The 61,297-nt window shown below is 30.0% G+C and overlaps 5 protein-coding genes and 1 pseudogene across 13 annotated transcripts in view; 4 read left to right on the plus strand and 2 right to left on the minus strand.

Moving 5' to 3' along the window:
• Positions 1-5,801, plus strand: part of LOC145183472 (uncharacterized) — a 29,113-nt gene extending 23,312 nt beyond the window's left edge. For both annotated transcript variants that reach the window (XM_090085804.1, XM_090085805.1), the window contains 16 exons: positions 1-57; positions 209-292; positions 438-572; positions 1,288-1,455; positions 1,593-1,632; positions 1,828-1,931; positions 2,060-2,119; positions 2,226-2,313; positions 2,508-2,702; positions 2,826-2,903; positions 3,056-3,123; positions 3,237-3,329; positions 3,436-3,493; positions 3,742-4,144; positions 4,392-4,579; positions 4,769-5,801. The exon at positions 1-57 is cut by the window's left edge and continues 24 nt beyond it. In XM_090085804.1, the coding sequence (XP_089941930.1) occupies positions 1-57; positions 209-292; positions 438-572; positions 1,288-1,455; positions 1,593-1,632; positions 1,828-1,931; positions 2,060-2,119; positions 2,226-2,313; positions 2,508-2,702; positions 2,826-2,903; positions 3,056-3,123; positions 3,237-3,329; positions 3,436-3,493; positions 3,742-4,144; positions 4,392-4,579; positions 4,769-5,338 (2,389 nt within the window). In that variant the 3' untranslated portion in view covers positions 5,339-5,801. The remainder of the gene's footprint in view (positions 58-208; positions 293-437; positions 573-1,287; positions 1,456-1,592; positions 1,633-1,827; positions 1,932-2,059; positions 2,120-2,225; positions 2,314-2,507; positions 2,703-2,825; positions 2,904-3,055; positions 3,124-3,236; positions 3,330-3,435; positions 3,494-3,741; positions 4,145-4,391; positions 4,580-4,768) is intronic.
• Positions 5,802-10,100: 4,299 nt separating this feature from the next.
• LOC145182761 (uncharacterized) lies at positions 10,101-11,379 on the plus strand. Its single transcript, XM_080057996.2, has one exon. It carries the CDS (start codon positions 10,331-10,333, stop codon positions 11,138-11,140), a length of 810 nt encoding a protein of 269 aa, XP_079914122.2. The 5' UTR covers positions 10,101-10,330; the 3' UTR covers positions 11,141-11,379.
• Positions 11,380-26,074: 14,695 nt separating this feature from the next.
• LOC149889492 (zinc finger BED domain-containing protein 4-like) lies at positions 26,075-27,986 on the plus strand. Its single transcript, XM_090085510.1, has 2 exons — positions 26,075-26,417; positions 26,518-27,986. The coding sequence occupies exon 2, from the start codon at positions 26,595-26,597 to the stop codon at positions 27,141-27,143; it is 549 nt and encodes a 182-aa protein (XP_089941636.1). The 5' UTR covers positions 26,075-26,417; positions 26,518-26,594; the 3' UTR covers positions 27,144-27,986.
• Positions 27,987-32,335: 4,349 nt separating this feature from the next.
• Positions 32,336-54,752, minus strand: LOC145183289 (symplekin-like). Of its 2 annotated transcripts, XM_090084196.1 has the most exons (36): positions 53,681-54,752; positions 52,116-52,181; positions 51,646-51,699; positions 50,743-50,816; positions 49,358-49,484; positions 49,146-49,196; positions 46,363-46,418; positions 45,964-46,072; positions 45,769-45,872; positions 45,088-45,185; positions 44,947-45,005; positions 44,762-44,798; positions 43,940-43,998; positions 43,395-43,438; positions 43,163-43,193; positions 42,389-42,664; positions 42,162-42,300; positions 41,815-41,976; positions 41,578-41,606; positions 41,432-41,489; positions 40,972-41,158; positions 40,549-40,630; positions 36,887-37,000; positions 36,735-36,803; positions 36,475-36,556; positions 36,301-36,394; positions 36,079-36,148; positions 35,373-35,481; positions 34,941-35,132; positions 34,734-34,835; positions 34,514-34,623; positions 33,650-33,727; positions 33,481-33,528; positions 33,322-33,390; positions 33,190-33,249; positions 32,336-33,016 (listed from the first exon to the last, which is right to left on the minus strand). In XM_090084196.1, the coding sequence occupies exons 1-36, from the start codon at positions 53,786-53,788 to the stop codon at positions 32,831-32,833; spliced, it is 3,393 nt and encodes a 1,130-aa protein (XP_089940322.1). In that variant the 5' UTR covers positions 53,789-54,752; the 3' UTR covers positions 32,336-32,830. The 2 variants fall into 2 exon arrangements, with proteins under 2 accessions (XP_089940322.1, XP_089940323.1); XM_090084197.1 differs by lacking the exons at positions 49,146-49,196; positions 49,358-49,484; positions 50,743-50,816; ... (1 more) ...; positions 52,116-52,181; positions 53,681-54,752 and adding an exon at positions 46,943-47,222.
• Positions 37,840-39,944, plus strand: LOC145190187 (uncharacterized; annotated as a pseudogene). The gene is made up of 3 exons (XR_016451529.1): positions 37,840-37,967; positions 38,230-38,344; positions 38,379-39,944. The product of XR_016451529.1 is annotated as an uncharacterized LOC145190187 (transcript).
• A 977-nt stretch (positions 54,753-55,729) lies between the features above and the next one.
• Positions 55,730-60,739, minus strand: LOC145183541 (uncharacterized). 6 transcript variants are annotated; one of them, XM_090084205.1, is made up of 5 exons: positions 60,673-60,739; positions 60,523-60,603; positions 57,889-58,152; positions 57,433-57,579; positions 55,730-56,548 (listed from the first exon to the last, which is right to left on the minus strand). In XM_090084205.1, exons 3-5 carry the CDS (start codon positions 58,148-58,150, stop codon positions 56,184-56,186), a joined length of 774 nt encoding a protein of 257 aa, XP_089940331.1. In that variant the 5' UTR covers positions 58,151-58,152; positions 60,523-60,603; positions 60,673-60,739; the 3' UTR covers positions 55,730-56,183. The 6 variants fall into 6 exon arrangements, with proteins under 6 accessions (XP_089940331.1, XP_089940326.1, XP_089940327.1 ...); XM_090084200.1 differs by having other exon boundaries at positions 57,889-58,210; positions 60,673-60,691; XM_090084201.1 differs by lacking the exon at positions 60,673-60,739 and having other exon boundaries at positions 57,889-58,210; positions 60,523-60,660.
• Positions 60,740-61,297: the final 558 nt, after the last annotated feature.

Raw genomic sequence — 61,297 nt, forward strand, 5'->3', positions numbered from 1 at the left:
AGAGCAAATTGAACTTACAAAAGAAGCCAACTTAAAGGCTGCTGACCTCAAAAAAACGTCAGAATTTTTATCATGGATTTATTTAAACTATGTATCATTTAATTTTTGAGTGTCAGAATTTGACCCTGAATTTGTATTTTTGCCATAATGGTTTTCTTTAGAAATTTGGTTTTGTTTAATTTTAGTTTAAATAATTTGCTTTCAACAGAATTTATGAATTTGAAAATGAGAAGCACAAATCTAAATTGAATTTGCAAGAAAAAGATGGTGTTATTGCTGACTTAGAAAGGAGGTCTCATTATCTTCATTGTAGATTATTGGTGTTTATATCTTAATATAATTGAGTCATATTTAAAGCTTTGTTTAATTTCAATGAGTATATTTATGTTTTTTCAATAAAATTATTTACTTGTAGCATATTTATATCATTTTGTTAGAGTTGAAGAACTGCAATTGATGCTTTCTGGAAGCGATAAGCTGAACTTTATTCTAAAAGAAAAAAACAGTCAAATTGCAATACTGCGCCAGAGTTTAGATGAGTATCAGAGACTAAGCGCACAGCTTGAAACAAGGTATCCTCACATATAATACATATTCAGTGCATTTTTGAAATGATATTCTTAATAGAATCAATAAAAATGCTTAAATAGAAACACAAGAAAAAATGTGAGAATTTTAATAACATTTTCTGAATTGTCCACATTTGAGATGCTTAATGCACATTTTTAAAAATTAAAATATTGCAAAATATAAATATCATAAAAAGTGTTTGTAAACATTCCTTGATGTATTCTTTGCTCTTCAAAATTCTGAAGTAAACTAAAAACTTACGCATAAATCGAGTCAATAGATTGCCAACATCTATGTTGTAAATTTTTTAGGCTAGCATTTGCATAATATCAGCTATTAGATAAGTTTCATCATATTGACTTTTGCATCCTTAATATGTTGACTGAGGCTTCAGTGGGCATTATTTTATACCATTTGGAGCTCTTTGAATCTTATTTATGTTATGCAGTTTTATTCTGCTTTGACTTTTTAGACGTTTTCATGTAATCCATTTTGAAGGCAAATCTTTGAAACTGAGCTCAAAAGTTTTATTAGAATAATTACAGTTAAAATACAACAATTTCATATAAATTAATCATTTATCAATGATTAGTTTATATGAAGGACAGTCTAATTTAATGAGATTGTTAAATAAAAATTGTTTTTTTTTTTTTTTCAAAAGTTGGAGTCTTTGAAACATCCTACTATTGATATGACATTATAGTTTTTTAACAATAGAGTAGAAGAAGTTTCTTCAGAACGAAATCGCTTTATGACAGCTTTGAAGCAGCAAGAGGAGCGGTTGAAAACACTTAAGGTTCAGTTAGAAGAATATGTCAAACTTAACCATAAGGCAAGCAATGATCTTCAACTTAAGGAAGAAACTCTTATTTCTGTTACAAAGAGGTAAAATTTTCTTCCATTGTTTTTGTGACTGCTTTAAGCTGAAAACCTCTCTCATTAAACAAAATTAAAATAGTTAGTATAATAATATTATTTGCATGTAACAGTTTTTAATGAACAGTAAAATGATTCTGTTTCAGCCTTGATGAAATGACACGAAGGAATAAAGATTTAGAAGAGGTTGATTCTAATTTTTAAAAAAAATTTCTTTGCACTTCCATTGATTTAAATAGGAATTCCTTTTGGAGCTATTTGCTTGAAAATATTTTCTAGCAAACAGCTCCAGTAGAGATTTTTATTTAGATAATTACAATATGTTGGGAATAATTGACAAGTTGTTAAGGCTTCCTTTTTTAAGACTTCCTTTCTTTTTAGGACATAAATTCCTTAGAGAAAGACCTTCATGACTTAAAGAGTACAGGTAGCCTGAAGAATATAACAAGTATTACTGAGAAAATTCAGCTGACAAAGCGAGCCAGGTGAATTTATTAAGTCAGCATCTTGCTATTTTGGACCTATGTCCAAACATTACCATGTAATCGATGTGTATGTACAAGTTTTTATTAGAACATTTTAGACCAATTTTGAATTTCAATTTACTTTTCAGGACGGAGCTACATATTCAACGAGGACCAATCACAACTTCTAAAACAATTGAAATAAAAATGTGAGAAGTTAAAAATAAATCTAATATGATACATATTTTAAAATATTACTTGTGAAATCAAATGAACTTTAATTTACACATCAATTAAAATTTAAATTTTGATTAGGTTGTCTAGCAAACCAGAAGATATGGTTAATGAAAAAAATGAAGTTATTGAGAGACTTCAAAAAGATATTGAAATACTTGAGAAACAGGTAAGAAAAGTTTTTCTACTTAAAAGTTTTTTCTACTTAAAAGTTTTTTTCTACTTAAAAGTTTTTTCTACTTAAATGATTTTATTGTGAATAGACAGGAAGGACTTTGAATTTTCATTTCTGAAAAAAATGAATAAAAGATATAGAAAAGTATTAGAAGAAATAATTTTAAAATAAATTTTTAAAAATAATAGAAATCTCACATATCCACACTGATGTCAAATGTTTCCATGGAGAATGCGTTGTATCTTAGTGAGAATGAGTCACTGAAAAGCAACTATGAGCTCCTTACTCTCGATTATGAAGCTTTGCAAGCAGAACTGAGTGATATTAAAAATCAATTTCAGGAACTTGATATATCTGCTACAAAGATTGCTCATCGATGTGAGGTAAGATGTTTGTAAAAAGCTAATCATGCCAGTGATTGATACTTGTTTGGAATTAGTTTCCTAAAAATTATGATTAATTAATTTGCTGATAAATCTGATGTTGTTTTTTGTGTCTTGTTTTAGCTTCTTGTTCAAATGAATCACACTTTAGATGAAGAAAATAAAGCTCTTATTGACCAGAATAACAAGCTTATATTGCAGGTAAATTTACTAATTCGTTTTAGCAAATGAAAGGAATGTAAAAGGAGGTAAAATCATTCTATTTTTCTTTTCTATTAGTTAATATATATATATAAATATAAAATATTTATATATATATATTAACTAATATATATATATAAATATTTTTTTAGAGTAGAGAGTTGCTAGTCACTACACTCCAATCTCGTGATCAGTTCTTAGATGATGAAAGAATCTTCTCGTAAGAGTCTTAGTGATGTCACTAAAATAATTATTGATTGAAGAGTGATTTCTCTTTTTTATTTGCCTTTAAGACTTTTTAAAACCACACTTGTTTCCCTTTAATTTTTTTAGAGATCATATTTATGGCTTAGAACGTGAAAGAGAAATATTAGCAGAAAAGGTGCAAGCAGCTGAAAGAGCTTTACAAGACACTGGAAATAAAAAGTATTTAAATTTAATCTCTTATAAAAATCATTTGAAGTACTTTACAGTAAAATAGTTTCTGGTAAATACAAGTTGTTACAACTGTTGTTTGCTTCTCTTCTCATAGGAAAGGGGCGCTTTGGCGTGGAACCAATAAAATTTTCAAGAAAGTTGGATTAAAAAAGGTTTGTGAAATATTTACAATAATTGATAAAGGTTTGTAAATATTTATGATAATTAGTAAAAAGGTAATTAATGATTTCCTCTTACAACTTGCTATCTTGTTAAAAGTTTTGTAAATAGTACTTTGAAACATTTTTGCCAGGTTATTGAATGTAAATAATAATTCAAATATAAATACATTTAAATAGTAATTTAAATACAAGCACATTTCAATGCTTGTTCTTATCATTTGTATTATGATGGACTTTAGAAAACGTCTAATACTGACTTAGCAGAGTTTTCTAATGATAATCAATTAGCAAATAGACGAAAGGACACATCAGCAGATTCAGTTGTTGTGGCTCCCACTCCTGCTACCATACGTGGTTTGCTTTCTAGAAGTCGGCAAGATATTTCAAAGATTGATCAGGAAATAACCAAGAGGCAGCCTTTCAGTAACGATTGCTCGTCAGAAAGTGATACATCGAGCAAATACAGTTTTAAAAAACGTCCAAAATCTGATTTCTTTGTTTCCAATGAGTTCGAAAGTCCTTTGAGTAAAACAAAAGATTTAGTTCGAAGTTTGGAAAATCTCAGTCAAACTGGGATCTCTTTACAAAATGCGCCTGATGTAGAACCCAGTCCTTTGCCTTCTCTCGTTCAAGATCTTGAAGGTTTAATTACGTTTTCTTTTCTTTTGACAAAAACCTAATCGCTAATTGGTGATTTTTTGTAAAGTTTTTCTTGTCAGTAATTTGAGCTAAAATTTGCAGGGTTCTCCTTTGTTTTTGTTTTGTTTTTTTCGTCCTTTAAGGCATCGAATCATAAAGCTATAGATTGTTCGTTTATGTGTACTGTATTTTATTTCGTTGCGCCTCAGTGTGTTGTTTCACTGCATATCTTTGTTTTTCATTTGCTTAGGGTATAAAATAACGACTCCGACTAAAACGGTTTCAACTGGAAATCAGTTACCTGAAAAATCGTCTACTGTAGAATCTTTGCATGTCGAAGGAAATAAAACGCCTATACAAAGAGTTCTTGTCAAGCAAATCACGGCAGCCGAAGTGTTGAAAACTCCAAAAGAAAATGATATTGTGGTAGAGTGTATTGTAAGTTGGTTCCCAATTTAGTTGTTTGATTTCAAGACTATTTATTGTTGTTTTATTTTTTGATAAATTCAACGACGATTTGTTTTCTTTATATCCCTTAACTCTATTGCGCTTACTTGTTCTATATTCTGTTATTTATTGCTTCGTATTCTTCTCGTCTTCCTTTATTCATTCTTTGAATACTTCTAGGACTTTATGGCTCGACAGACTCAAGAGCAATCTCCAGAACGATCGTTAAGTTTTAATTCTGCAAAAGAATCAAATCCGCCCTCTGAACAACGCCATTCTGATGCTGTAAGATTGTTAAGTAACGAACCTCAACGTCGTTCTTCGATGCCTCTAAACGAAAAACGACCCAATGAAGTTTTAACAGATGATAGTGGAGCATTTTATTTCAAAAGAAATTATTCGACAAGGAGCGAACGAAGCAGTAGTAGAATATCTGAAAAATCAGAAAATAGACGGCAAGACATGCCAAACATTTTCTACCAACGAGATGCGCACGGCAAAAGTGTCTCCCCTCCAGTTCCCGCGTATTTTGGCAACCGCGAACAGCGTTCTTCTATCCGTCGTTTTGAAATGGAGCATATGGAACCTCGTCCTCTAAACAACGAGCTTGATAAAGAATGCGCTACTGATGACAATCGGAACAGAGTTAAAGGTGCAAACATGGAAAGTATTGACGAAAATTCTTTTCGACGAAATGATTCCATTCGACAAAGTAAGCGCAAGACTTGGTACGAATATGGCAATGTTTAGCATTTTTTTATTGGTTAAAAATCGTGATTTATGAAATAAAATTAGATTATTTGCGAATTTTTAATTAAAAAAAAAAAAAAGTTTTAAAATAATAAATTTTTCAGAATATTGTTTTTCGTATATATTTATTTCGTACTTTAATGACGTCTTTTTCTGCATCATTTGGCTAAATTTTTTAAGCTGTATTTTTGTTAGTTTTGTTATGATGCCATTTTCTTGGTAATGCTTCGGAAATCAATTAAATTTTTGATCAAGAGATCAGTTATTAAAAAGAAAAAGTTAAAAAAATGAATGAATTTCTGTGAGCTGCAAGAAAATGATGATAAAAATGAGATGTATTATAGGTAATTTATTGTTGTATTTAAAAATCCACTTGAAAAAAATATTTGAAATGCACTTTTTTAAAGCAGGTTTTTGTAAAATAATTATCATTGAAAAAGATTAAAACGAATTATTTAAAAAAGAGAATGGATATTCATTTTTTTTCCCCTCATTAAAATGATGATTGTTGTTGTCTCGATTATTTTTCACAGGGAGTTTGGTACCATTTCAATATTTTAATTTGAAGTAAAGTTTGCCGTTTCGGAACTGCTTGGTTAAGAAAGGGCAATGGTTAATTGTTTAAGGGTTAAGGTTGTGTTGTCCGTCCTCAGTAAATCCTATTATACAATAATTCTTGAAGCAATCTTCTATTAATGCGTTATGGTGGTTAGCACTATTTTATTTATTACGCTTTTAACTTACAAATAATATTTTCTTACTCTTATTGTAATCTTTAATACTGTTTTTATCAATTACTTCTCTTTTATTCTTCTTTAAACGAAGATCTCTTCTTCTTTTTCTTTATTAGAAATCGTCAACCTGACGCTTAATTTTCTTTAACCAACATTTTTCCTGACTTTTGTTTAACTCTTTGCATTTTCTATTTTCTATTAATCAATCTTAAAAATCTTAAAACTTAAAAATCTTAAAACTTAAAAGTTGAAAAAGTTTATTGAAACACCATTGTAGCAGAATTCAAAGTGCCGAGATGTCGACATCAGAGAGCCCAGGGTTGGGCTCGGATAGCTAGACTAATGAGTAACATTGTTAAGAGCGTGAAATTATAGTTCTATTATAATTAACCAGCTTTGATTAGGGCAGCCGCTCGAAAAGTTTCACGTTTTTAATAAACTGCTGCAAGTTTAACTTATTGGTTGACTGCAAAGTTTGAAGCCAAATTTGTATGTGAAACTGGGATTTTCCGATAGAGGAGTTTCAAGAGCTTATTTCGTTCCAAGTGCTTTGGTAATCAATTAAAATGTTTGCTCAGAAAAGTTTATCAAAAAGAAACTACTTTAAAGCTGAGCATTTGTCTGATAATACACTTCTCTTCCGACCTGCGATATCAGATAAATAGTGTGGCTTCATACCTTGATGAAAATGTTTTTGTTTGTCGCAAACACTGATCAACGTACTTGAGTTTTGGGGCTATTCTAAAATAAATGATTTATACGAAGGCTGGCGAGCAAAAAATCTCGATTGGCTTCAATAAGCTAAAACTAAGCCTTAAAAAAAAATTGCTTTGAACTTGAGCAACTTGACATTAGACAGAATCCCACAAACTCTCTATGGAGTTTAAGCCCAATTAATCAAAATGTCCATAAAAAACCATTTGTTTCTGTAGCTATTAAAATTTGAACTGGGTGAAATATAAGACTATATTTCATAAAGGTCTGAATACATTCAATTGCGTAGACTAAATATTTTAAATTCAATTACTGATCAATGCTGTTCTGAAACGTAATATTTTGGCATGTTCATTTCGTTCGTTATGAAAATTCAGTGTGATTCTTTAATAGCATCTTGCTCCTAAATTAACATTCAAAGATAAAAAGTAAACAACCAAGTTTTCTTTTTCAGCGCACTGATGAGCAACTTTAAACTGTGATCGAAAGATAAAACAACTAGTTAAAGTTTTACTTATTAGTTCATTTTATATATTATTTTATTTCATTTCCGAAGTAGAATTGCAAAATCTACAACCCTTAACCGTTCAATTTCGCGATCAAAAGCTTCACATCTACAACCAAGATTTATTTTATCTAAGATGTCTCTCACTAAAGATTATTTTATCTAAGATGTCTCTCAATAAAGATTTTTTTTTTTTCGCAAGCTCGTCAATAATCAAAACAGAGATATTATCAACATAATATTGTTGTTGTTATTACTAAGAGACCCAGTTACTTTCTGGCCTCCGAGCTAATTGCTCTGTTGCATCGTCCATTTCAAATCCCTCACCTACATCTAATGTTGTGAGCTCAATTGATTCCTGGTTAGTTAGATGGCATTTTGTCGAGACATCGACGAGACAAAGTTTCAGCAATTTTATATAATTTTTCAAACAGATTTAGGTTTTCGAATTTAAAGCAGAAACTTTTTGCTTAAGACCTTCTAACGGCGGGTTCTATATTAATAAAGGAGTTTCAGAGTGATAATTTCGTACTCGAATTCTTGCGGCTACGCCCTTAAACCGCTTAAATGTTTTTATATCCGCTTTTATGCTGTCCCTCTGTCATGATAAACATTTTTGCCTGTTAATTAAGAGAAATTACGATGTATATCAGTATATGATTATTGTCTTTGTACCTCAAATCATTATTTATATTGAAATATATACAATGAAAAGCAGCGAATCAACTAATAATTTCGAATTTCGTTTTGTTTGCAATTACTTTTGCCTTAGTTGTATTTTAAAAGATTATAAATAAACATAAGTTTATTATGGATAATAAGTTTGTATACATTATAAATTTTAACTTCATTCGCCTTCTTTGCCATTAGAAATCCTGTTAAAAATAATCTTTTGGATATTTTTTCTATTTAGAGATTATTTTTAACTAAAAAGTTGCAAATTTTGAAAACAATTTAATGAATACTCTGTTATGGTTTATACGCATAATTTCATTATTTATCTTATATAAATATATTTTGCATATATAAATATATGTTCCATAAATATATCTTAAATAAATATATCTTTATTAAATGTTTTGTTTTTAAATTGCAAAAATTGTGTGACCAATAACGTATTTGATTAATTGCGCATTCAGATCAATCGAATATTTGAAATTCAAGAGTATTACTCTGCGTGTAAGTGGATTTTCGAAATAAATTGAAATGCTCAGTTTCTAATCCATCGCTCACATTTCTACCAAAATTAAATACAACTAACGTTTCTCAGGAATATTTAAAAGCATTTCCGCCTTGTTAATTGGTGTTGTTGTTGAATATCGATGATTAATATCACTGAGAAAACAAGATTTATGTTAATAATCGCGTATTTGACAAGCTTAAGTTTTTTAGTTCTACAGTTGTTATTAAGAAAAAGTAGAAGAATAAAGCCATTATGGAAATTATCCAAAAATTCTCTTTTATAGGTTAAATAGTAATTTTTTGAATATTTAATAAACCAAGTAATCAATTACTAGCATTTTTTAAAGCATTCGACAAAAAATTGTCATGGCGTAAATCTCACTGACCCGAAATTAACAGTAATTTTATCAAAGGAACAAACAAAAAATATTTTCCTAATAACCGACCCACATTTATGTTTATGTTACTGAAACTTTTGATGGCTTTTTTTTTTTAATTATCGATTAATTTTGTCGTGATAAATGAGTTATGAAGATTGGAGGCAGGATAGGTTTAACTTGACTTAACTAAAGATCGAAAAATGATTTACGCTTATGACTTTTTATTGACGTTAAGACTCATTACGTTCGAATTTTCATTTAACTCGATTAAAGCGTTCATGAATCAATATATTTAATGTATAGATTTAATACTAAGTCAGATAAAACTCAAACTTTAGACGCCTTGAAACTAAACGCTTGTGAATTATGCACGTGACGATGTTTAAAATATTTTTTTTTAAAGAATGAAATCTGCTCGCTGTGTCTCGACTTAAAATGAAGAAAAAAATAAATTATTTGCAACTATCCTACCACATTCTTTTTTTTACTTCAAATCTTTCAGCTTACTTTATCTTATTAAAGTTTCATTCGTCAATAATCTCATCCTGTGATTGCGTGGTAGAATATATTAAAACTAATCTGAAGCGTTTTTGCTGCCATACGCTTCCTTATAAGTTTTTTTTACCGCTTTTATTTACGACTGTTTATTGATACGGAACTACATAGTTCCGTATTAAACTATAGCTTAGTACTCTTAAGAAACACTTCCGTTAAGCACTTGGAAGCGCTTTAGGACGACAGTATTAAAAGCAATTTTAATTTTTTTTACTTTTATGTCAATAAATTGTTTTGGATTTCAGAGGATTTCTTTTTTGCACGATTTTTTCACCGACCCTATAAGAATAATTAGTGTAGCAATATAGAAAATTGGTAATGGTAATATAGCATAATTATTTTGTAATATAGACATATTACCAAATAATTACGCTATAATTTTCTTAGGTAAAGGCTACAAAATTTTTTCATCTGACGTAATTTGTAGTAATTGCTATAAATCTTTGCTGATAATTCCAGTCTGGAAAAAGTTTTTTTTTTCTTTCGGTTTTTCGTTTTAAACTTTAGACACCAAGAATAAATTTCAACAAAATTTATAGAATATTTATAGAAAAAAATTTATAAAGAAAATTTATAGAACAACAACACGCCTTTTAGATTTACGCAATTTTTTCTTTTTTTCCACTTTGTTAAGATTTTTTTCATCGAAAAGATTAACACAGTGCGAATCCGATAAGTCAAATGTAATGATTCTTATAATTAAGAACAATAGTTTGGCTATTTAACACGGTCTGATGGCAAAGGTGTGCAGTGTTTTATCTATTTTATATAATGCTATCTATGCGCTATTAACAAAGGATGGCTCTGGACCATTTCTTAAAAAAGTTTTGCAGTTAACAAATAAATATTGTTTATTTTGTTTTCGTCTAAATGGAGTAAAAAATTACACTATTTACGCCGCTGTTTAATCAACTTAAAAGCTATGAATTCAAGAAAAAGTCCGCTGCCACTGCTTGGTCGAAAAGCGAGCCAAGACGATTTACGACTTATTGAGTTATCGTTCAAAATTACTGTGGGGACAGTGCCGAACTTTTTGGACGTGCGTCAACACGTTTATCCAATCGTCAGGCCTTGGGGATGGGTTAAAAAAGCAAGGGACTCTCTACAGTCAACAGACCCGAAGTGTTTATTGATTGCAAAACAAATATCGAGCGTCGCTTTAGGAGTTGTATATGGATATTGCGTAAATGGAAATGAAGATAACATTAGATATATATCCAGTGTTGATCTCGATGCTTGGCAAGTTAAAGAGAGGGACTTACCAAAATACGCTCATGAAAATCTTATTAAAAAAGTCGGATTGATCGAAAAAACTAGTCCTCTTTTTATTGAAACCCAGACTGGCATTTATTATAGCAACCAGCTGAAAAACCTTACTTCATCTTTACTCGCTATACCAGACGTTTTTAAAATGGTTTCTTTCAAAATATCTCACAGCTACAGTCACGTGGTTGTTTGTCCTACAAATGATTTAATATTCGTGACACACAGTCACGACCCACGAGGATTGTGTCTTATCGCAGAAGTATGCATCCGTCTTACAAAAAGAGAGCCGCAGTCTCTTTTACAAGTAAAACCCATCCGTGTTTTGAAAGGGAATTTAACAAACTATGAAGCAAGCATTGTAAGAAATGAAGCGAGTTGGCCGACAAGTGAAGAGCAGATCAAAACTTACAAAAAAACTGTAATAAAACGAACGCGGAAGCAAAGTGCTAGATTAAGCGAAAGTTGATTTTCCTAATGTTAACATATTAATGAAGATAAATTATAATAGTATATATAAAAGCACCCAGAAATTATAAAGGGATCATGTTTTCGTACATCGAAAAATCAATGTTACAAAAATGTATATAAAAAAGCAGACCGGAGAATAACGCTGAATGACACAAACATTTTTTATATAAACAATTTATCCCTATGTGTGTATGGAGCTTTATTATCATTAAAATATCCATATTATCATTATCACAACTTTTTATTTTTAAATATCTAACAATGGAGATATTTTAAAATGAGAAGAAATTCATTAAGTTTTGAAAATAAATCATTTGTTCGTAATTAATCGTTTATATATTCTTTTTTTAAATATATAATAAAATCACCAATTTTGCAATTTTATAAATTTAAATATCTTTATTTGTAAAATAGAAATTGTAAATTTGACATTTATACGAGATATCAAAATGCTTATGCGAATTCTTTTGTTAATTTCCCAGGAGGATGGATGAGGAGGATGGCAACTCTTTTATACGAACAAAAGAAATGATCAATGTTTAGAAACAAGCATTAAAAGATTTTACACACTAATTCCCAATTAAATCATTCTTGTAATTTTTTTGTCGACATTAAGAACTGGAGTCGAGTTTGGAGATTTTCACTTCATATATGAAAGCTTAAATCCGTTAATTTACAATCGATCTCTATAATAACTTATATTACGAAATTAATAAACAGCTTTAGTTTTATCGTTTTTTAACGATGTTACTCTACATCCGAAACGAAAGGAATAACACAACAATTATGGATAATTAGTGTCTGGCGTCTGTTGAAAGGTTTGTGGAGAAACTCAATAGCACAACCAATATTAAGTTCGGTTTAAAGATGCTATCTTTGAAATGACTCCATAAACAGTCACTTGCATGCACGCGAGTGCGTAAGCAGATATTGCTATAGTAAGATTAAAATAAAAATGTGTCATTGCTGTGATAAACGATAGGTTGCCTTTCTCATGTTGAGATTTTAACAATACCGGCAAATGTTTGACAAATAATAAAAAAAACTGCATCTAAACTCATATTAAAGTTAGATCAACTAGATTAATGGTCACAGGAGGTCCTAAAAATCTATTTAGAAGATGATCAATAGTGTCAGCTGTTAAGTTTTTTGAAGCTTGACTACGATCTTCTGTTTTATGAATGTATTTTATAATAATAGCAACCAATGCTAATGACCTTATTTTACTAGGAAAGATTTCGGTTATATCGTTTGTGTTGGAAAATTCAACAGAAAAATAAAAAATAAAATTTAGGAACATTTTAATGAATTTTAAAAACGGTTCTTAGATGAAGAAGGGAGACAAGATTGTAATAAAGTATGGAGCACATAGATTTACGTAATACAGTGCTTTTTAAGCCACTATCTATTCGAACTTCCCGTTATGCAAAGTAACTTTATTTCGCTTGGATTTTCTTTATAAACACTTTTACTAAAAATGTTACGCTTGTATTTTTTGTTTAAACTCCCGTTTATTCGTACTAGCTCCTTAAATCACAAATAAATTGGAATAACCGGCAGTCAACTCATTCATCGATTCACTTGTCTGCCGGTTTTAGCAACACCAAAAACAGTCCTTTTAGAAAAAAAAGCTTCGATAAAGCATTTTCAAGGAGCCATTTAAAAATAACCTTGTACCAAAAATTTGCATTGTTGCATCAGCTGCGGTAAATGTTCTTTTAACATTCGAGAAAATATATTCAGCTTCAGATTTTGTGAATGGCAGCACTGCGAATACAGGTCATATATAATTAGGAACGCTGATGACGCTGTAGATAAAAATTTACATAAAGCACCCACAGCTGGCAACCAAATCTGCCACTCGTAAAGTATCCACATTGTTAACCATTCTTTTGATTTCGTTTATGGTCCATATATTCACGAATCATGCTGCACCATAAAAAGTACTGCAGCATATCATTAGGCAAAAGAATTATGAAGCAAACAACTGATAGTATTGAAGTGGTCTTTTAAAGATGTATATGAGCTTGTATTTATAAGGCCTAGCTCATGGACTTTAGAGTTGGTTACATATCTAACGGCAATTCAGCACTGGTCTTTTTGTTGTCTCATCTTGTGTACTTTCCACTATCTGTTGATTTCAGAAACAATTTTCATGCTTAAGGTGCCTGCAGTTTTTTGTACAAAGGATGAAAATGTATCTGATCAAGATTTTTTAAAAAAATGGCCTCACCCTCTTGTAATTAACAGTGTCTACTTCTTCTCAGAAAAATAAACACTGTTAGTTCCAAGTATCTAAAGAAACAAGTATGACTCCTGCCTGGAAAACCTTTGCTTGATACGAAGAATCACTGTTTACTAAGTAGTGATATGCTCTTTAAATCAAGCAGAGATTTCCCTGGTTGGAGTCATACGTGTTTCCTTGGATACCTGGAATTAGCAGTCCTTATTTCTTCGAATACCAGACATACTGAGCAATACTTAGCACTTGCTTCGGTGTATACGGTAACGGTGAATACACGTTTTTAATTTTTTAAAAGAAACCAAGCAAATGGGTTAGTATTAGAAAGGTTCTTATTTTAAGGGTAATTTTTTATAACTCTAGTTCAAAAAGTTTCTTAAGAGTTACTTAAGTTTAAAATTATCAAGAGAGAAAGAGTAAATAAAATTTAATTTGAAAACATATTAAGTTGTTAGATAAATTATTTTACAGTCAACTAAATTATTTGAATTCCATCATTCAACATCATTCAACGTAGTCCTCAGATTTGTCCCTGAACAGAACACGATATTCTCCTAATTGTCTGTACAACACATAATTCTACCGATGTACCAACGGTCGTAATATCCACGAATCTCCCGATTAATTTAACATGGTCAAAAACTCTGTCTTTAGGGGCATCCACTCTTTCCGATATATCTATATCAACCATTTGGTAACATGTCTTTTGGCTCCGTGGCAGGTATTGGTGGAGAACACTGCATGGGTTCTTGGCTAGTTTTCATCAGCAGTGGGGGTGGCAAAATATAGTTTAGAAGCCCTCCTGAATTTAATTTATAATTTTCCGATCTGTCTTCCGTAATCTAATTTTTTCGAATTCTTCACCTATTTTGTGCATATTCGTCACCCATTAGTTGGTGATAAGCCTTTCCTAACCAATAGGTGATTAAAGTTCCTCGCACTATAGCATCCAGTTTTCTTTCAGTGTTCCCAGTCATTGGTCAAGTTTGTCTTCGCCGCCCAACCACTCCTCTTGAATGTTTACAACAGCTCGTTAGAACATCTGATCTTTATTACAATCTACAGGTTGTCATATGTCTGTAGCCCCAGATACACCATTCCAAACTAATCCATTTATCGACTTTACCTCTGGACGAAATAATTGACTAGTTAGTGCAGTTAAATTATTAAAAATCATATAAAACCTTAATTGTTATCACTGACAGCTGGTTTCAAAGTTTTTCTTAGCCATTTTATAATAAACTTCGTATCTGCCCATGCATTTGGTTTCCAACAGGCATCAACGTCTTTTTGGTAAGATTCCTTCTCGTCGGGGCTGATTCGTTTTCCACGAAAAATCACCGCCAATGGATCTTTGTTCTCAGGCGAAATACAAACTTGAAGAATATATTTTCATTTGCATAGACCTGGTTTTTGTTAACTCATCCAGGTTCTCACCCCTAGTTCAGACTGCATCTAACGCTAATTGAATGAACAAGAGGAACCCTCTTGGAGGTGATTCTACACTCTATACCTAGGTACAAAAATTGAAATCTGGCATTGCCGTTCAAGAAAGAAAATATATTAGTATTAAATTCTCATCTTTTAAGTACTCCACATAAGTACTTAAAAGATGATGATACTTTTATATTGATCAATTTTATTTGCTTTTAACTACTAATCTTTAATCAACAAAAGGATTGCAATATGATTTGGGAGATTTTGTATCATTACTTGATATTTTGTTTTTTTTAGCTTTAACTAAAATATTTAATAGGAGAAAACAGTTAAATGAATTAAAACTTTCCCCTTAAATTTGAATGCACTCTTTTCCTGTATTCATGAGCTAGTTAGTACACTAGACACTAAATTATCTAACCGTTTTAAGCTTTTTCAAGAAGTATATATTCAAAGCTTTGAACATATTTAACTCATTCTGTTCAAAATGCCCAACAAAGGAAGAAGTTGCGAGAAAAATAGAAAAGCTGTATGCTTTGTTTGTCACAAAAAAGCATAATGCATTTTGACTTACATGCTCAAGGAGAGAGCCCAACACATCTTCCAGAAGTCAATAGATTTTGATGATGCACGTATCCTATCAGGTATTTTTAATACATGTCGCAACCTATAACTAGAATCTATAGATTTTTACCAATCATGTCTTGCATCAAGTTAGTCAATAAGAACATTGTTGTAATATCAATTGTTCAAAATCAAAACACAACCTTTGAATGCACTTCTGTAATAATAGTAACTTTAATATCTCTAGATCTCCGGCAAACACCGCAAGTTCATAAAAGGTCAGGCATCAACTTGATTAAGCACTGAGCAGCAAGAAAGTTATCTTAATACTTTATTATGATAGTAATTGTAGATTTTTCAGTGCCTTTCTCAGTTGATGTCCGTTTGGAGCTAAGGAAGCTCTGCAAGTTTGATTTTAAGATATGGTAAGTTTTAATTTTTTCTTCATAAAAATTTGACGTAAAAATTCGGTTGGGTTACTTAAATGTTAAAGATTTGTTCGAAAAATAACTTGATTCTTAGGTAAATGTCGTCTTTCATTTTTTACTGTTCAATTTTTTTACTTGTAATTTGATTAGACAAAACATACTTAGTAAATTTGTTTTATTAAGGCACGATTTTTGCATTTCATAAAAATTTGCTTGAAGTGGCAAAAAAAAGATTGAACAGCATCTTCCAAAGGGACAATCAGGCTTTAACAAGCCAGAGGTGGCAGAAAGCTTCCAATCACAAAAGTTATTCAATTTTCCATTTTTAAATTATTCTTCTGTATTAAATGAAACGCTAAGGAAAAAAGTTTACTAAACCAAACCAAAAAAATTTTAAATTTAAAATGCAATTATCTACTTCTTTAAATCTTCTGATTTTGTTCTTCAAACTCTAAAGAATCTTGATCTCAAACACCCTATCTAGGAAATTTAATCTTATTCATTCATAATACTTCTGGTAACTTCTTGTCCTTTCTTTAGAGACTTCTAGAGGATTCTAATCAACAACATGAAAAAGTTGTTGATACACCTCATTGGGTAAAACCAACAAGTTTAGCAATAACATCTGTAAAAGCTGCTGAGATGTTTCGAAATGATTTTGAGTACTTTCCAAAGTCTTTTTAGAATGTTCCAAATGTTTGACAATGTAAAAATTCTAAAAGAATAGACATTTCTCTAATTCGATTGCGCAACTAATTTCTCAGCTTGAACAAGAGGCCAGTAAGGACAAAAATGTAAACAGATAAAAACTCTTTCTCGAAATCATAAAATTAAAAACATAATTTCGCTCCAAAAGATGTCTTATTCCAACTCAAGCATTTTCAGACCAAACGAAGTGAAAAAAGGTGGAAGAGGGATGTATTGTTGTATTCCACTGTGCGGAAGTTCGTTTTTTAATAACAATATGGAAAAGACTAACATTGCTCTATTTTCTTTCCCTATTAAGAAAAAAAACTTGATATTTACAGAGCTTGGTGTAACGAAATATTTAAATATAAACGTAAAGGAGGTGCTGATAAATTTGAAATAATGAAACACACGAAAGTGTGTGAATTTCACTTTAGGCCTGAGGAAATAAAAGTTAGTTCAGGATGCGGTAAAAAAACTTTAAAATCAGGGAATGAAGTTCCTAACATTTTTTCATTCAAAACTATGCAAAAAGTCGAAATATCCAGAGTTTACAAATAATATTGATACTGAAAATCATACAATAATCGATTCTTCCAAAAACGTAGATTGTGAAAATTGTAAACTTTTATCATCCAAAAAAACAATCATAGAAAAAAAAATAGAAGTATGTCATGAAAGTTACAGAAGCTTGCTTGAAGAATATAATACTTTAAAGGTAATAAACGACCAGTTGAAAAATAGTATTTTTAGCTATGAAAATTTTGAAAAAGAAAAAATAGTTCGCCGCTATTTGTTTACATTTTTGTCCTTACTGACCTCTTTTTCAAGCTAAGAAATTAGTTGCGCAATCGAATTAGAGAAATGTCTATATGGTTGAAAAAATCATCCCTGTGCATAGTTGTAAGACTGGTAGTGTTTTGGTCATCATTTCTGTTCTAGTTTCATTAAAATTATGTACTATTTATTCTTTAACTTATGAACAAGTGATCTAGTTCATTTTTAGAATTATCTGTCAAAAAGCCGCTTGGTCGCTTATTCGAGGACTTGAGGTATAGTTATGCTTGTGCTGAGATATATTGAGTGTTAGTGCCATAACCGGAAGATGGCAAACACCAGAGATGGAATGCAAAACTAATTAAAAGCACACAAAGTTTTGACACTAATACTTTACTCAGATAATCCATCGGTTAACAGCGCAATTGTCGAGTGGCTTTGATAATATTTCAAATATAAAATTTAGTTGCCTTTTGTAATCTTTTCCATACCTCCTCCCTCCATTGAATATTCTTACGTTAATATTGCGCTATTCTTATCCTCAAGCGATAATATTTGGGTTTACTGAAAAAACATAAGGAATGCTGATTTTAAGATGAACTGGTTCCTGCTAAGAACTAAAATTAAAACACTTTATGAATGATTTCACACAAATGAATTTAAAAATGAACCTAACGAAGATCTTTATTGAATTGTCAACTATTCTAAACTATTACGATCAATTAACAATATGAATTCTTAGAACGTTAAAACTGTTTTGATATTGTTTTTTTTTAACTGATGCACAATGGACTTAGAATGTGCTACGGAAGCAAAAATTGCAAAATTATTGTTAGCACAAATTAATGGAATTCATTTAAAATCAAAATACAAATCAAAATATGAACTTTTAGGTTCAAGGAATCTACTTCTGACATAAATATTGATACTTGATCACTCCGTCTAAACAGTTGATCACTCTGACCGGCCGGATTTGACACCATGACAGGGAATGTAACATTAAAGTTTTTAATCTTAAAATCTAGGCGTTTCTTACGTCATGGGATTCAATACCGGCATAAAAGTTGAAATTTGACCACTCTGACCGGACTGATTGAACATTCTGCCTGGAAATGTAACATCAAAAAATTTTAAGCAAAAAGTTCATTACGGCATAAAGATTTGGCCATTTATGTGGGAAGTTTGTGTTCTGTCAAAGAAAAAGCTCAAATGTGTGTTCGTACGGACAAGTTGTATTTCATTCTGTATCAGTGGTTTCCCTTTTTCATGGCTTTATTAATGATTCTGTATTATATTCCTCACACTGTTTTTAAAATCTGACAAGTACAAAAAAAAATTTGAACATATAGTGAAAATAATAGCATCTGTCATACTGTTGTTTTTGAATGCAACCTTTAGTTGCTAAAACCAAAATGTATTTTCAGTGGAGAGAAAACCAACTTTAGTTGGGAAGAGTTTAAAACACTCTTTATTCAGTTTACCGATACATTTTGATTATTAATGAGAAGTGCATTAATATAATAATTCATCATTTGTAGAAAAAGAAGACTAACACAGAACTATATTTACACTTATATCAGTTAGATTATAGAATTACATAGATAAAACTGTTAAATAGAAATGTAAAAGTACAGTTATCAAACGTATAAATGTCGAAAAGATTGTAAAGAAATGTGCTTATCTGTAAGTAAAATATATCAAAAAACATAGTATTAGGAACAATTCAAAAGTATAGTAAAAAAAAACAACTCGTGTTAAAGATAGTAAATACTAACAACAATTAATAATTAAAAGCATTCAAAAATGTTATAAAAACAACAAATAATAACTACACTAATAGAAGGAATTTTAAAAGCATTATAAAAGCGATAAGTAATAAAAGTAATAATCAATAACAAAAATAATAAGTATTTAATAATATAACAAAATTGATTTAAAAGTTAAACAAAGTTTATACTAAACAAAGTTAATAAACAGCGACAGCAGTTTAAAAAATTGTAAAACACAATAGAAATCAACAAGAAAAAAAACCTCTTTGAAAGATTCAGATTTCTAGGAGACATTTATTAAAATGAATTTGAAATCAAGAACAATCAGCAGTATTTAAAAAATATGAAATTAAAAAAAAGTTAAAGCATTTTTGTTAATAATACTGAGACTGGAGAGCGTTTTGACTCCGCGATACTTGCTTGGATCCAAAACACTCAAGTCGGATAATACGCTCCTCCAACTTTGTTTTTATGGATTGATACTTCGCTGTTATCTTATCCAGTGACGACATTTTTTGTTCCACAGAGGTTATGAGTTTATTCACTCTCGTTTCCCTTTTTGCAAGCGAATCGTACGTATGTAAGAGTTGATCTTTTCGTTTATTATCACTTTCCGAAAGAGCTGACCGCTCTATTAGGTCTTTTTAAATCATGTCTTGTTCTTAAATCAAACTTGTTTTCCATGGCATGTATTTTGTTATGGTACTGTTTGCGAGACCTTTCGGCCTCAACGGCTTGTGTTTCGGCAATAACTTGTCTTTTTCGTTCTACTTCTAGCTGTGCTTTTAAAGCAAAAACCCTTTTTTGCTTTTCATTGAGAAGCTTTTTAGCTACTGCTTTGAATGTTACGCTTTTCTTGATACCCAATTTTCGCATGTTGAGCTCTTTCTCTATGACAAGCGCTTTTTATTGATACCCTCGATACAATATTTCGGCCTAGAAAACTTGTTCCTCCGTATAGACTCGCTTTTCTCTTTCAATATATATTTGGTATATCCATTCTGCGTTTAGATTTTTTTTCTCGCTCAACTTTTTTTTTTGCTCACTTCTATGTTCTGCTTTTAGTTGAAGAATTTTTTATTTGCGATACTTATTTATTCATAACCTGATCCAACTGCGGATGTAAAAGCCTAACTGTTGGTTTTTTTTCCCTTTTTCGTTTGCGAATTCGATGAACACTCTATGATATTCAGGTATCAACGCTTTTGAAAAGCGTTTTGTTACTTTAAGGCAAACACCTCTGAACGGCTAAAATGCGCACATGTTTATGAGTCTAAGAGAGGTTTAGGAGTGGGGAATCTTTTTCTGAAAATATCTGGCAAGAGCTGCAGTTTGCGGATTCTTCAGCAAAATGATTGTTTAAACGCTAAGCATTAGTCCACAACCCCTCAATACCAGTGCTCAGCCGTTTGGTTTTGATGTTCAACCGTTTGATTTTAAACCTTGTTTTTAACTTTTTCTTGTTGATTCTTTAGCAGCTCTGGCGCTCTTAAATTAGCTTCAGCCTTAACTTTTTTTTCAAGTAACTTGTTCAAGTAGCTTGTTTTTTTAGCAACTTTTATTTTCAACTTTCGTTAACCCCTCTTTCTTTTTTTTTTTTTGGCTTTTGGTTGATTTTTTTTTCAAATTCTGGTTTTTAATTTTAGGAGTTCTGTGTCGATGCTAGTGTTTACGAGAGAAAAAGTGTCACTGTAACGCTAAAAACAAGATTAAGAAGAAAAATTGCAAACTTATGACACCAGCTTCAACTTTCAGATTGTTCTTGTTTTGCATTAACATTTGTTGATTGTAGATTGAAAACCTTTTTCAAATTCTTCGAAGAAACAAAGTAACTTTTCACGCAAACAGTATTTTTCGTTTTTTTTTTAGGTATCTGCAAACTTATTACGTTGAAGTCTAAATACTTTAAAGCGTTTCGTATCAACTCAAATCTCAATTTGTTTATGAATGTAGATTAATCAAACAAAAAAGTTTAAACCGTTCGAGAAAGAAAGAGTCAAAAAAAACTTCTTGACTAACAACTGCTGGCGCAACCACTCTTTCATCTTTTGCTCGACTTGCAGAACTACACGGAAGATCAGAGACTGCCTGATTATCAGACGATAAGCTCTTCATTTTAAAAAAACAATCGGAGTCTTAGTATGAAAGACAATTTAAGTGAAGATAATTAACTATTAGGGGAAAGGTGCCTATGATGGCATAGCGCCTATGATGGCATACTGGTCATATTTCCAAAAATATTACTTTTGGTGCATAAGTGATTAGACCAACATGTGTATATTAGTAATTCATTACTTCTGGTAAAAATTCGTCCCTCCGTCATAAATAATGCTTTTGTAATCAACAAACATAAATTTTCGCATGTGGTGTTATAGATTTAATGCCCTCATATATTTAGGATTACGATTTTATTATAGATCATACAGAAGTGAAATTTTAATGCATTTCACCTGAAAGCTTTGTACATTTATTAGAATACTTACTTTAATGCTATGTGTAGAATAAGGTAGACACTGCTTGTTTTAATAAATATGGCGACTCTTTCCTATGATGGCATACCGAGGAGTTGCCATCATAGGAAAGTCTGCAAAATGAATTGAAAAAAATGCCTGAAATAAATTTTAATGCTCATAAAAAGGTGATCAGGCTAAGAATCAAGATAAAGTACAAGAGATTGAGAAACCAACACATTTGGAATTGAGATCTCCCCAATCAGAAGCTTCCATAGGCATTGGATCTTCTGTTTCAACGAAAGGATAAGATCTAGTATACAAAAGTTGTGTCCGGTATCTTTAGCACCCTCTAAAATTGAATTGAAAACGTGGAAAAACTGGACCTCTGAATACCACACCGGATATCCAAGAATTAAAAGATAAGGCAAAAGAAAAAGATAACAAAGAAAAAGGAAAAATTTGTTAGAAAAACAAAAAGAAAGACGACTGTTGAAGAAAAATACTGCAGTGAGGAGATTAAAAGAAGTAATAAAAAAAATGGATTTCGAACCTGATACAGCATTTTTGTATTGTTATGAACTTTATTCGCTGTCTTGCTCTAAAGAACCATGGATTTGTTGTCAAAAATGCGGATCTTAGTGTCATTGTTTATGTGCAGGCATAAAGAGAAGTAGAAAAAAATTTATATGTGAACTATGCTTATAGAACAAATATTTACTTTTAATTTTGTTTTTTTGATAAGTTGTGTTTCCATTAGTAAAAAACAAAAAAAAGTTCTTGTTTGTCTAATTTCTTTAAAGTGTGCCATCATAGGAGCAGTTAGTTGCCTATGATGGCATACTTGTATTTTTTTTAATGGTATAAACTTATAAAAAAGCAAAATAGTAAAAATTCTGAGGTTCATTATTATTCTGCATGCTAGAGGGAATACACCTCTAGCATGCAGAATAATAATGAACATGTCAAAAATTTTTTTTTAAGTTTTCAGGTAATGACTCAGAGAAACGTTAATCATCATAGGCACCTTTCCCCTAGATATCGCTACTGTAATCAAATTTTCAACTTTTAAATTGAAACATCAGACTTCACAATTGCTTTTATACAAATTAAAACCTAATATATTATTACTGACTGAAACAATAAATCCGTTTCAATCAATCACCACTACTATTGTCAAGATAATTATTTTTGCGGCAAGGAGTTCTTCACACTTAATCCACGTATACTCTGGCTGAGAAAGGTACACGCCAGGTTAGCTAAGAATCTTGAAAAATGTCCAGGTATTTGTAGTTACAAAGGAGCTTTGTGAATAAGCTGTATAAGTGAATTTTGAACTTTTGTCGTGTAGGTGAGTTTCTATAATTTTTACAATGAGAGAGTTAAAATAATAAAAATGATATAGTTTTCTAAACAATATTTTCTGGATTTCGGAAAATATCAATTTTTGACAAAGAAGGAACAATTAGGATTTTATTTTTAACACATTAACACATTCGTACATATACATTTTAACAGAATCTGAAGAAAAACTTCATGCCTTTTGAAATTCAACCTAAAACCCTTAGAATCAAGCAGTGTATAAATAACAATAGATGAACTATAATAAATAATAAAATAATAAAAAATAAATATAATAAATAGATCATGAAATAAATATGTAAGAAGCAATGCAACTTTCAAATTGATACATCAATTCAAATAATAATCATTTAGATTTAACTATTTCTTAGTTTGATTATAAAGATTACACAAGTGTGCTTTGCATGAATAAAAAGGGCTGTTGAGAGAAGATGTCATTGGAGCTGCAAAGCAGTTGTATAAGCTAAGATATCAACACATCTTAAAAGCTCAGCTGCAAATTCTTTTTTTTAAGTTAAATTTTTAAAACAACTTGCCAAAAAAAAAAAATCCCAAAAGCATTCCAAATGTAACAGGGCATAAAAAATAATTTTAGTTTTCTAATCTGTTTTTAAAACTTTTAAAGTTGTTTTCTATGTTCAATAAGCTGTGGCATAATCTTTGAATTTTTTTCATTATGGTGTAGAAGCTCTTCATAAATGTAAACCTTCGACACAATAAAGAAAAAATACCATGAATGTATAAATTCATAGATTCTAATAAGTTCTTGGTTGACAGCATTTCACCCTCAAAATTTCTCATTTCCTTCAAATTCAGACTCAATATTCAAGATATTGATTAAACCAATTTTGCGTGTTGAGAAATGTATGTTGTGAATGTAAATTTATCGAACCTTATTTAATCCTTGTATATTAGGTTCTATTTATTTATTTATTTATTTATTTTTTTCCATCAAACTTCTTGTTATTATTTTCTTTTTTGTTACTTACTGCTTGCAAATTTTTTTTTAGTTTTTTTGATATATTTTTGAATGATAATATATCAATTTGGTTACCACATGTTAAACATTACTTTTTTGATATCATTGTAAAAGAAAGCTTGACTGTATCGATTGAGCGATTGTGCAACATGACCCATGTATTAAAAACTATTGTAAGCCATGGTTTTACCATTGGGCCTCATAGAATTCCATGGGATTTTAATGAAACCCTACCTGTCACTCATTAAATTTTTATGGAATATTTCCGTGAGAGTATATTTTTAGTTTCAGCTTAATTTCTTTATAAAAGTGAAATTTCTTCATCAAAATGAAAAGAACATTAATTTTCAATTGAAGTTCTTTTTTTATTTATGGTGCAGTGTTCTGCTTATTGATAAAACGTTTTTGTGTCTTTGTAAAGAATTAATATAATTTCTATGAACTTTTAGATCATGATCAATGATGGGTGTCTCTGTCCGAAAATGATTGTGGATAATGAAGCTCGGTTCTTCTACCCTGAAGACTATTTCGGTAAAGTTAAAAACCGAGGTATTGAATGCAGATTGCCTTGCTTAGAATACGACGGAGCTGATAAATACATGTGTGCTTTTGGTACCGCTCTTGAAACTGGCTCTTGGTACGTAGACGGAATTAGCAAATAGATGTTGTCAGAGAAACCTGATCGCTATAGCTATTATGATATTTGGAATCCTCCTAGGGAAGCTGATTGGGATAGATGTATAAATATTCCAAAACTAAGCAAAAACACATGTAAAGCCTGTGAAGCCATCGAAGATTTCATCTGTAAGGAGAGGAAAGTCATGCCAAAAGATCAACCGCCCCCTCAAAACCCCGCAGAAAATAAACTTTTGATATTATGTTATGTAGCTTTGTGCTTTTTATTTTATATTATAAAAATGTAGCTATTTATGCTAATTATGTAGCTAATTTTATTTATGTTAATAACTACACGTTTCTGTTTCATTTACGCTTTAAATGGTACCCAACCATTTTTTAAATAGCGCGTATGTCATCTTATTGATATATCTTAATACTCACTATATAGTTGTACTTGCTTAGACGAAATATCTAATTTTCTTCAAAAGATTAGTGCTAAATGTTTTTTTTTTTTTTTTTTAATAATACTTTTGGTAATACTTCCAGACAACAAAGTTGGGAGTTTCAATATTCAAAGTTCCTTCTAACGATGGCTTTAATAGCTCACGAAAGAATAATAATGAAATACAAAAGTAAAATATTTTAATGCGGATTTGAGTTTGAAGAATAAAAATGTAAGAGTAAAAAAAGAGTAAAATATAAGAGTTTCTTTTTTATCCTCAAGCAGTTTAATATAGTCACTAGAGTTCATGTGTGTGGTAATAAAGCAAATTGGAAGCTTTCCATCGTAGTAAAACCCTTCCCAAACCATCAAGGAACCACCACTAAAATTGCGTTTAGACTTAGTTTACCTCTTGCAAATTCAAATCATGCCATTAGCAGGAGTAACAATCAGGATCGTCTATGTTAAACTTTTTTTCATCAATAATAATTACATTTCACCCCTCCTCTTTCCAGTGCATGCACATTCTTGCAAAATTAAGACGTTTTTCTTTTTGTGCAGCTGTGAGTTTCGGTTTACTTGCTATTTTTTCTATTTTACACCATCTGAAGTACCCAGAATTCTAGCTATTTAATGTTTTGCGACAGGTAAAGACAATTTATTCACGATTTGTGACGACCTTAAATGCTTGCGTATTTACCATTTCTCTATTAGAAATACCAAAAAAAACCAGTTTCCTTATAAACTCAGATTGAGATTTTTTCTTTATCGGTGAGAAAAATTTCACGCGTCATAACGCGAAAATAATTAGTTGTTTTTTTTACTAAAATTAATAACTAAAGACCACAAAGTTGTTATTTGAATACTTAAAATGTCCGATTTATTAATTAAAAACTCAAGAAGAACCGTTTACGAAATGGGAACTCAATAATAACAAAAAAAAATAAGCTGTACGAATGTTTCACTTAAAAATACAATTTTTTGCAAACGGTCGCTGGCTACACTACCATGGTGATTTTTATCTGTCAAAACAAACCGTAAAGTACAAGAAACATTTTCAAATTGTATTAGTACAGATTATGTAAAAAGTATAAGCAATTTCGGATTAATTTTAATAGTTCGGCTGTTGCGTTAAAAAAGTTTTAAAAAGTTAACAAATAGTTCTGCGCATGCGTTAGGCATGGCAGTATGGTCAAAAAGTGTTCGTTAGGGAATGAAATTCAATGATATATATACTAGATGTCTAACTTCGATCCGAAATGTGAAGCCGTGAAAGCCATTTCTAATTCGGGCAAAAACGTGCATTTTTAACTTTTATTTCGCACGTCGGATATAGTTTTGGCCCTTATTACAAATGGCGGATATAGTTTTTGCCCTTATTACAAATGGCGGATTCAATTTGTAAACAAAAAAAGCGGCTTCACTTTTTGTCCAATAAAATCCCGCAAGTTAGACATCTAGTATATATAATATATCATTGATGAAATTAGATGTTAAAAAAGTTGCATTGTTTCATTAGGGTATGTAGAATATTAAAAATTAGTTTATACTATACATTAAAAATGGCTGTCCATGTTTACTCAGTTGATGAAATTATTTTATACTTTATATTAAAAATAGCTGTCCATGTTTACTCAGTTGCTGAATTCATAAGCTTTACTACTGATATATGGACCAGTAGTTCAAATGAAAGCTTCATGATCCTGACAGGTCACTGTTTAGACAATACATTTAATCAGAAAACTGTTGTACTTAGAGTAGCTCCATTTCCTGAGAGGCATACAGCAACAAATATTGCTGAATTGATTGAAGATATTATGGCTGAATTTAAAATATTACATTCAAAAATTCATTTAATAGCTAGAGATGGTGCAAATATTGTTAAGGCTATTAAAGATAGCCCATATGATAGTATGGCTTGTTTTTTACACACACTGCAACTAGTACTTAATGAGTATATTTTTGAACAAACAGTAGTCAAGAATGTCATTGCAAACTGCAATTCAATTGTTGGGTATTTCAGCCATTCTCCCCAAGCCTGCCCTAAACTTAAAGCTCTTCAAGAAGCAAACATTGCTCCCAAGCACAAACTTATTCAAAATGTTCCAACAAGGTGGAATAGTACCTGTCTTATGTTAGAACAAATTTATGAACAAAGGAAACCTCTAACCATATATGCACTTGAAAATGGTAAGCTTCCTTCATTAAATGCAAACAAATGGATGATTATTGGACAGTTTTGCTAAAAAATTTCCACAAAACAACAGTTCGCTTGAGTGAAAGAAATTCTATTGTCTCAGATATTATACCACAGATACAGTTTTTGTACCATTTCATTAATAAAGCTTTAATTGATGACAACTAATTCAATGGAGAATAGTTTCAAACAATATACTGATAACTATAACATCATCTTGTCAACATTTCTTGATCCCAGATTCAAATTAAAAATATTCAAAAATGAAAACACCTTTTCAGCTGCTAAAACAAGTATTGAGAACATAACCATTCAACTTATTAAAACCCATGAAAATATAAAAAACATCAAAGTTACTGAAAATGATCGGTCTGCAGCTTGTGACATTGAAAATATTGACTCAGAATATGAAAATAATGGTACATTACTAAATGAATAGAAAGATATAGTAGAAATGGGTTTTGATAATTGCTTCGAAGAACTTGTAGGATTTAATTCTAAATAAATTGGTCAACCACAAACTTTAATTTCAAATGAAACTTTATTAAACAAAATTCAGTTCTACTCAAATGAAGACCTTATTGACAAAGAAAGCAATCTTTTGTTGTGGTGGAAATCATAGAAAACCAAAATGCAACTATTAGCAAAGCTTGCTTTAATGTATTTAAGCTGTCCACCGTCTTCTGTGGGGAGTGAAAAACTTTTTAGTATTGGTGGAAATGTATATACTGCAAAGAGAAATAGCTTAACAGGAGCTCATGGTGAAATGTTAATATTTCTGAACTATAATATGAGAAATTAAAAATATTTGATTTTGTATATATTATTATAATTAGTATAGTATAATTCATTTAGGAGTATCTATGTTCTATTTTTTCATGGAATATAATTTATTTAGGAGTTTAAAAGCTTTGATACTATGAGGAGGTCAAATGAAAAAAAAAATGTCATGAAAATTGTATAACTTTGTAGAATTAGAAAATTACAGTGAAAAAAAATTTGGAAAAATAATTGAAACTCTCTTTGAAAGCTTTTGCTCAAAAATAAAACAAAGAATGCCTCCCAATGCCTTAATCAAAATTTCAAAGCATATTCTGTTGTGGATTTGAGGGTTGCGCCAATAAAAGAGTATCGTCAGCCGGGGTAACTTTGGTCAGTTTTGGCAGTTTTTTTAAACATCTCTGAATCTTATTAATTTTTTACAGTTTTCTCTTGTGGTAATAACATTATAGGTCTTGGCTATAGGTCTCTATATTTTTTTATTTTTTTTATTACAAATATTTAGTTTTAAACGCCGAAAAAGTGACCAATGTTACCCCAGGTTTTTATCATGTTTGATCAATAATACCCCTGCTATGGGGTAACATTGGTCACTTTTTGGAGTTTTAAAAAATCATCAGTCCTTAAACACTTTGAGAAACATGAAAAAAACATTTAAATGGACAAAAAATTTTGCAACTAACTCCCTGTTATTGTGCAAAAGCCAATTCATTTTCTAGTAGGTCATTATCGTCATCTGATGATGACACTTGTTCAACTCTTGCCCTTTTCTTGTTATTCTTGGTGTTATTGTTATTCTTTGATGTGGTAGGAGTTATGTTATTCACCAGATCTTGCGGTGTTATGGCTTTGTCAGGTGTAATCTTTTTTCCTCTGGTGCGATTTGTTTTCCCATCTTGTCCACAATGTTTCACTAATAGACCTATATCTTCATTGAATACTTCCTTAACAGTACTACCGGTACCTCCTCCAATTTCTTTGTTAACCTGTGGCAAACGCTTCATGACCATTTCTTTATCGAAGGGAAATATTCCACTAGCCTTGAAGTCAGATCTCTAATTATCGCTTCTCAATTGACGTTGAAGTAGAGCAAGAAGACCGAGGAACTGATTTTTTGGTATTGATTCTTTGATGCGCGTTTCTATCTTTAGCGGACGGAAAACAGCAACCTCCAGAAGTTGAAGCAAATGGGAAGCGTATATTCCGAACTGTCGACTAGCCTTTCTCACGCTCATTCTTCCGGTTAAACATTCTTTCATAGTATTGGACAACGTTTCTTGACTGTATGAAGTTGCATATGCTCTTGAACCACGCTTTCGCTTATATTTCCTCGGCATTTTCACCGGCTAAGAATTCAAATGGTTCAATAAATGTATCAGAAGTGTCAAAAAATGCCAAAATAAACTCAATGTAGTCTACGAAGTAGCTGTGCTATATTCACAAAAACTGTTGATATACCAAAATTGTTGATATGATAGTCGATATATATTGTTGGTATCTCTAACAAAATTAAAACATGTTATTTTAGGAATTTAAAAAAAAATCAACAATTGACCAAAGTTATCCCGGCGACCAAAATTAACCAGGTTGACGGTACCATTTTAAATACTTTTTTAGCGGGCAAACTTTTTTAACGCCGTAAGGCGTTAAAAAAATTGTAATTATTTTGCGCATGCACAGATTTCACATTTAATAAACTTTTTTAACGACTAACTTTTTTAACGCAACACGGCTATAGGAATATTTATTATTATATAAATATACATAAGAACATTAACATTTGTTGGGAAAGGTGGCTGGTTATATGTAATTGATTTGTTTACATTTTTTAAGCACTATGTTCTAAAGACTATCCGGAATCATATTGACCCATGGAATTTTTGAAACATTTCGAGAACCACTTTGATAACATTTTTTTATTGTTTTAAAGCAAATTTATCTCCTGCACAAATAATAAAAAGGTAGCTTTAAAAAAGTTGATTGTAAACAAAGAAAATGTATGCGCTAGTAAAAGTGAGAAAATATATTTTAGACGAATGTCTTTAAAATTGCTATGTCCCATCTGAATTGCTAGCAAAAAAAGTACAAAGTTCAAAAGAAAACTTTCAGTCGTATCATTAAATTATGGAGTGAAGGTCGCGGGTTGGAAAGGAAGTTGAGAAAGGAAGTTGATTTCCCAAAGCAATTCAGCAAAAACCAAAAGTGAATATCTAAAACGAGAAAAGCTTCAAGGAATTAAAAATTGTATTATAATGGATGATGAAACCTACTCTAAACACGACTGTTAAACGCCCCCTGGACCAGTGATTTTATACAATTCCAAAATGAACAAAGCCTGACGTTTTGCAAAAACCAATAAAATCCGAAAAAGTTAGAAATTGAGTTATGGTTTGGTAAATGACCTATTTGTATGGTTTCAAAACTCAGCCATTTTTCACGAACGGAAAGGAGTTTTCGTGAAATGTTTAAAAAAGCGACAAATGCCTTTGATCTGAAAGCATGAAGATCCAACCGTCTTCTGACCTGATCTTGCATTTCGCTATTATTAAAAAAGGGTAAACGAATAGTATCAAGAAAATGGCGTCGAATTTATTAACACCATTCAATTACACTTTTAGAAAAAATGTACTACAACATCGCTTAATAGAAAAAATTTGGGGCAAACATGAAACATGATTTTCGTGAGAAGGCCAAAATTGCGGCAGACGTCAATAAATTCCGCCGAATTTAGGGTGTGACATCACGAAATTTTACGGAAATTGTTGTTTAAAAGCTCATGTGAGGTGTCCGCACTAAATTTAGAAAATATTGTGATCAACTTGAAGGTAATGTTTTCTAAAAACTTTAGTGCATTTTGAGACAAATCTGCTTTCTTTGTCTCGAGAGCACTGACTGATGATATGAAACAAAAAACACAAATTATTCTACAGAAGCAGATCAATTTTCAAGGCCCTAGGGTTCCTCTTGGAGTTTATGAGGCTTACAGGCCGTCTCTTAGACGATTTGATGAGGGTCAGAATGTCAGATTGTCTCAATTTCATGGCTTTATTTCAATCAGTTTAAAAACACTGACAAGAACTTCAACATGTGATTACCAGATTTGCTCAATCTGGGAAAGCAAAGCCAAGTTTCCCTGAAAATTCAAAGACTTTTCAAAGTTTCAAAATCTCAAAACATTACAGAGAAAAGTTGTGTGAAGTGCTTTTCTTTCATTGGTTGAGGTATTTCTTATGTATGTACAAAGACTACTCAATACAAGAACTTGGTAGAAGCTACAGCAAAAGACAGAGTTGCTGCTGAGATTGTTGCAGCTTCATTTATTTCTCTACCTGCTGCTTCTCCACATAGGGGTGCTTCTCCACATAGAACAGTACTGATCAAACAAGCTCAAGGAGGCAGCCCATTTTCTGTCTTTCCAGGTAAATAATATATGAGTAAGATGATTTTGACTTTCTATTAATTCCAATAGTTCAAATGATTCTTTCCAAAAAATGATTACCTTGAAGCTGAACACTTGCCTCTCAAATTCTGGAGTCCAGAAATTGGTTTAAACCTTTTCCCCAGAAAAAAATTTGGAAGCATCAAATGTAGTTGTACACTGCATTAGTGGAAAATTACTTCTGGAACAAATCCTTTTCAAACGAGGAATTTCACAAGATCACCTTGTGAAGATTGAAATTGATGAAAGTGGTGGAACTCTGATCTTGACTCTGAGGTCTGACTCATCCAGGAACCTATGAGAATGTCAAAACCATCTTGGAACTTGTCCAAATGCACCAAATCAGCTTCTTCTTTCTTGTGATATGAAACTTGCAAAAGTTATATAAGGAATTCAGTCCCATGCTAGTTCACACCCTTGTACTTAGTGTAGCGTTAATGCAAATAGCCTTTCAAGGTTTGAAACTCCTAAAACATTTGGTTCTGTCAAGAAAAACTATGCGTCTCTCCTGATGGTGGAAGCATAAAAAGCAAGAGGGTTTAACAACACTGCTCATTCTTACTGTTTTTCTCTCATTATTGACCTTACTCTTCCAATGGAAGTCCATTTTCTATTAGGAGTTGTAAACCATCTGCTTAGATTACTCAAAGATTAATGGCCTAATAATGACAGTTGGCTGGCTACACTTCACGTTCAAATCAAGCCATAGCATGGTGATCAGTTCTCAGAACCAGATTACTTTAAAAAACCCATGTAAAAATTCCGTCGTTTTCTCTTAAGACGGTGATGGTAAGAGTAGTGGAGAAAGATTCACTGACCTTTTTTTAATGTATTCAGCGTAACGAGTTTAGGAATGAGGACAATGAAAAATATCGACCTCATAAAAGTGACAATTTTATCTAAAAATGTCTACTTTTCACCTCACCGTTTCTTATTCCATATATCAATATTTAGATTTAACAATATCTCAAGTTGCTTCAGTGAATTGAGCTGATGAAGATAAAAAACACTAACGATAAATATACAAGTAAAAAAGGAGATTTAACTAAAAGAAACTAAAATATTATAAATGTAAAAAATAAAGTTTCATGATCAGTTGCTGTTGACATTTCAAAATCCTTCTCCTGAGACGTTTTTTAGCAGAGATCTGGAACGAATGTGTAACCTTTTTTTTTTTTTTCAAGATTTACAGCATAGAGATGGATTGTTAAAAGATCTACTGAAGATTGATCGGTAACGCGTTGCTCGTGAAATCAAAATCTACATTTCATAGTCCCGGCAGTTTCAAGGGGTTGATATTATAATTGATATCAAAAAAAAAAAATCTCTTTGAGATAAGGTATATAAATATAAGCTTTTATGCATTTTTCAAAAATGACGTCTGATCTTTTACAGCAATGTGACGCCTGTCATTGTAAAAATTTGTGACGTTCTTGATTTTATCGGAGCTGAAGTCTAAAATAACGAAGGGCAAACGAAGCAGGTTCGGCGTCAAATCTCAATTTAAATTTGAGCCTTTAATCTTCGTCATTACTCTTTCTATTTTTTCTTTTGGCAGCTTCTCGAGACGAGGCTTCTTTGGAAGGTTCAGCTTTTCTTTTTCTTTTTTCACTACTTGCGTAAGAAGCAGAAGGATCAACTGCTGTTGCAGAGACCTCTTTTATATCGAGCAGTTGAAGAATAGCTTTAGGAACGTGAGAGCGCTAAAGTCATAAAATTTAAGAAATATGTTGATAAGTATTAACAGTAACATTAACAACTAATACATACAAACGATATATTTACAAAAAAAGTTTAATAAAATGCAGACGATCATTTTTCAGATTCTTATTTTAGTTAAAAAGAAAAATTTGATGTTTGAAGTGATCAAAGATACCTGATTAGCAGTAAGACTCTCTATGTGTTTAATTAAAGGTTCCTTTATTTCCGGGCTTATCTAAAATGCATGTAAAAAGTAATAAGTTTTTTTTTTTTTTTTTTTAAACATGTGCAATAAAACTCCATTTACCTCAAAAACACTTTCTAACTGATTTGGTGGAAGTTTTAGAAGAACAGGATAGGACTGTGGCTTCGTCATCTAAAAAAAAGTGTAATAATAACTGTAATACAAAACTTTCATCTTTTGTAAATTAAAAATCGAAAAAAATTGTAAAGCGATGTAATATACCTGGCAGCATTTCACAAATCCTTGCCACACCTTCGGGTACTTCCAAACCTAAAATGTCAAAGTAGAAATGACTTCATGCTACATTTCGCACGAAAGCAAAACATATTGGTAACTCATCAGAGTTTTTAATGCTACTTTTACATGATTATCTTAACGTGAAACAACAAACCTGTTTGCTTATCAGCTTTGAAAGTATGTTCATAACAAAACCAACCAGTCTAGGGCACATCCCTAAGGACTGGATTACCTATAAGAAAGAGTTTAATGATAGTTAACAATGATGGCAGCTAAACTTTAAGTCTTTGTTAGGATAACTGAATTCTGGTTTTTTATAGATTTCTTGATGAAAAAATTCTAAGATTTTTTTCAAAATAAAATAAGTGTTTTCCTCCAATAAAAACGCTTAGATTCTATTAATTGAAAAAAGAGACATTTTTGTTGGCGCTCTTTGAGATCATTTGTGCTCATTTTCTCATGCTCTTTGTAAAAATACGGTTCACTGACATGTATTTAAAGTTGATAAAAATGCTGCGGACGAACCAACTTGCTATGGATTATGGTATACTGAGGTATACTGAGTAGAAATGGACTTCAAAAGACTCATTAAAGTTGTTAAGGATGAGTTGTTGAGCATGGAAATTATAAAAACCATAAAAAGCTCTTTTAGTGGAAATTTGTTTATTCATTGATTTTCTGCCTTATTTAAGCGTAAACAATAATTCGTTTTTCTTTATAAACAAGCAGTCCTCTTGCTCCTAAACAATATTTTAAAACAATGTTCTTACTCATATCAAGTTAATTTTTTTCAGCATACAACTGTATTTTTCTATGTTACAATGTTAAGTTTGTCACCACAAAAAAATTCCCAAACAGCTTCTCAACGTTACCAATTAGAAAATTAAGTAAAGAATGCACCAATAAAAAAAACTGGAAAAAATTTTAAATCTATATATCAACTCATGAGGCTGAGTTATGGTAAGAACACCAACTTTAAACACATGATGTAAAAATAAAACTGTAGAAACAACAATACCGTTCTCATGAACAATGTTGGGAGGGGCGATATTTCCATAAGTTGTTGTATAACAACTGCAAGAACTTCTTGTGTATAAATTTGTTTTTCACAAAAACAAATGTTGATTGCTAAAAAAAAATGAAAAAGAGAAGAACTAAGATGGAAATTCCTAAACTATTTATATTTACACAAATAACCTAAACAAGATTTTTTAGGTAACAATAAAAGTAGTATATGCCTTTCATGACAGCTTTAACATCACTATTTGCTTCCACACTATGTAAAGCAACAAGCAGTTCTGCAGGAGACAATGGGGGGTTTAAAGGAATTGCAGATTCAGCTGAAAATCAATTAAAGACATTTTTTAATCAATTGTAAAAAAGATTTAGTATTTATAAAAAAAAAATAAAAAATTTCAATGTGATATTAAACACTAGTAGCTCACTCTGGAATGAGCCCAGTAATCTGTTAAAGACTTCTTTTACAACATTTGGTGACTGTGTGATTAACTGAGGCAAAACATTAATCACTTCATTTTTTGATAAGCCATTCAACACTGGTATGAGGAAACGGACATCTGAAACACGCTTTTGATAAAGCTCTTTGACTTTTTGAACAAGTTCAGATGTAGGAGGACCTAAAAGTTAATTACATTAAAAAAATTATACAAATTTCAGTGAACTGTTATTAAATAATGACACAAATTTCAGTGAATTGACATTAAAAAAAGAAACAAATTTCAATGAATAACCAGTTTAAAAAAATATCTAAATTATTTATTAACAATTATCAAAAAATCGGCATATTAAATAAAGTGTGCCAAAAAGAACAGTTGTAATAAAATGTATGCAATGAAAACAATTTATTAACAACTTGCTTTTGTCAGTAACAATGTGAAGGACTCTGGTTACTAATGTTTCAGCCCCAGTTGGGCAGTTTTCAACAAGTCTAAGTAACTCAGGAGAATTCATGCTGATAGCTCGAATCTAAATTCATTAAAATCCCAAAAATATAACTATGCAAATTTTGCAAGATTTAAAAAAGTTTATTAGAGCAAGCTAAAAAATCAAAAATTTACAAACTGCTTTACAAAAGTAAAACAGATGAAACACATCAAAAGTCCCAGGACTATCTATGAAAAAATATTTTTTTGACGAAATTCAATTTTATACATCAACATGATCTTCTTGAAGAGTGATACATTCATTCCTATGCTTTTCTAACACTTTGATTTGACTTCATCATTTGTGCCAAATCTTTTTTCCTGGAACATTCTTTTGAGACTTGAAAAGAGATAATAGCTGCTGGGAACCAGATCTGGTGAGTCAAGATTGAAATTAATACCTTGATATTGAAGTTTGAAACGTAATGAAACTTTAATACTTTGATATCGAAGTTGAAATGTAATAAAACTTTAATACTTTGATATCGAAGTTTGAAACGTAATGAAACTTTGGCACATCTTTTAAAACTTAGTAATATCTAAACACATACAGATTTTTGTGCTGTAGCACCATCTGTGGGTTAGTCCCAGGATTTTTTGACAGATGTGTTAAAAAAAAAGTATCAATTCCCCAACTTACAGGATGTTCAAGATGCCTAAGGATTGTTCTTTTTATAAGAGGTGAAGCATCCACATACACATCAGCCAAACTGCAATAAAAAAAATACACCCATTCACACAATTTACACACACACACACAACATACATGCACACACAACTTACATATACATGAGCACACATAAAAAATAGGACAAGATTAATCAGAAAAACTCATGCATGATTTAGAATGTTAAGCTCTCACTTTAAAAACATGGAGTGGTTTGTAGGTAACAGAGCTAAATAAAGATACAGGTAGGCTTTGATGGAATCATCTGTCCATTCTGTTGAAGTAACTTCTAGATAACAAAATGATTTAGTTGCATCCTAAAAATTATATAACTTTTACAATTAAATTTACAAAGTTATTAAAACTTACCAAAAGCTTCCTTATCACTTGGTAAATCTTTGAGTGGAGGATGTTCCAGAAGAAGTTGCTGTAAGCTGTGCAAAGCAAAGTCCTTAAGATAAAAATTTTTAGAAATAGTGGAATTTAAAAGTTACATTCAATTTTTTTTAAAATACAAAATAATTGTTTACGAAAGATTTTTTTTTTTTAAAAGTAAAAGTAAGAAGTTGCCAAACAAAGAGACAACTCAAATTGTTTCAAAAATTTATAAAAAGTTTGGAAAATGCTACCCCAATCATTGCAGAAAACTCTGGCTTGCTGTGAAGCTTTTTTGCTGAATGGATTGCTTGCACTCGCACCTATTTAAATAAGATATATTTAAATGCTTTATAATTGCCTAAATTTTGGCTTTTAAAATCAAAGCATTATATAGCTTGACTACCTGTTCTCTTTCAGCTGTTGTGAGTTCAAGTAACAGCTGCAACCATTCTTGGGACGCAGCTGGATTTTTGCTGATCAACTCTCTCAACGTTGAAAATCCAACCATTAAACGCTCCTAAACATTTTTGAAATCTTGAAAAAAAAAAACTTCTTATCAAGTAAAATGATAAGTGAGCTGTTCAATGCACAAATCAATTAACTCCATAAAAATGAAAAGTTGAGAAATGCAATCATATAATGTACATTATTTTTTAAAATTCCTATTATAATATAAAGATTTTTTTTTCATTTAGTGGCGTTAATCTTTACTAATCAGGAAAGTTATCATAATTATAAAAATTTATGACCAAGTGCTTTGAAACTTAAATTTAAGATTTCTCAAAAAGTGGAGTTAATCCATCACTGTGGACCAGAGATCATTTTAGGTTTGTTGGAGTGTCACCTGGGATTTTTTCACTGATAAGTTATTTTTATCATTATAGTAAAAAGATTTAATCATAGTTAAAATTAGTTTCACTTGCTAAGACAATTAAATTGTCAAGTCAATTTTTAAATAAAATGTGAAAATGAATAAGTTGAGTTAAATTGAGTTCCGAATTTTATGTAGGAGATCTCTTTTATTTGCCCGGCAATCATTTAAACTAAAATTAAATTTACTTAAAAATGTTAATGTTGTGTATTTAGTACACTCGACTACAAATTAGACTTTTTCAATAAGCTTAAACATTAAACAACGCTTCTCCGTTAATAAAACCTGTCTGGATGTTCTCTTAGCGTAATATTACTTCATTAACATCACCAAGCAAATTCATTAAATAAAAATACCAAGTATATTGTCTGGAAACAGTTTCTTACGTGATTCGGTTTATGCAGTGTGTTGGGTTAAAAAAAGTGCCAGATCTAAGTCACTATCTGAAGTCACCACCCGAATACAAGATATTATCAAGCTCTACATATATGATGGTTATGATAAAAATATCATGAGTTTTCCTAATGTCATACGTGGTAGTTGTAAACGAAATTTATACCTTCTCAAGAGTGGCCATACTTCTAGGGGATCATGGGGACTTCAAGTTGCTAAGGTATTTTGTATACTAATAGCAATTAAATGTATACTTTTTCAATCTTATGTAAAGTTAATTTTTTTTGTGTGGATGCACTATATGGGTAGTCTTTTATTCCTGGTCATGTAATTGTTAGCAATAAATACAACAGTTGATTATTTATAATATATATTTAGATATATAAGATAACTAAAACAAATTATTAAAAACTAATCTTTTTGCATAATTTATTGTAAAGTTGTAGTAGAATTTTGTTAATTTATAGTCTGAAATGCTTTAGATTGATTGGGCCAACAAAAGAAGGTCTTTTGATCCATGTTTGGGTGTCACTGTTCCAACATTTAGTGAACCGAAAGTAGCTGAAAATGTATGCAGTACTTGTTTTCTTGTTACTGGATAAGTTGTCTACAGCGGCAGCTTGTGTACACTGATGAGGCATCTCTCATCAGTGTACACAAGCTGCCGCTGTAGACAACTTAATTGGTCACTGTTTAAAATTAGGAGAATATGCTGAACAAATAGCCAGCACTATCATTAATAAAAAAAAGGAGAGTGAAGGTATAGAAAAAGGGACATTTTTAAAACTAAAAACACAAGGAACACCTATCTCTATTAGAGCTGACGCTCCCAATTTAAAGAGAAACAGAAGCAGTAAACAACTTTCTCTTCAAACAATCATGGAACTGCAAGTTTCACTTGAACTTTCTGATAATGCTACTAAAAAACGTTGTTCTACAATTAGAACTGGATTAAATAGAAGAGACTCTGTGGAAGAAAATATAGTTCAAAAACTAGATAATCTTAAAGAACAACTAGATGAATTTTATAGTGTAGAGCAAGTTGAATTTATTTCTAACCAGAATGAAGCTATCATAAGAGATTTAGTATTAAAAATCCATCTGATTTAATCCTGCATAGTATTAAAGAAAGAGGTGTAAATCCATGTGTAGGTTTTGTATGAGTTTCTTTAGATGGTGGAGGAGGCTTCCTTAAAGCTTTTGTGAATGTTTTTGAAGAACAAGAATCAGAATATAATTTTATGAATAGTGGCGTTCAAAAAGTTCTTATTATAGCAATTGTTGAAGATAATCCTAAAAAATATGAAAACCTTAGATTAGTACTTGAGAAACTCAGTCTTGAGGATGTAAACTATTATATTGCTTTTGATCTTAAATGTGCTAATGTATTATTTGGTCTTTCATCACATGCAGGTAAAAAAGCTTGCTTGTGGTGTAGTGGTGAATGTACACTTGATAAAGGAACTCTTAGAACTATTGACAATATTGATTCCTGTTATGAAGCATATATTAAAAATGAATCTATCAGATCATCCATGAAGGAATTTGATAACATTGTGAACAAACACCTAATATATCTTAACACCAATAAAAATACTATGCTAGAAAATTTAGTTGCTCCACCTGAGCTACATCTTCTCATTGGAGCGTAGATAAAATAGCAGGATTTCTTTTAACTGAATGGGATGGTTATGATTTGTGGTTGAAAAAACACTATATAATTAGAAGGGGATATCATGGAGTTGGATGGGATGGTAATAATGCAAATAAAATTTTAAAATTGATTGATGAACTTCAACTTGAAGTGCAACTTAAAGTACCATATCTACTTCCTGTAATCCAAAGCTTAAGAACTTTTAAATCTGTAAAAGAAGCTTGTTTTGGAAGAAATCTTGATTCTGACTCAGAACACAAAATATCATTGTTTAAAGATGCTTTTCTATGCCTACAAGAGACAGCTTTTTCTCTAGGAAAGACACTAACAGTGTCATGGAAAATCCATATTATATGCTGCCATGTTTTTCCTTTTGTAAAGCAGGCAAGATGCGGCTTGTCAAAGTATGCAGAACAATGTGGTGAGGCAATTCATGCAAAGTTTAAGCTTACATGGCAAAGATATAAACGTAATATAGATCATAAAGATTATGGAGATAGATTGAAAACTACTGTTGTTGATTTTGGAATTAAAAGATTATAATATTATATATTTATAGGAATTAAAATTTGTAAAAATTTTCATTTTCATTTTATTGTAAAGTAAAGCTGTCTTAGAAAAAGTTGTGGGATTGGAGCAAAGAGAAAAATATAACTCACAATTTAAGACACCCCCTGCCCACCTGTGTTAAATAGGTTTTCAAAAAAAACATTTTTACTGACCTTAACTAAATCAAAATTAATCAATAGATTTCAAATTTCATCCAAAAATACTTTGGCATTCAGGATTATAATCAGGATGGAAATATAAAATTAACAACCCCCTCATTTTTGTTGATTTGGGAGTAGGTTCAGAGTTTTGTGTTTTTTCCACTCTTAGCAAGTAAAACTAATTTTAAATATGATTAAATCATGTTAGTATAATAAAAAAAATACTTTATCAGTAAAAAAATCCCAGGTGACACTCCATCAAACTTAATATGCCTTCTGGTCCACAGTGCCATTTGTGCACTGAACCCAACTTAAAAAAAAAAAAATAAAAAATAAGTAGCAAAACAATTGTGCAACATCATTGAGCTGCACATCATTTTACAATAGCCATTAGTTTTATCGATGACAATACTAATTGGTATAAAAATCTTTCTCACTGCATCCATGCAACACTCTTTTATGATCCTTCTTACACCATCAGGCAGACAAGGAGCTTCCAGAATGAACCTTGTGAATAACCTATTTCAAAAATTTGAATTGAAAAGATTTCACATAAAAATAAAACCAGGAATTTAGTTACTATTATAGAACTATTTAACCAGCATGGTCATCATCATAGTAGGAAGATGTATCATTTCCTTATAATTTAAAACACCATAAAACTTCAAGCAGTTTTGAATTTTTGGAGATTAAAAGCTGCATAAGTCCATTAAAACATTACATTTACAAATAAAAACCAGATTCTGTTATTTCAATAAAATAAAAAAATTAGAACATCACGTTTATTTCATATACATTTTTGCTCCACATTTAACCTATATTTTCTATAAAAACATTTTAAACTTTGAAAATTAGCATACTTATCTCTCGGTTCTAAATGTTTCTTCATTCCTTCAATCAAATTCCACAAACAAAGGGCATATCTTGAGTTTCGATCACAAGAAGCACCAGGCGATTGAGTCTCAGTATTTATATACTCTTGGTACAACCATAATATACCAAGATCAATACGTGTACGAAAGTCTTCCATTACAAATTGTATAAGTACTAGATAGAACAGAAAGAATGTCTGTATGCAGAGATTACAAACATTTTGTAGGATTTTAATAAACTCATTTTATCACAAAATAAAAAAAGCGCTATGCTAAATTAGTTCATGTTTTTGATGACCTAAAGAAATCTTTACATTTTAACACTTTTTTTGACACCTTAGGAACATTTTAAGAATATTAAAGCAATTCCATGAATGAACAATTTGCACATAATTGGAAATCATTTACAGATTTATAAAATAAGCAGAAGGGGATATTTGCAACTTACTGTCTGTTAATTCTCCATAAAACTGCATTGCTAGTCCAACAAGAATTTTGTTTCGTTCCTATAGATTTTTTAGAAAATGTCAAAAAACAAAACAAAAAATTCAACAAATTAATTTTTGAAAATAAAATTAGAGTAGACAGACTTACCACTGTACAGCCTGAGATAACAGCCTGTTCTAGAAACAAATAAGTTATATAATAATAAGGTTTGATTAAATTTGATATAAAATCAGGTAGATACAATGAGAATGCATTTCTAGCTTTTAATAAAAGAGATAATATAATTAAAACTTGCTTTAAAAGAATCTACTGAACCTACTGGTAAACTTTATTTAAATTTTATTATTATCAACCATTACATTAACTTGGATCACAAGATCTTACTATCTGATTTAAGAATACGCTTGTAAGCAGCAACAAGCATTTTATTTCTATCCTCAGTACTGAAGGCTTGAACTACATCTTGAAGACGGAATGGTTTTATTTTTCTCAATCGGGTGCCACTGATATCAAGTTTTGAGCCTGTTTTTAAATCAGCAGCAATATCTAATAAAAGTGTAAAAACAGCATAATACATATTTCTAACCATACCCTTTCTTTTTGAAAATTAAATTAACCCCAATCTTTTCAATAAAGTTCAGATTATGTTTATGTAAATAGTATACATTTTCTGAAAGTTTTAATAAAACTTTTTTTAACAATTTTGAGCAGACTAAAAGTGGAATAACAACCTCTAATGGAGCGTGGTTGATTCATACTCTTAATCTTACTATCTGAGATTTTTTCATTCCCAACAACAGGAATGCTTTTTGGTTCACGCATGACTTTCTCAGATTCTTCTTTTTTTTGACGAGCTTCAGCAGCAGCCATCTTTAAATATCAAAAAACATTACAATCTTTCAAATCTCTTTTAAATTGGCCTTTGAATTGAGTTTTTTTTTTAAAAAAGCAAAAATACCTCTTTAGCTTTCAGCACACCAATACCAATACCAGCATTTGTCATCTGGGTAGCCATTAGACGGCCTAAATGCTCTTTCTGAGCTTGCCCACCAGCTGCTGCGATTGGGGTAAACGTTTCTTGAAAATGTGAAGGCATTGTACGAGGAAGAAATAGCATGCTGACAATCACAAGATCAGTCACAGTAGATTTGCTTAAGCGCGGGACAATATCTTCTGTAGTCAAATCAATCGCTTTTGATAAACTGAATTGGTTAAGCTCATCAAATTTATCTTCCTTAAAAGTAAATTTGATAAAATTATGTAAATATATGACTGTTAAGAGTGCTACAAGAATTAGAGCCAACATGGTTTTTTTAGTTTTGAATAATCAAGAATTCAAAATAATTTTAGTAGTGAAAATACAAACTTATAATGTTCAAATAGTTAGGATGGATATTTTAGTGTGAAAATATAAACTTGGATAATACAGGATACACTTAATGCAAAATCTAGATAATCAGTTTTCATTTTGAATGTAGAACTTTGAATCTCATTAAAATTAGAATTAAATAGAAGAACTGTAACATATAAATGTCTAAAAGAAATTAACAAAAATATTAGAAAAAAAAAAGTTTTTTGTTATTACATGCTAAACAACTTACTTTGGAAGTGGTTTGTAAAACTTTAACCAAAAACATTAAAACTTTAAACAAAAAACTTTAAACAAAAACAAATATTTTGTAAAACTTTAAACAAAAACAAATATTTTGTAACAGAAGAACAGAAACGGTACCTTTTTCTTTATTTTTACATCTTCTTCTGGCCTGAAACATAAAACTAAAACTATAACAAATAAGACAAATTCTTAAGCGGTGAAAATATTATAGTTCATTAAAAATATTGTAATCATTTTATTACTGCAATTGTGATGATTAAAAACATGATGACAATTATTATCACTGCTAAATGACTCTCAAAAAGCATCACCATCATTTTCATATATAATGAAGATTATCTCTGCTTACCTTTTTATTCGCTGCTCACTAACTTTTGGAAGACTTTTTTGTATCTAAATTTACAGAATAGTTAAAATAATACAATTCAAATTATTTTATTTACGTATAAGACTAAATTATTATTTTTTAAAATTATTTTTTTGAAATTACTAGTTATCATATATATACTTTTATTTGTTACAGATATATTCAATTGTAAGGAATTATTTAAGAACAAATGCAGTTGTTTGTTGTTGAAAAAATACAGTTTATAATCATGTTGTCTATGATAATATTTTTTTCTAATCAACACTGCTTTTTTAAGGACCAAGCATAAAAAGAAAAAAATTAAAATGAAAGAAATTGAAAAAAAAAAAGGAAAATGATGAAAAGTAATTGTTCTTGTTTCCTTCTTTAATTAAAGAAATTTAATAGCAAAAAATGAAAAAATCACAGAAAAGAGTAAGAAAGAAACCATCATAAAACTACCTTAATAATTGAAACAAATTAAAAAAAAAAAAAAAAAAGATGTAGAAAGAAAAAGCCATTAAAGCTTTAAACATTAAAAAACTCACATCATTAGCAGTAGCACCAAGGTCGGTCAGAAGTGTTCCGATTTGAGTAAGATGCTCCCCTAAATAATTAAACAATCAAGAAAGGAAAAAAATATTTGTCTTTCACCATCAATATATACTTAAAAAAGCACAATTTTATTTTAGATTAAAAATCAATCAAGCAAAAACATTACTTGACATTTTGGAATATATATATAAAGTATCCACAGCATTTAACTACGTTAATTTTATTGGTTCATAGTTAAAGTATCTGCATACTCTTAAAATATCTCAAATTGAACTCCACAACAAGTTGAGTGCTAGTAAAAGTGGCTATAAAATTCTTAAGAGTCCACAAAAAGCTTTTTTATGTCCATCATAAAAATCAAAAAGTCAATTCTTGCATATCAAAATAAATTATCTATAATTAAACTAGGAATCTTTGATTTATTTTATTCTTTAATTGTTTTTTACATTAAAAAATGTAATTTAAAATGGATTATATGTTAAAAGTGAGTTTTTTAATTCAACTCCAAATCATTTGGGGTACATATATAGATTTTAACTTTGTCAAATTCAAACTGATTTAAACCTGATGTGAACCTAATGGGAACTGACTGTTGAGACCAACAAAAGGATTTTATCAAGAAAAATTTTGCTTTTGGCATGTGCATGTGTATGTGGTGTATATTGTTTACACTTGAGTGTGTGTTTAAATCATAATCATTTATATTTTTCAAACAGCTCTACTTGCATTAAACACTTCTTTCTCCACATAAAACTTGTTAAAAATAATATATTTGATAAAAAAAAAACTTAAAAACTAAAACTATTGCCACTCACCAGCAGATGGCAGCTTTAATAGTGTGAAGAGTTGCATCTGAGAAGAAGTAGATTAATATATATATATATATATACATATAAATAAAAAATAAAAAAATCAAATCAATAAGCCATAGAAATTCTGGGAAAATAAAATTTAAAATAAAAAATTTTGTGAAATGAAATTTAAAACTAGAAATATTTACCTTCAGGGTTTTTCTCACACTGCTGACTTGAGACTTGGATAACGTAGGAGGTAGATTAGCTAAAGCAAAAGTTTAACTTTGAATTGTTGAAATGATTCACTTTGTTTACTTTGCAGTATACAATTGTAATGAAAGTATTACCGTGCAAAGACTCAAAGGATTGGATAACAGTGTGAAGCAATGATGGTCTCTGTTTCCCAATATTAGTTAAAGAACTTAAGACAGCCATCAAGTTGACACTACAGACAAAACCGTGCAAAGATTGAAAAAAAGAATCAAAAATATGAATGCCTATTATATTATTATTTATGGAGATTAACAAATTTCATAATAAAAGTTTTTGTCTTGCTAATATTATTATTTTTATTTATCAGCTGCTGATTTTTCTCTAAAGCAAAAGGCTTGCACTCATCATAATAAAAATAGAGTTTATGTTTTAATTGTTTTAAAAAAAAAAAGACAACAAAAATTTTCTCAATTGAGATTTTACAGAACAATAAAATTGCTTTTGTAAAATAAACTCCTCTTGTACAAAGACATGAAAAAATCTCATCAAGAAATGACATAAACTGATTTATTTTTTTGGAAGTAATGAGAAAATAAAAGTAAAAATTAGTTTCTTTTACACCTATTTAAAGCCAGTTGACAATTTTTAGGGTTTTTTTTTTTTTTTAGGATTAACAAAAACATTTGTGTAAACTAAGAATAACAGTAAAAGAAAACACATTACTAACATCTAATATCTACATCATGTTTTCCAATATGGATTCTTTGATTTGTCAACCTATTTGTCAAGTAAAAAAAACCTTTATAAATGAATACCTTGATATATTTGTTGATGCACACATAGCCAATAAAGCTTCCAAGGTTGTAAGACCTTCATCAGAAAGCTCGCTTTGTTTCACTAACGGATGGTTCAAAGGAACCTTAATGTAGAAAGAGAAATAAAACACTTAATGTGCAAAAAAATAGGTGTTATCTTAAAATAGTAAAAATTTGATTAAAAAATTGACTTACTATATCAAGTGTAATATCGCTGTCCTTTTTTCCCTGAACAGAGCTCTCAGAGGACTTAGAATGAACCAATATAAGCATCTCCATAAACTTTACAACATGAGTGCGAACTCTGAACAATAATAAATGATTATGACTCCAAATTTACAAGCATTTTGAAATTTATTTTTATGGGTTTTCTTTCTTTTTTCTTTTTTATGAGTAGAACTTTATTCATTTTTTTGCAAGTGAATTTAAGTAACTTTTATAAAGTGGTTTATATTATGTTGGATATTTAGTTAGATAAAGGAAAACATAATGGAAAAAAGACTCAAAGAGAAGAAATTACAACCAAACTTAGTATTTAGTTTTGCCTAAAAGAATTTATATAAAAATGAAATTCAAAATAAAAATATTTCATACCCATCATTGTCTGACTCAATCATTCCACATATATGTCTTTTCAGCTCACACATGCCCTGAAAAAAAGTTTGTTAAAATGTCTACACATTTTAATGACAACAACAACAAAAATTTCACTTGTTGAGAATTTTTGTATCAACTTTGTGTATTTTAAAGCTGCTGAGATCATAGATGACTTTAGTTTTGTCAAATTGAATCTAGTTTTTCAATTCAGTATTTGACAATTATTATTTTATCAACCAAAAAAATACTAGAACTTTTTGGAATAGTTATTTAATTAATGTAAGGCTTATGTATGATAAAAACTTCTACTAACTTTCTTTTTCATTTTTCAGAGGATTAATGAGTTCTTTATGAAAAGAATACCTAAATGATACTAATGTATCTTGCTACATTTGAAATAAATATGATCTGCAAGAAACTTATAGTGACTTTGTAAAGAAGCATGTGTTGCATGTTTTAGTAAGAAATTTGGGAACCAAGCTAAGTCTTGTGCTCCCTATTAGTTTTGTTCAACTTGTGTATAGTGTTTATGTTAGTGGAAAAATGTAATGTGTAAAAGTTTAAGATTTTGTTGTACCTATGGCCTAGAGGGAGCAATGAAACCACCATGATGATTGTTGTTTTTGTCCTGTGAATCTAAAACATTTCAGTCACTACAAGAAACACATGTGGATACATCCTGATTTAGAATCAGCATGATAAATTTTGCCACACAGGGCAGAATTTCTTAAACCAGTGTTGAATGTACATCTGGTGTTGAAGTAACATTGAGATTAGCAGTAGAAATGGATGTGCTCAATAAGCTGATACAAGACCTGAGTTTCTCAAGGCAACCATCTGAACTCTTAGAATCCAGGCTAAAAAAAAGAGAACTGTTTAAAATCAGAAGCTAAAGTAACAATTTATCGCATAAGAAAGGACACCTAGCATTTTTCAGTAAAGATGAAGAACTTATGTATTGGAAAGTACTTTAAAACAGGCCCAGCAGGTAAAATGGAAACCCTTGCCTTTTGTTACAAATTCTAAAAATAATTATAGCAAGTGATACCATGTGACTAGATTTATGGTTTTATGCTATCAAAATTAATGGATTTCATCTACAAGAAAACTTTATTTCTATTAATTACTGAACTTATCTAACCATTTTAATAAGTATTCTATTTGTAATAGAATAAAAAATGTAATGATATGAAGCTTTAAGTCACCAAAAAATTCCCATTCTTTGCTATACATTCAATATGCACTAACATTCAAACCTGTTGTTTTACATTAAATTATTATGTTAATACATTCAATATACTGGTATGTAAAAACTAGTACCAATGTTATTACTGTTTTTACAGTAATTCTGAGCTATTTATGTGTATTTAGTTCACAATTTTGGAGTTTATTGAAGTTCGAGCACAAGGGTTTAATCAATTGTAGGAAGGTTTTTTGACTTGCTTAAAATAACATAAGACAAGCACCATTTTTTAGTTCAAAGTCAAGTTAATACTTTGTTTTACAGCAAAAAAAGTAAAAATACCTAAAAAAAACTATTCAAAATAATTGGTATGAAAGGTGATGAGCAAGTTGGACTTAGACTGAAAGAGGGCAGTTTGAAACATGCATGAGTACAGCAGGATATTTCATCCCACTTCTATTTGTTTTCCCAAAGGTTCGGATGAAGATAGAAATAATAATCTACACCACCAGGTTTAGTTGAAATACCTCATTGCTTAGGATGGATGCAGACACTATTTTTTAGAGTTGTTTCAACATTTTCTAAAGCATTCAAATCCAAAAGTAATACAACTGGTTCTTCTTATTCTTAATGGGCACAAAAAACATATATTAAGCCTAAAAGTTATAAATTTAGTATGCTTGGACAATTTTGTGTTGCTTTGTCCTCTGCCTCATTGCAGCCATCAATTACAACCACTTGATGGCTTTTGTGAGCATATCTACATGCTGCTATAGTTCTTACAGTTCTTAACGGATTTAAGAAAGTGTTACAACAGCAGATATTATTGTGTAAAGTCTAAATAATATGGCATTCACTATGTGTAAATCTGAAAAGTTTCTTGGACCATCTAAAGTATTTGTTGAGCCTGCAGACTGTACAATGCTTCCATAACTTGTTTTGGAAATAATGTTCCACTATGGACAATGATCTTCAAATCTTAAATTTGTCTCCTTTAAAATCAAAGATGCACATTTCTAAAACATTTTTATGTCGTGTTTCAAAAGTTAGACTAAATTCAGAATTTCATGAAGGCAAGAACAGGTATTTAACCAGCTGGAATAGGCCCTGGTGGCCCATTTTTGATATTGGGAAAATAGTCTTTTAATGAAATCTTGCTAATTGCTTTAGATTTTAGTTATCTTAGTAAAATTTATATTTAATTTTTTTATCTTTTCTTATTTATTTATTTTTTTTTTTGCAGGTATGACAAATTCAGAACCAGTGTGAAAAACTCATAAAATAACTTAAATATCATTAACAAGAAAATGATGTTTATACCAATTTAATACACTAAATCCTTCTTTATCTAACATTATATCGATTGTAGAAACTTTGATTTAAGTGATAGGTAAAATATCTCTTCATCATTATTTAACTGACTGAAAACAAATATATATAACTATATACATAATGTAACTTATTTAAACCCAAAAAATTATTTAAGCAATTGTGTTATTTGTTGGACTAAAAGTTACAGCTTTATAGAAAGATAAGCAAAAGTGAAAAAAAAAGGAACATTTAATTAAATTATTTTCTAGAAACTTTATTCTATTACCTCCCACATTTCACGTACATCTTCTTTTATTGATCGAAGCTTGCAAACTAACTAAAAATAATAATAATAATATTCCTTAAAACTAAAAATATAAAATAAAATATTAGTTAAATAAATTTTTGACATTAGAAGTTTTTTCATACTCAATTTAGTTTCCTATTTCAGTGATTTTAAGATCTATATTACATTTTATTAAAGCAACAAGCACATACTTGAAGAGCAATTTTGTAAAGTGAATTACAAGCCAACATAACACGTTTTCTAACACTGATATTCTCATCATCAAGCATGTAAGTTAGACAGCCTACTGTCTTTGATAACAGTTCTGGATCTTTTTTACTGAAAAAGAAATATATCAACTTATAATGTAACAAACTTTTTTATACAAACAAAAAAAAACAAAAAAAAAACATTTTAAAATAAAACTTTTTTTGTTCCTACTAGTAAATGTCGGACTCCAGAAAACCAGGAAAGTCTGAGTTACAATTGAGAATTGGTGTCTGGAGTCAAAAAAACAATAGACTTCTGACTCTTTTTTTTCAATTTCAAAATGAGAAAAAATCAGATTTATGGAAGAGCAATTTACTCAAGTTTTATGTTGCTTATAGTTACATACTTTTTTACAATATTTGTTTATAAAGATGTGTAATTATACCTACTGTACATGCATTTATTTATTTATTTTAATGTAAGAGTAATTTTTGGAAATTTTGTGCAACAACTGTTTGAAATATCAATACCATTTTAAAAAAAAACTATTCACTTATTTACATATTGCATAAATTTAAATCCACACAAATTTAAGATTGCTAACTCTATTTCATAATTTTTTTTTTTTTTTGATTAACAATGCCCAGAAAGGTATCAAATATAAAACAAGACAAAGTAAAAAAAAAATTAAATGCTCAGCTGCACAAGTAAGGTAATTACTTGTGCAGCTGAGATGGGGGCTTTTGGCAAATAAAATAGGATAATCATGAAAATGCCAAAAGTTTATTATTAGCTCTTTTATTTCTAACTTTTTTTCTTTTTCATTTTTTGACTGATGCATCAAGTGTCGTATAATAAAAAAAGTCAGATTGTTTAAAATGTCTTTTTAAAGGTATGATTACAAGCAATTTCACTTGGCAATATCGCTAAGCTATGCAATTTAAATAGGATTCAGATATGAATTCCCATCTTAGATATTTCAATTGGGATACTGAATCACTTGGTGAAGTTTAACTTTAGCTTCAAAACTGCAAAGTTGCGCTATTTTAAAAATTCAAAAAACTAAAAACAGTCTTTAAAATTATTGACCCTTCAGAATTTAACAGACATAATTGCATAAAATTGACTAGAGTGGCAAAAAACCTCATAAAACAATGTTTTGGATATGTGCACCATTGAAGAAGATAAATTTGTTTTAATTTGTTTAATATGATTAAGAAACATTTGTTCTTAATTTGTTCTATTTGATTTAGAATGGTAATTTAATGATAATTTTTAATAAAAGAATAAGAAGAAAATAATGTAAATGAAACAATCATCAAAATCAAACTCCAGGCCTTGCATCATTTTAAAAGACTTTAATGAATAAAACTATAGAAAAATTTACCATGTTTCTTCAATGAACAGGACAACAAACTTTCGTACATCATGATGACGATCTTGTTGAAATATTAAAACCTCCTGAACATGAAACTAACTTTAATAACAAAACCTTTCATGTTCAATACGTAAAAACAAATTAAAACATAATCAACACAAAATCATAAATAAATACATATTCAATCAAAATGAAATTGTATAATTTAAATGGCATATGCATTAACTGTACCACTGAATAACTAACCAACTGAATAAAAAAAAATTGCAGTGGTCAAAATAGATATTGGATAATCTATATAGATGTAAGCTGACCAAAAAGCTCCCAAAACTGTCATTTAACTTTCCCAAAGAAAAAAAACATTTACTCTTCATGATCTACTTTCATGTGTTGAAGACAAATAGTAAAAATCTGAAATATGAGTGAGATTCCAGTTTCCAAAAAGGTCACAAATCTTTACGTTCTTGGTCAGCAGCTTTTGATTTTAGTAAGCATAAAGATGTTGTTTTTTTTGTTTGTTTTTTTTACTGAATATACTTTTCATTTAACAAACTTAACATTTTCTAAGAAAAACATACTTTCAACTTGATTAACACAACTAATCTATTAATGTATGAATCAAATTTCTTTTCCATTTTAAACATATTTTAAAGATTTAACTTGGCTTAGAAAAACAGTTTTTTACACTAAAGCTACTACATTTCCTTTGTAACCAAACAGAGTGGAATTAGCCAGGTAATCATATAGGTTTGTAACTTCTAAAACACATTTAAATAGTTTACTTTTTACTGTTGCATGATCAACTACTAAGCTCACCAAAAAATGTGACACTTAAAAAAGTAATTAGAATACAATGTAACTTATCAGTTGAATCATTCATCATTAAGTTTTATCAAAATCAACTTAACTTACATCAAGAAAATTATCAAGCAAAGTAGGATCTTTGTTAACAATTAACTCTTGCACCTAACAAATATAAAAGATATTAGTAGCGAAAACAATAGGAGACTATAAATTGCTAAAAGAAGAATAGCAATGTGTAATTGGATTGTGCAGAAGCAATAATGAAAAGTGGTAGAAAAAATTGACATTATGTATTTTTTTACGTATAAAACAAATAATGGCTTTTAACTAGAAATCTTTGTAAATATAATTTGAGCAGTTTTTCTAATGATGGAATTTAAAGGCTTTTTATGGATTATGAGTGAATATAAATGAAACATGAAAAATTTGTAGAGCAGAGTTTTTTTATGGAAGAGAAGATTTAGAAATGTAGAATTGTGTTTGCTGCAAGTGAACGACACTATGTTAACAACATGACATTATTGAGGTATTGAAAATAAAATCAGCTTTTGAAAAGTGCAAATAATCATCTTTATCACCTGTTTTAAATAAGTGAGCTTGTTTTCAACACTTGCTAGTTGTGCTTGGTTGAGTAAGTCTATGACCTACATTTTAAAAAATTATTAAAAGTAAAAAATATATACAATGAACTGGAAAAGCTAAACAAATAGACTACAATATTTAATATTTAAAAAATTTAATTATAATTTAATAATATTTAATTTTGCACCTTTCTGAAATATTATTTCAGACGTTTATTGATTTATATAAACATCATTATTTATGGATATATTATTTTCTTCTTGAACCATTGGAAAACAATTAATATACTATTATTATCATTCTACTCATACTAATCATACTAACATAATATTCTAAATTTACACAGAAACTACCATTTACTAAGCATATAATGGATTATTTTTTGGTTACATGCAATTCCCTTTTAAAAAATTTGTTTCTTTAAGAAGGGAAAATCATGTAATATAAAAGAATATGTTAGATGCTTGTGACACTAAAATTTTTGAATCAAATCTTGAATTCCAATTCCAACTTTGAAAAATCTCATCAAATAAATATGTTGTAAATAATCTTTTTATAGTTAATAAAATAAGATATCCAAATGGTACTCAGGTCAAAAAATTATTTAAAAAACAAATAGATTGTAGAATTACTAAATACAATTTTTTAATTTGCACAGCTCCCACTAGTTTCCAACTACTCGATGAAGTCAGAGGAAGTTTTCTGTCAGATAGATTTTTTTGTCAGAGGTTTTCCACTACCTAATGAACTCAGAGGAAGTCTTTTGTCAGATAGATCTTGACTTATCCAAATTTATTTGCATAACAATGCCTAATTTTTCAATAGATGTTAAATAATCCAAATTAGGAAACATTATCCAGATATGTGCTTGCAATGGAGACTGAATGTGACAAAGTATTAACTTAATGCACCAAGGAAAGTCTCCTTTAACTTTTTGCAGCAATGCACTTTTTGCATCACCTCCTTATGAAAAGTAAAACCAAGCTAAGTCCCAATTTACAAAGGTAAGGTGTTAGCATTTTTACTATTCATTGTTACCAATATCATTTGTTTTAAGGCAGGTTGAGATTCTACACATATATACATATACATACATACATACATACATACATACATACATACATACATACATACATACATACATACATACATACATACATACATACATACATACATACATTACATACACACACACACACACACACACACACACACACACACACACACACACACACACACACACACACACACACACACACACACACACACACATACATACACTTAATTGTTAGTACAAGTTAGTATAAGTTAGTGTTTTTTTAAACTTTTTTGTTTAGAAAATAACTTACAATATTTCTACTAATTTTTCTAATTATTCCTTTTCAAAATAAACTTAGCAACCATTTTGGTTGTTTCTATAATAAAATTTTTAAAAGGCAATTTTAAAAAACATACTATTTAGCTATCTTATATTTAGATAGGAAAAGAAAATCACTAGTTGTAGTAGATAAGTGGATTGTTTCACATGGAAAAAGAGAATAAATAAATTTAATTTTAATACTCTCTCTGAGGTTGCTTGTATTGTTGCATTTTGAGTCTCAACATCTTGCCCATGGAAAAATTGAGATGCTTCTCCAGCACCTGATTGACTCTTGCGTTTGGAAGTCATTTTGCATTTTGTCTGTTTACTAGTTCTCCGAGTTACTTTGTGTACCAGTAACACAAACTATAAGCTGATCTTTAAAATATTGTGACGGTCAGATGATCAACTTTTTTTTTCTATAAATATTTTTAACGGAAATAGGACGGACTGCTTGTTGATGAAATTCGTTTAAACTTATTTTCCAAACGGGCATGTATAAATAGGTATAACCTTATATGTATAAATAAGTATAAATAGGTATAAATCTATAAAGTATAAATAGGCATAAACCTATAAACTTGTCATTCCAAAAAACCTTTGCTGTTAAAACTCTCAAACGCATTAAGAGTTCTATTTTAGTATAGGTCGATTAAATACGGTTCACAATCTAAGGCAACCTAAGAAATGATTCTATATTTCAATATTTTACAGGTGGTAGTAATTTGGCATCAACGTCAATTTTTAACGCTGCTGCAAAAATACCAAACGGTATGATCTGTATATATGCAATTGTTATAATATCAGTTTTCTTTAAAGTATGTAAAATTAAAAACTTTTTTCTATCATACTTCCCATAATCTTCCAGATTTCGGAAGATACCTTCCGAAATTTGGTAGATTATATTGTTTCGTAACCAGCTTTACAAGAAATATATAATTTCGTAGCCAGCTTTGCTTTCTATTTAGTATAATCGTTGATTGGGGAAATTTTTAACTGCAGTCCTTGTAAACATTTGAACAACATTTCGACTTTTTTTTTTCTTAGCCGCATTTTTTCTTAATTCAAAGTCTTGAAAGAAAGAAAATTAATAAAACAATTGTTAATAGTATTTTCTATCTTTGGATGTCGTAGCTAATCTAGTTTAAACAAAATCCAATTTAAAACATCTTTCAAACGTTTATATATTTTTTCGGTTCTGTCGAAAAGATATGAACTTTAACCATTTTAAAAGTAGAGCTGTTTTGTTGCTACTTTTGTTGATTGAAATTTCAATCTTTTTCCGTGTAAGCTTAACTTCCTTCATGCAAATTTTACTAAACTTTTACCGCCAAATTTTACTAAACTTTTACCGCCAAATTTTACTAAACTTTTACCGCCAAAGTTTTCTAAAACCTGCGCAAATTTTACTAAACTATTTGTAATATTTGCATTTTGTTACTTTACTATAACTTAAAAAAACAACAACAACAACCTAAAAGAGTTTGTATATATATATTTGAGATATACAAACTCTTTAAAAAGACATTGGTAGATCATCCTCAATTTGTTCGCATCGCAAATATCTTTTACAGCCAGGAGTAATCTTGAATGAAGTTCTGTATTTATCGTAACGGAATTTCATTTATGATTTAACATCTGGGCCGCTCGAGTTTCCTTGCTTAAATGCTGCGAAAATTTTTTGTGTTATTTTTACCCCAGGAGATAATTCGAGACACGATAGAAGGCGTGTTTGTTTTATTTTTACCCCAGGAGATGATTCAGAACACCAGGCGTTTTTGAAAAACCTTTTGAAAGTGAAATTTTATGCATCTGTTTTAGTCGCAGGTCACAGGACGTCACAGGATTAGTCGAAAGAATTATCGATGCTTGAGTGGAACTTAAATTCGTTTCTTTCGATTTTTATGCAATTTGACTGTTAGTTTAATAAATGACAACTGAAAATTCTTGTTTCTTATTAAACTTTTCAGTCTAAAAATGTTTTTTTTTAAACGTGGCAAAAATTTTAAGATTTACTAAGCCACTTTTTCATCAGAAGTTGAGCAAAAAAAAACAAATAAAGTAGTTTAGTAATGCAATCATGTTAAAAGTTATCAAACTTTTATCCGAAAGACCGCAGATGTTCTGAAAATGTGAACCTAATGATGAAGTTGACAAGTTAACAATTACAGTCCTGAGATGTGATTAGATACCTAAACACCCATAGATCAGCATTTGTTTAATGTTTTGGTGAGAAAAAAGTTAGAAAAATTTAAATGAACATTTTTTGTTTTTGAATTTTTGGATTTCAACAAAATTTGTCTGCGTAATTCTAAGAAATGTTTGGTGTAGCAAAGAGTTTGAAGCAGGTGTAAGTAGCGTTTAACAAAAACCCTCCGGGACTTGAAATTTTGTTCGAAAAAAGAGTTTTTAAACAGCAGTCAAAGATGAGGTTATCTGTTTTTTACTTTGATGGTACTTTAATTATACATCCCGTATACAAGATGCGTTACAAGATGTATGATACTAGTAGTACAGGATGCGTTTACTAAACGATTTATAGGTAAATAGTTCTTTATCGACAAGTTTTCAACAAGAGCTTTGCTGAAAAAGCTAACGAATGCCGAGGTGCAACCTGTGTGAGGCTCATTCCACAATAACCAAATGACGCTCCAAAGCTTAACAAGTGTAAGCCATCCAAACTTAAAAAAGCTTCCTTAAATGTTTACACTGATTGCGTGTTTAAGAAATCATCCTTATTTTTGATACTTTTTGCTTCAGTCAACATAGGTTCGTTGTAATCGTCCTGACGTGCATTTCGAGCCAAACAGAACTCTATTAGACATAATATTAAAACCAGTACCAAAAAGACTGCACCAGCACATAACAGTGTGAACGATAGTCCTTTGGAAAACTTTTCGGATAGATCTGCTGCTCGCACTTTACTGAACACCTTTGAAACTAGTTTACTAATTGAGTCTGGAAGATCTCTCGCAATCACTGGAGGGTCTACTTTCATGGCTTGCATAAATGGTGCTCCATAATAAATGTTTTTGTTAAAAATAACTAATCCAACAATGCTTGCAGTTGCTAAAATTAAAAAAGAAAGCAATGAATGAATAAATTTCCTGTTTTAGTATTCATTCATTCATGAGTCCATCATGAAAGCCAACCGAGTTCTTTTATTTGTTTAAATTAATTGTCAATTTTCATAATTAGACGTTAAGTTTTGATTCAATGAGGGTAAATTGGGGTAAAATGAGCATCTGGGTACTATGAGCATGGCAAAGTTTTCTATTTTTCATTCGATGAATTTTCAGAGGCTTTGTGTTTTTTAGGATCATTTTTATATATTTGTTACATAAAGAAGTCTATTTAAATTAATTACCGTAGGTATTTGTTAAATGGTGCGTTTTAATTAAAACCGAAGAAAGTCATTTCTTTGTTACAAAATTCTCGATATACATGAAAGGATCTACGTAGTTTAATTTTGATGCTTAAGTTGTTCTTTTTGCTTTTTCTTAAAGAAAAATTTATGAGCTAAGCCTATGTGGATTTATGCAGTGGAATTTATGCAATTTGAACAGTTTATGCTCAATCTATTTAATCTAATTTCAATTAACAGTGTTTAAAATGAAAATAACTGTACGGATCAAACTTTTCGTATTTAACATTTTTTCATCTACTAAGTTAAAATAAGAGCGCTTTTGCTGTTTTTTTAAAACCTCTGTACTTTTAAGAAAATTTTTCTGGTGCCTAAAAATGAATTTGAATTGAGAGTAGTGACCCGTAAAGATAGTTTGTACTGAAAAAATTCGGGTTCAGCATAATTATTTTTTGAAAATGTTTCCATTTTTGCTTATGGTGTTCAATATACCCCAACCAACCCTTTTTCATTAAGAATTTATTTATTTGATCAACAGGTTTTAACAAATTCATATTATTTGAACTATTGGTAACTAAAAACACGTTACCTGAAAACAATGACGCCGTTGCTGTGGAGATCCGAAGACCTGGCTGCTTTGTTTTGCATACGAACGGCGACTTTAAAAACGCAAATGTTAAGGCCATGACATTGAATACCAAAGAAACGATTAAACAAATGAACGTGTGCATAAATGCTATTAAAGAAATATCGAAATATAAAAAAAAAAATATCGAGAAAAATCTAAACAAAAATTGAAAAATATATCGAGAAAACCAAAGAAACGAATGAACGTGTGCATAAATGCTATTAAAGAAATATCGAAGTATAAAAAAAAAATATCGAGAAAAATCTAAACAAAAATTGAAAAATATATCGAGAAAACCAAAGAAACGATTAAACAAATGAACGTGTACATAAATGCTATTTAAAAAAATATCAAGATATAAAACTTTTTTAAGTTTTTTTTAAAAAAAAAAGAATTGTTGGAATCCATTTTACTTACGATCCATCTTTCCCTCAAGTATTTGTTTATCCAACGGTGTGTATGGGTGTTCCCCTTCGCATTTTTTAACAACAGCGTAATTAGTGATATAGAATTTATGAGCGTCCACTATAGTCATTTTCCAACATTCTTCTACAAATGTATATGTAACTGAAAATTCAATGTGCAAATAGTAACCGACTTTAGAGTAGTTGGAAAGAGGAACCTCCGCCTTGAATTGACCAACCCACCACTGATTACTTAGAATAGAAGCCACACACATTACTAGGGAAATAAGTAAGCAAACGAACACAGGTAGAGCACAATAAACGTGGAGCATTTTCTATGAAAAATAAAAAAAAAAATCATTTATCTAATTTTCAGTAGCTTTTTCGTATCAAAATAAAACGAGTTACAGAAGTCAAAACTAAAACAATTTTATGAAACAATTATCAAACACCAATTACAAAATAAAACCAGATGGCTCTTCACGAGGTTTAGTAAAAAATATTCAACAACATCAAATTATAAAAGAAATCTTTAAAAAGTGGCGCTACTCTGCTCAAGCTTACTTACTATTATTCAAAAATTAAATAAGTTTCTTAATTACTAAAAATATTATCATTAGAAAGTAATAATAAGAAAAAAAAACTCATGAAACTGGTTTTTGTATCCAGCTTCAAAAGTTTAACGTTAAAATTAAAGTTTTTTTTTTTTTTTTGGTAATCAAGATGGCGGCGATTGCGATTTAAAAACGTCATTTCTTCTAATAACCAAAATTAAAAATGTTTTATTTAGTTTTAAACCTCTTAATAGGAGAATCTAAAGGCTCTTTCATACTGATAGTCTCTTTTCCAAACGAGATCAAACATTCGCGCCACACACCTAATCATTCTGAAATGTCCTTCTCCGCTGAGCTTCCGCTCAAAAGAGTTTCCACCAAACTTGTTTAGTTATTTTGTATGCTCGCACATCGAGTGAAATATACTTTTAGATGTCATGGTAGCTATCTTTGCATTTCAACCATCTGGTCTATGTTTTTCTTATCAAGGGATATTCACTAAAATACTGTCTATCAGCATATCAGAATTAAAACTTACTATCTCATCAAATTTAGGAAAAACAAATAGGAAGAATTTTTAAGCAACTTAAGTTAGCTAAACGTAGAATTGATTTACTTCGGCTTTCTAAATTGTTTTTATTTCATATTTACCTCAGCTCTTTTCTTTCATTAACAAAAACTTTTCAAATTTTTTTCAATAATAAAACCATCATTAAGAAAGCATTATATATCTCTTCTCAGCCGTTTTGTGTCAATGTTGGCGTTTCACGTGCTTTATGTTTGAGTTATGGTTTTGTATGTCCACGTTTTATATTTATAGGAATAATATTGTTAACAACATCGTATTTTACTAATTTTGTGATTTTGTTATTACTTTTTTTCTCTCTATTAGTATTCTACTTTATACAAATTCTCCTTGCTTATAAATTCTCAAACAACAAAACATCGCGTACGCTCAAATAGTTCTGTTGTTTAACTGCCAGCCAAAGTTTACAAAGAAAAACATTTAATTAGCAATCCTCTTAATTGCGCGAGTCTCTGTCTGAATATTTAGTGTTTTTGCATATTTTATCTTTTTCCATTTATTCTCAGACAGGCTTACTCAGAGACGAGTGTGTGTTTTAATTGTAGTTGTTATTCTATTTGTTTTGTTCAGATAGGTGTCTTTTTATTCTATATTTAAAAATGTTCCAATGTGTTGTATATATCTTTATTTTGTTGTGTGGTTTTTTTGTTTTTTTTTTTATAAAAAAAAACTTTGCAGAAGATTTTTTTTATATTTGAAAGATGGTTCAGATTTTTGACCACGCTTGGTACTTATCTATAGCCACACCTTGTCCCACCTGATATATTATAATTCTAAAACTTCAACATGTTCTTTTGACATTTTTACTTCGTTTAAAATATTTCTGCATTGCAGAAATTAGATATGATTTTTTGAAATATTTAAACTTTCCTCAAAAAAAACATTTTTTTCTCCGAAAATTTACAATAAAAAATAATTTTTTTTTAACCTTAAAATCAACCCGGAAAATTTCCGGACCATAGTTTTAAAGCCTTAGCCTAACGTTAATTCAAAGTTCAAATGTTCATTCTTATTTCCTCCTTTTTGCAGATCAATTTTGCCGACCAACTTTGCTGATCCAGCTCTTTTTTTCTAACTTCGTCATTATGCTTACTTTTTTCAGTCACCAAAATTAAGCAACAAAAAAAAAAGCAAACAAGATTAAGTTGGATCATTCGTTGCAATTGATTGTACGCGTAATTGTTGTACAATTTTTTATTGTTTAATGGTAAATGATGATTGATATGACCTTCCAGCATTACATTTGTTAACAAGTTAACTGTGTTCAAATGTAAAAAAATTTTAGTTAATTTAGACAAACAGTAAAAGGTGTTATTAATTTAAATAAATTTTAAGTTGCTTATGTAAATATTCACACGAAGATCGGTTCCTTATCAAAATGGCAGTCAGAGCACCAGTAGTTATAGACGTATTCCTTGTGTGTTTTTTTAACTCGTTTGGTTTATCCCTTTCGTGGCATGAAACTAAAATGTACAATTCACTTTTAAGTTGAAATAATTGAAATTACCTTGAGCAGTCCAAGAAATTCTTTGAGTTGGTTAATAGTATACATGTTACAATTAGCTTTCCTCAATAAATCGATACGCCTCTAAATACGTAAACACGCGTATGAAAACGCACTTTAATAAAAAAAAAAAAAAAAAAATAGCACGATTACCATCAGGATATTTTAAAATGGCATAAAGGCTGCTATCACACATTTGTTATCAGTTTGAGCATTTTTCTTTTCATTACCTATTAATAGCGTTTTTTTGTGTGCAAAACAAAGGCATCCAGTATTTTAATTGGCTTCTGTGAGTGTTAGTAAACAATTTTTAGTCTTTTTCTAAGTCGAATATCACAATGGTTATAGCATCTGTTGTAACAATACTTTTTGAGATTTGCAATGTAAACACTTGGCATTTACTAAGAAGTGTAGCTTTTGAAAATTACCCGATTACTAAAGAACCAGGTGGTTCGTGTAAAATGATTTACTTCAACGTGGGTGAACTTTTGCAAAGACTTATAATAATTGTCTTGCTGAGAATACCTTTAAGGTTAAATCTAGTGCGAAACAAGAGCCACTATTAAAATTAAAATCATCGCATCACTACGTTTCCAGAAGCCATGCTATAAATGAGAAACAGAACTGATAGAGGAACTTGCTGTAAGTTTGGTTGCGCCTTTACAAAAACCTATAAGTGCCACGCCTTTATTTGATCTTACGGGAAATTTCTCGAATAAATGGTGATTTAAGCAAGTAATAATTTAGAAAGTTAATTTCCAAATGGAAAGTAAAAAGA

This window comes from Hydra viridissima, unplaced genomic scaffold (assembly GCF_058129835.1).
Source record: "Hydra viridissima isolate aposymbiotic clone 2 unplaced genomic scaffold, HvirCarnegie_v1 scaffold_4, whole genome shotgun sequence".
Taxonomy (NCBI): domain Eukaryota; kingdom Metazoa; phylum Cnidaria; class Hydrozoa; order Anthoathecata; family Hydridae; genus Hydra; species Hydra viridissima.

Bases quoted from the DNA above. Each gene is read 5' to 3' on its own strand.
- LOC145182761 (XM_080057996.2), top strand. From the start codon at position 10,331: ATGAATTCAAGAAAAAGTCCGCTGCCACTGCTTGGTCGAAAAGCGAGC.
- LOC149889492 (XM_090085510.1), top strand. From the start codon at position 26,595: ATGATCCTGACAGGTCACTGTTTAGACAATACATTTAATCAGAAAACT.
- LOC145183289 (XM_090084196.1), bottom strand. From the start codon at position 53,788: ATGACTTCCAAACGCAAGAGTCAATCAGGTGCTGGAGAAGCATCTCAA. The intron at 36,395-36,474 runs GTAAGTTTTAAT...TTTGTTATCTAG, and splicing joins AAGTGATAAGGAAGCTTTTG to AAGTTACTTCAACAGAATGG. The intron at 33,250-33,321 runs GTAAATGGAGTT...CATGCATTTTAG, and splicing joins AGTTAGAAAGTGTTTTTGAG to ATAAGCCCGGAAATAAAGGA.
- LOC145183541 (XM_090084200.1), bottom strand. The intron at 57,580-57,888 runs GTAAGTAAAATG...TTTCTTTAATAG, and splicing joins ACTTGAGGGAAAGATGGATC to CATTTATGCACACGTTCATT. The intron at 56,549-57,432 runs GTAACGTGTTTT...TTTTAATTTTAG, and splicing joins AACGGCGTCATTGTTTTCAG to CAACTGCAAGCATTGTTGGA.